The following is a 60948-nucleotide window of genomic DNA, read 5'->3' on the forward strand; positions in this document are numbered from 1 at the left end:
TCTTGCCCCTTTCCCAGAAGCAGCCTGAATTTAATGATGTAGATAAAGGAGAATGGAGGCCTGGTCTCCAGAGCTCTGCAGCTCTAGGCCCATCTCATATCTTGTCCATCAATACCCTTTATGGGCAATGATGCTGATTATATACATCAACAAATGCCAGAAACTTAAACTCTTTTATTTTATAAATAATTTAATTGAATTGCTTTGATACAAACAGTTACAGAGTTGCTCATGTTTCAGTCAAACAATGTTCAACACCCTTCACCATTGCACAGTTCTCACTACAATGTACCCAATTTCCCACCCTTCCCCTGCCTGCCTCTGTGGCAGACATTTTTCTTCTCTCTTCTCCCCGTCTCTCTTCTCCCCTCTCTTTCCTCTTAAACATTGTGGTTTGTAATATTATTACTTAAGGGGTATCATATCACTATCCCTCCTTTCAGCACTCCAATCTTATCCAGAGTAATCAATCCCAAATCTCAATATCATAATATTCACTTTCAGCCCTCACTTCACTCCCCCATATGAGATAGCTAGCTCAGCGGTGTGCAGCATAAGTACCCTCGGTACTCTTTCTCTGAACCACATTCTTTACATTTTACTCCTCTTAGAATATTGTTTTATTTTTCTTCTGCTTTTTATTTTAAAGAAAAAAGTCTTCAGAGAGCTGAAAGGGCCCAGATCAATGGACCTTTTCAGAAACAAAATGTCCCCAAACTCTTGTCTTAAAAAAGAAAAATGGAGGCAAGAGCAATAGAACAGCAAGGAGGGCATTTGCTATGCACGCAGCCCAACTGGATTCGATCCCTGGCATGCCATGGGCTCTCCTGAGCACTGACAGGAGTGATTCCTGTGTAGAACCAGTAGTAACCCATGAATGCCAACAGGTATGGAAAGAAATAAAGAAAAGGAAGGAAGGAAGGAAGGAAGGAAGGAAGGAAGGAAGGAAGGAAGGAAGGAAGGAAGGAAGGAAGGAAGGAAGGAAGGAAGGAAGGAAGGAAGGAAGGAAGGAAGGAAGGATGGAAGGTAGGAAGGAAGGAAGGAAGGAAGGAAGGAAGGAAGGAAGGAAGGAAGGAAGGAAGGAAGGAAGGAAGGAAGGAAGGAAGGAAGGAAGAGAAAAATAAATGAAGGAAGGAAGGAAATAAGAAAGGGGAGGGAGGGAGGAAAAAAGAATACTGTTTTCTAGACCTATGACGGAAGGTATCTATTTGTATTATGCCCTGTTTCAGAACATCTTCTACATCATGGTAAATAATAAATAAAACATTCTGTATATAGGTAGTCTATCCACCAAAGTGAAAATTTGAAATGACAGGAAAAGCACAACACATATACTGGCAAACCAGCAAAATAGGCAGCTGTTTCCTACAATCATTTGGTTTGGAGCCAGCTCTAGCAGCATAGATCTAAAGCAGCGTGGGCTCCTGGACTGAAAAAGAAGTCCATTTTAGAGTAGATAAACACTCATTCATCAGCAAATGTGTGTAGTACAAACTATGTGTTAAGACATTGTGCTTGGAGCTGGAATTTGAGCCTTGGCCTAGTGCCCTAGCACAATTTTAGAACTCACTAAATCCTCTGAACTAAAAAGGACAAAGTCAAAGCCTACAAACCAATTGAAAGCCAAGTAGGCCAGGCAGCTTCTTAGAACAGGACAAGGCCTGTTTTAGACTAGCTGGTAAGTTTCTAATTTAAGGGTGTTGCTAATCCTCTCAAAACACATAGGACAGAGTTCCACGACAAAGAGGTCTCTGGTCCAAAAAGGCAATAATGAGTCCAACAAATCTTGCTTTACAGATTAATTTATTGTTAATTAATTTGTTATTTAAATGATCCATCCTTCATTTATTACAGGCTATATTAAATTTTTAACTGGATATTGCTATTTAACCTCTCCCTTTCTTTTTGCTTTTATTTATTTTATTTTTGAATTTTTACAATTCCCATATTACACTATTGCCCTTTTAATATTTTTAAACAGCCATATAGTTTTGTTTTAGGAAAACTGTGCTCCCTAAATGTAAATTTCCAGGTATTATTTGTAATTGTCCTGATTAGAATTCACAAAGAATTCCTATTGTTATTCTCTTTAATAAGTCCCTTTTTACTGCTCCTCCCACCCCCAGATGCCTTTTTGCCTTGTTTTTATCTTTGTAATACAAAGGAATAAAATCTTTACACTATCCTCTTTAGGGTTCTCTGAGATCTGAGATATAATGCTTTTATCAAATGCAGTTTGGGAAAGTTTTGTATAGGCAGTATCAAGAATTGAATCCAGTGCCAATTGAACATGTAAGGCAAGTGTTCTATAGTTGAACTGCACCCGCAATCCTATATAATACTTTGCTATTATTTCCTCTTCAAATACTTTTTGGACCAAGTTCTCTGCTGGCTTTTCCTTTTGGAACTGAATTGGCAGAGATTTCTCCTTTTCGCCCTATCGCCCACTAACCCCACCAACTTTTTTGTTTTTTGGCTTTTGGCCCACACCCGGTGACACTCAAGAGATTACTCCTAACTATGCGCTCAGAAATCTTTCCTAGCTTGGAGGACATATGGGACGCCAGGAAATAAGAAACGCAGTCCAACCTAGGTCAGCTGCCTGCAAGACAAACTCCCTATTGCTGCGCCACCACTCTGGCCTACCCACCAACCTTTTAATCATTTTTATCTCTGTATTTTCTACTGAACTTCTGTTAAAACACTTTTTTTTTTTTTATGTCTAGGATCAAATTCAGGACCATACACATGAGATGTACTGCTGAGATACAAATACTGGCTACTGAAGTAATTTTAAAGCACTAAATTCTACACTATTGAATTTGCTTTAAGCCTAACTTATTACCTTGTAAAAAAAATATTTTTGGGGCCCGGAGAGATACACAGCGGTGTTTGCCTTGCAAGCAGCTGATCCAGGACCTAAGGTGGTTGGTTCGAATCCCAGTGTCCCATATGGTCCCCCGTGCCTGCCAGGAGCTATTTCTGAGCAGACAGCCAGGAGTAACCCCTGAGCACTGCCGGGTGTGGCCCAAACACACACACACACACACACACACACACACACACACACACAAATTTGGATACTGTATTTTTTAACAGTTGTTAGTTCTAAACACCTTTTTATTTATTTTTATTTTTGATTTTGGTTTTGGGGCCATACCTGGCTTTGCTCAGGGGTTATTTCTGGAGCTGTGCTCAGAAATCACTCCTGGTAGGCTCTGAAGAACATATGGAATGCTGGGGATTGAACCCCTACATCGGCCGCTGGCCGCATGCAAGACAAACACCCTACTCACTGTACTCTTGCTCTGGCCCCAACACTCTCTTTTTAAAGCACAAAATATTTGTAGATATAACAACAACTTAATAGTTACCAGAAGAGAAGGGGAAGAGTCAGATATACAGGGTCAACTGGCCAGTGAAAGATGCAAAGTCTTTGGTGGTTTTATCAAAGCTGCTTGCTTCATATTTCGTGTTTTCATTTCTCTCCTAAAATGTATCCTACTACATCATGTTCTTTTGTATGCTTCCAAACATCTATAATAGTTGTGTTAAAATTAAGTTCCTGTTTATGGAGTCAAACAGCTCAGTGACCTACAGGTCTATTTTAATTGACAATCTTTATCTTGATTATGGTTCCACTTTTTGGTAACCATTAAAATTTTATAGAAACTATATGTAAAGCAGCAATAATAACTAAAATGTATCATTTTATTCCCAGATAATATTCCTACTCCTCAAGTAGGATGATTGCAGTTATGCAGATTCTTACGATGCTAAGCAAATTATGCCACGCTACCTTTTTTAGTCTTGGTCCATCTGTAATTAGCATATCTTCCCATACATCAACTCCATATACCCTATTTTCTCCCTTTCTCTCAGAATCACCCTTTGTGGATACATATCGTATCTTCGTTTTCCAGTTTTCCCTCCTCAGTTGCCCTTCCTAATGTCTGAGGTATGTGGGGAGGAAACTGTCAAAGTCAATCATTTGTTTTCAACATATTCACTTTGGGGTCTGTTCTGATTATTCACTATTTCATCACACGTTACCACACATTTAGAAGCTTAAATATTTGAAATAAAGGCATTTGAATGAAAATAAAATGAGACTACTTGAAAAGCAAATATTTTATTATGTTCAAGGAGCATGAGGATCAGATGGGAGGTGTCCTAATGGAACCAAGGAAATGATGCAGTTGAGCCTGAGTCAAGAGAAGGCTCCAATCAATGTCTGATGGTTGGCGGAGATGATCGGCTGGGAACTCAGTCTGAGTGACTCAAAGTACCACCAATACTCATACTGTGGCGTCTGGATTGCCAAGTCATATGTCCTAAGATCAGAAAGTAGCCATTACCTTTCTTGACTTAGCCTCAGGATCCACATGTTGTTCCCATCATTGTCATAAATTTGAGCAGTGGGAAGTATCTGTGATGCTTAGTGGGAAGAATGTCAATGTAATACTGAAGAACAATTAATTGTCAGCAGGGAGATATTGCTGAGGCCATTTCTAAACATTTAACCTACTGCAGTCTTTTTCCAGATTCTTTTTTACCAGAAACCCATAATGCTGTTATGGGTTTGCTTTGATTTTGTAATTGTTTCCTCATCTCCATCTTGGACTGGCAATTCTCAATCTTCTCTCATTTAAAATGGAAGTTTACTCTTAATAGGAAGCTGCTGAAATTCTGTTCATTTATGAACACCTATAAAAAGCATAAACCAGTTCATGCAAGCTTTGTTTAATGTCCCTTGTCAATTCATATTTAAAAAAATGCTGATTTTGTTGAGTTTGCTTTTATTGTCAGCATGTATCTTTCAAGTCCTTTGACATCTTAACTGTAAGCAGACTGGTTCCAGTGTCTTCTTTCATTTTGGATTATTTTAATAAACTATGCTTTTGTATTTGTTTTCTTTTTGGAAACAGTTACTTTAATGTGTTCATTTTATAGTGTTTTAATATACCCAACCTATGCAATTTGTTTTTTTCTCTGTTATTCCTATTTCTGCAGTGTCATGGTAGCTTACTTGTAAAGTGTGATTGCAGACTGGTTTCCAGGGTGGTTGTTAAAGAAAAAGTCTGTGCAACCTAGATGAGAACCTAGAGATTCACTCTTCTCTACAGTGAATATCATGGGCATCACCGACTCATATCTTTATGTTACTTATTGGATTGGGATTCCACAATTGAAATTAGCTTACACTCCAACAACTTAAATAGAAAAGAAATAGGCTTTCCTCTCCTTTCCACATGTGCCCCAGGTCCATATCACATGAGTATTTGAAAAATTCCTATATATCTCCTACTCCTCTCTGTCAGGCTTTTTGATGCTAGACTTGGACTCTGCAAACTCTATCCTTCACCTGTAGATTCTTTCAAGACAGGTGCTGCAAGACCAGAAGAAGTATCTCCTTTTTCAGTTGTTTGTGTCCTCTGCAAGGTGGAAGGTGGATGTGGAAGTTGGTAGGATGCCTAGAGGTTCACCTCAGTGGCTACTTGGCCTCCTTCAATGGAGTGTGCCCCTTAGGCCACAAAAGCAGATTAATGGGCTGGCATCTTTCACCTACTGTCTCTCAAAATAAATGGCAGCATGTTTCTATGGCATTCAAACTGTCTCCTCAGAAATTTTATGTCTATGCTTTGGAGCTTTCCAGAAAGTGTTTAAATTCTTACTAGCACATGGCAAATACAAAGAAACTCTGTTTAAAATAAGTTGGAAGGTGATATAAGTGTAAATCAGTAAACTATAGGGCCCAACATGCCTTGCATCTCCCATAGATGATGTTGTTTCCCCAGTCTGTGGAAGAGTGGGGAGGTCCTTCAAAGATTATTCAGGGAGCGTTAGCCTTATTCAGACAAGTGTACTGTGCTCTCATAATAAGCATTATCTGATAAATGGTTGGTTTTGTTTTGGTTTTGGTTTGTTTGGGCCACACCCAGCTGTGCTCAGGGGTTACTCCTTTCTCTGCGTTCAGAAATTGCTCCTGGCAGGCTTTGGGGACCATTTGGGATGTCAGGATCAAAGCTGGGTGGGCCCCATGCAAGGCAAATGCCCTACCCACTGTGCTTTTGCTCCAGCCTGATACAAGTTTTCAAACAAAAATTCATTTTGTTGTTGAAGAACCGATTGCTTTTACTTGGGTTAACATCACTCACTGTTCCTCAATACCAGAGATAGTGGCTGCTCCATCTGTTAGTTACACCTTGAAATAGCACTGTTTATCTACTTACTAGTTCTATTTGGGGGGGAGATTTTTTTTTTTTTTTTGGTTTTTGGCCCACACCCAGTGACGCTCAGGGGTTACTCCTGGCTATGGGCTCAGAAATCGCTCCTGGCTTGGGGGGACTATATGGAATGCCGGGGATCGAACTGCAGTCCGTCATAGGTTAGCACATGCAAGGCAAACGCCCTACCGCTTGCACCACCACTCCGGCCCCACTAGTAGTTATATTTCTTTTTTTTTTTTTTTTTTTTTTGGTTTTTGGGCCACACCCAGCGATGCTCAGGGGTTACTCCTGGCTGTCTGCTCAGAAATAGCTCCTGGCAGGCACGGGGGACGATATGGGACACCGGGATTCGAACCAAGGAGTTCTATTTCTGAGCAGAGAATTCACTCAGTTCTCAACAGAGAACCAACATAAATTCTACTCAGTGGAAGCCCTCCATATTAATCACATACTTGCTCTTTTTATGATTTATTTTGTGAAACCAGGTTCTCACATATGTGAGACAACTAAGTCATGCCCTAGCCCCATTTAACTATTAATTCCTCTTTCTGTGAAATATAATGTTGAGTGAACAAATAAGAAAGCAAAGTTCTTAGTGTGTGCTGTACTTGGTTATACTAAATGACTAACGAAGCTCATCATAGTTCCCTTTCTACTTTCCCTTTCTACTTAAAAGCATATCTTTGCAGTTTTTGTTTTTGGTTTGGGGGCCACACCCAGCAGCACTCCAGGTTACTCCAGGCTCTGTTCTCAGAAATTGCTCCTGGCATGCTCCAGAAACCATATGGGATGCCAGGAATCAATCCCAGGTCCATCCTGGGTCTGCCACAGGCAAGGCAAGGGCCTTAGCACTATCACTCTGGCCCCATGCATTTCTTTGTTCTTAAAGAAAATCACTTAATGGTCCTCTTTGCTATTTACTTATGCAAATATAAAATAAAAGACCTTGGCAGATCTAGATGTTTGAGAGCAATGCTTTTTAAAGAGCTAAGCCATTCTATATAGTGGAAAGTGTTCGCATTAGGCAGAGTTGGTTCACATAGGCTTTTTGGATAAATATATATTCTTTAGTCATGTAAGTAAATTATATATGCCCACCAAATATTAATAACTAATTCTTGTGGAAATGTGCTCTTGTTCAAGCCATTGTTGAGCACTAAGAAACAGAAACTAGTTTTCGTGCAACCATTTATTGACCTCATAATGGAAGTACAGAAGTAAAAAACAAACAAAACAATCCTGTATCAAGTTAAAAACTTGAGTTATTGGTCTTTCACACACTTAAGATTTGAATAAGTAAGATTTTAAGAACCATAACAATTATTGGAATTATTGTGTTAAGATGAGACTGTTCTCTTTTGGTTCTCAGTACAAAGCATTTCTAGTTCATAGAGGGTGAGGTCTTGAAAATTACCTAACAGGAAATAAAAGCAGGTCTCAAACTTAAAACAAGCAGATTCCTCTCTGTATTTTGCCTGACGAGAATGTACAGTACATTCTTGTTTCCTTTATATCTTGTTTTTTCCCCAAAGCCTTTAGACAGTAAGACAGCATGTAGGAAGAACCCTTAATCAGAAACTTTTCTCTAGTTTTTAGGACAGATATAGAGGCATATCAGAGGACCAGTCCACAATAGATTTTGTGGACCACTCTATTGCCCATTCACCTGCAATCTACTCTCTCTCCAACATACTTCCCAATTAATTTTTTTCTTCCATGAACTACCACTTGTGATAATGCTGGGAAGATGGTGCTCTGGGACATAAGCCTATATCTTCCAACTTGTTCACTTGTTGCTTAATAAAGCACTTTCTTTTTCATTGTCTTTCAACTGATTGGCTTGGATGAATGGCAGTGAAATACAGACCTTAATAGTTACAGTGACCCCTTAAATCAGTAGTTATTCTCATTTTCAGATCACAGGACAGAAAATACCAAAAGGGGAAGATCACAGGACAAGGCCTAAACACTTAATCATTAATTCTGACAACAAATCCACAAGGTAAATGATATTTGAGACATGTTTTGTTTTACAGAGATAAAATATTACAGTGGTAATGTTTTACATTATCTCTATTTTACAGTTACAAGCTTTGTAAATTTTGGTAATTTAAACTATGCACCAATATAAGAATGAATTGGGTACTTGCTTGGACCAGTGCAGTTCTTCCCCTTGCAGGGACCCTCCAATCCCAAAACATAACAACACTGCTCTCCAAACAACAAAAAGTCACCAGTAGCCAATACAGAAGTTCTGAGCAAACAAAGATTCAAATTTAGAACCACACAATCTAGTAGACTTTTGAAGCTACATAATATATTGATTTTACAGCATCTATGAGAAAAAGCTAACCAACATAAGAGACTTTCAAAGAAAGGAACTTTGAAAGCCTGCAGAAGAATGGTCCTACTATCCAAAAGTTGGAGATACATGGTTCCTGTGGCAAGCAGGCATTAAATGGACACATCTGTAAATGATCTATGTGTGACTATGTGTAAATTATCTGATTGGACTAATCACGTTCTAACCTTGGCATTTTTTATCCCTAATATTTTCAAGTAATTTTTCAGAATGAATTTCTAACAGTTCAGGTGGCTATAATTTCACTGTGCATTAACAAACACTGTTCATCCACAAATTTGTATTAGACACATGAACAATCACATCTCATTATGCTTTAATTGATGTTCCTTTTGTTAGTGAAGCCAATATTTTAAATATTTTAATCATTTGTACTAATCCTGAGGCTCATTCATATCCTTGACACCAAATAAATTTTCAATAATGATCTGCAAAAATGTACAGAGGAAGACATGTTCAACTGTACAGTGTATTTTTAACATTTTAAATGCTTTATTTTGAGGCACCTGTCACCGGTATGAAAGAGATTGTTAATAAAAAATGAAACTAATGAAAAATTAATGAAATCACGTTTTGTTCATTCTGCACTAAGAGTAACTTCCTGCAAAAATATCACTACCGGGGGCCGGGCGGTGGCGCTGGAGGTAAGGTGCCTGCCTTGCCTGCGCTAGCCTAGGACGGACCGCGGTTCGATCCCCCGGCGTCCCATATGGTCCCCCAAGCCAGGAGCGACTTCTGAGTGCATAGCCAGGAGTAACCCCTGAGTGTCAAATGGGTGTGGCCCAAGAACAAAAAAAAAAAAATATATCACTACCATTAATGGTGACATTGATCCTGCCATGCTGTAAGTCTCATCATTGCTCAATCTGCTTCCATTCTTCTAATTTTGGCATTACTAGGAGGTTGTATAAAAGAAAGCACACTATCACTATTATTGAAAAATGCCTTTTTCACTCCTCATCATTTCCTGCAGATTACTTAAGGTGTGGGTACCGACAGGTTTTCCTTTTTATTGAGTAGTACTGCGGAGACTAGATATAAAAGTTTCTCTAACAACTTATAGTTGAAATTTGGGGATGGGGGATATTCTAGGTCTGGCTCAGCGTTTCCTACAAAGTGAAGCAAGTACTCATCTCTGACCTATGCCTTTGGCCCCTTAAAGAATTTTTGGTGGTGGGAATGCTGCACTGGTGAAAGGGGGGGGGGTGTTCTTTACATGACTGTAATCATACAACTATAATCATATTTGTAATCACGGTGTTTAAATAACGATAATTTAAACAAAATAATTAAAAAAAAACAGATCAAGTAGATATTTGTCTGAATTCTGGGTTGGAAAGGTGGGGAAGAGGTGGGATGTGGATATTCACAAAATCCATCATCCCAGCAACAGAAGGAGAGCAGATGGGGGCCAACCCTTGGTTAGAGACGCCAATGAGGTCAGAATTGGTCAAAGAGCCCCACCCAGTCAGCCTCGATTTTCAGAAAGCAAAAAATGACAAGAAAGCCTTCTGGTAACGTCGGATCATTCCAGCCCAGTTTCCAAAAGTAAATAAGTAAGTAAACAAAACAAAACAAAACAGGATTTCGGGGGTGTGGAGGGGATATCAAAGCAAGCTATGCACTCAAGAGCCATCAGATAAGGGGCTAGTCTCCAAAATATACAAGGCGCTGGCAGAACTTAACAAGGAAAAAAAATCATCTAACCGCATCAAAAAGTGGGGAGGAGAAGAGGAAATGCAAATGGCCAAAAGGGAGGCTCGTGAAAAGATGCTCCACATCACGAGCATCAGGGAGATGCAAACCAAAACGACCGTGAGGTGCCACCTCACGCCAGAGATTGGGCACATCACAAAGAAGGAGGCCAAGCAGTGCTGGCGGGACGAGGAGAGAGAGGGACGCTCACTCACTGCTGTGCTCAGTCAGTGCCGCCTAGTTCGACCTCTCTGGAAAGCGCTCTGGACATTCCTCCAAAAGCTGGAAGTGGAGCTCCCATAGGTGGAGACCCGGATGGTACGGCACCCGGAAGCGAGAAACTGGCAGGTAAAGAGATTGAAAGATTGAAAAGCACCGAACGATCGATCAGCTCCAGCCCAACGAGGGTTGGCTCGCAGGTGGCAGCGTCCGGGAGCGAGCGGACGTGACGACACGCCCGTCGCCGGAAGGGGCGGGGCCGCCGCGAGCGCGCCAATCGCCGCGCCGGAGAGGCCGGGGCGTGTCCGGGGCGCACGCGCGGGAGGGCGGGACCCGGGCGTGCACCTCCCGGACTGGCCTGTCGGGCGGCTGGCGGCGGCCGCGGCGCCGGCTCCTCTCCGGGACCGAGGCGGGCGAGCGAGTGAGCGAGCGGGCGAGCGAGCGCGGTTCGGGCCGTGCGGATGGCGAGGCTGCTCCTCGAGGACCTCGGCGCCCGCTGAAGTAGCCGCGCGCGGCCTCTGCCCCGCGGGCCTCTGCTGCCCCGGAGCGGAGCGGAGCGGAGCGCCGGCGTCCTCGGCCCCGGCCCCGGCCCCGGCCCCGAAGCGCCCTCCCTCCCCGGCTCGGGCCGCGCGGATGCGGCTGCGGCTGCGGGGCCCGGGCTGGGGCTCGGCGTGGGCGGCATGCGATGGGGAACTGCTGCTGGACGCAGTGCTTCGGGCTCCTGCGCAAGGAAGCGGGCCGGCTGCAGCGGGGCGGCGGCGGCGGCGGCGGCGGGTAAGCCCTGCGAGGGCAGCGTCGAGCCCGGCGCCCCTCCGCGGACGGGGCGGCCCACCGGGGCGAGGGAGGGAGCCCGCGTGCGGTCCCCGGGGCCGTAGGGCGAGGCGGCCGCGTGCTGAAGCTGCGGTCGGTCGGAAGCCGATTGCCAGCCAGGTGGGTCCGGGGCCACGGGGAAGGCAAGGTCCCCACGCTGGACTCCTGGCCGCGTCGCCGGGCTCAGTCGGATGCACCGTGCTGGTCGCGGAAGCAGGGGAGAGTCTCAAGTTTCCCCCGGTCCGATTTTGATGGACACACACACACACACACACACCCACACCCATTGCAACCCCCTCGAGGGAATTCAGCCCCTCTGATGCACACACACACACACACACACACACACACCCATACCCATTCCCATTGCAACCCCCTCGAGGGAATTCAGCCCCTCTGATGCACACATACTCACACACACACACACACACACACACACACACACACACACACACACGTTGCCACTCCCTCGAGGGAAATCAGTCCCTCTGACGCTTACAGCTCATGAAGAAAAGTGAAACAGGCTTAGTTTTCTCGTTGTTGTTTGCCTTTTAACAGTTATTCATAAAACACTTGTCATGGTGGTTGTGTATGTAGACGTTTCCATGGGATTATTATGTTACTGATCTACTAGGGTAGAGCGGCACTGCCCTGCTAGGGCTAGGGTAGGGCACAATCACCGATCAGGGTAGGGTCAGTGGTCACTTCATTTTTGTGGACTATAGACTGTCGCACAATATGGTTATCCCACAGGGTGTTGGGAAAAAGGAGAACAAGTTACTGAGTTTCTCGTCATTAAATAGAATTTTCCTCCAAACTTCAACAAGCTAGCCAAGCCCCCTTTGTAAAGTGTGTGCGTGTGTGTGTTTGTGTGTGCGCGCGTGTGTGCCTACACCTACATATGTACCGGAAGGTTGGCTGTTCTGCAGAATCCGTCCCGTGCAACCAACATTTCCAGGTAACAAGGTGATCATAGGCAAACTGAAGCCACGTGTTTGTGACGTGTTCTTGTGTTGCTGGCGACCTCAGTTCCCTCATTGTGACACCTGACACCTGTGCCACAAAGCAACCATACCCATCAATATTTTGATTTGTGTTTTTGTTTGTTTTGGGGTCACACCTGGCTGTGTTCAAGGCTTACTCCTGGCTCTGCACTCAGGAATCATGCCCTGTGGGTTTCTGGAACCATATGGAGTGCCTGGATCAAAGCCGTGTTGGCCCCTTCCACTGCAAGCCTCTACTCGCTGTTCTATTGCTCTTGCCTTTAAACCGGGGCCCTCAAACTATGGCCCACGGGACACCTAAGGCCCACCAGATGTTTTTGCCCCTGTTGCTTATTCCGATTAGCAGCACCCTTGTCCCCTGCCTTGGTGGGCTTGTGTGGAATGTGCGCCGCATTCTCACTCCCCTCCTGTCTCTTGACTCCTCTCAGTCTCTGGCAAGGATCCTCAAACTATGGCCAGTGGGCCACTATTGTTCTTAGTTGTGTTTTTTTTTTTTTTTTTAAATACTATAGTTCAGGGGGCCTGAACGATGGCACAGCTAGTAGGTTGTTTGCCTTGCACGCAGCCGACCTGGATTCAATCCCTATGGCCTCCTGAGCCTGCCAGGATTACCCCTGAGCAACTTTGGGTGTGGCCCAAATAAATAAAAAAATTGTGTGGCCCTCCAACAGTCTGAGGGACAGTGAACTGGCCCCTTGCTTAAAAAGTTTGAGGACCCCTGTGGTCTAGACCGTCAAGATTTTATATCTGGATTTCAGTTTTCAATTTCTCTGACTTCAGATCTTTTACAGGGGCTTGTGGCAACTGTTCTATCTTGTCAGCTGCTCATCCTTCTAATTGGTGTGTGTGGACCCTATGCTAATACCAAGCCTTCCCTAAGGACTAGATGACTTTCTTGGCTTTGATGTTATTTTTAATGGTGTTGCAAGTTATCAAGGTTTAACTGTAAAAATAGAGAAGGCGTGACTCTCATTGGGTAAGCAAATCATTTCTGTGTGGCTTTGGGCCATGTTGTGTGGTGTCTCTGAGATTTTTTTGTCTTATTCTTGGATAGTGAACCAAAATATCATTTCCTTAGAATATAGCAGGTGATCCATTCCTCGGGCACATGAGCTTGGCAGCCTTAAGGAAAGAAGCAGGGCAAAATCAATGAATCAGTGGGTATTAATTATCTGTAGATCTACCATGAAAATATAATAGTAGGATCTGTACTCTTCTGGATGCAGGCTAAACTCCTTCCACAAGCAAGTCTTGCTGAGGTAGGGTGTTGTGGACATATATGTCATCTAAAAATCACATGATATCAATCTTAGTTTTATTCAACCCTTGAACATAGGTTTGGACAACTTAGATCTTTGATTTTACATTAGTTGTAGGATTTTGGGTTTTAAACAGGCAGAGACAGTTGGATATAGTTGTTATGTAATGCCTCACCTGCCATTTTAGCTGCTTTTTCTCTTTTTTGAATAGGTGAAGGAAGGACCTAGCAGTGCTTAGGCTATTCAGTGATCCCCATCCTGTCTGGGCAGGCCTGAAGACTTGGTGTTTTGGCCATTATGCTAAGCACCATTATAACCACCAGGCCATTTTGGAAGGGTCTATGTGGTGCTGAAGATGGTCAAGCATATGGAACTTTGGATTTCCACATGCAGCACATGTGCCCCAGCCCTCTGGCTGCCTCCTTTGGCCTTGCAATTTTTTTTTCTGTTTTTTATTGTCACCGTTCTAGATTTATTTTTTAATCTAGTAATATATTTTTTCAGGCATAAGCCTAGAAAGACACTTAAGTCATAGTTATTTAAGGGAAGGGCCAAAAAGTTTAGGATGAAAGTTTTCATTTTTATCTTACTACTTGAACTACTAGTTCAAGTTAATTTTACAGTATTTTTTTGTTTTGCTTGTTTTTGTTTTGGGGCTGGTGGTGCTCAGGGGTTACTTCTGGCCCTGCATTCAGAAATCACTCCTGGCCTCTTCAGGGGATCTATGGGATGCTGGGGATTGAATCCAATTTCACTGCGTGTAAGGCAAGTAAGTGCCTTACCTGCTGTACTCTTTCTCTGGCCCCTAATTTGTCCAATAGTTTTATATGAGGACTTGATTAGATCCTTTATATTTAGTCTTTGTTGACCTTTTTGGCCCCATTAAAATAGCTGCTTCCAGCAATCACTTACAATTTGTTCTTTCATAGTTTAAAAAGATTTTAATAATAGCTGCCAACATTCGATTGCTTCCTATAAGCCAGGCATAGTTCTAAGTACTTTGCATTATCTTATTTATTTCCCACCACAATCCTGAGAGAAAGGTAAACATTATTATGTACATTATAAGTTGAAAACTGAAGCTTAGAAAATTTAACTTGCCCAAAATAGCGAAGTTGGTTGTGTAGCAGAACCCAATGGATTCAGAGATCTGACCCTCACCACTCTGTTCTGTAGATAAATGCTTGAAGTCTGTATCTCCTGGCGCATTATCTTCTCTGTAACCAAAACATTTCAAGAGCTTGGCTCTCCAGTGTGATATGCTCTTAAGAGCCCTGGGTTTCTACTACCTATTAAATAGAATTTTTCCTGTCCTTATTACATTCTCAGGTATATCTACACCTGAAGAATTTTTATAGATCTCTTGAATTTCAACCACTCCCTTTTCTAAATCTCTTCTGAAAAGATCTCTTCAAAGATTCAACACTGCCCCCCCTTTTTTTCAATTCTCTACCAAAAAGATACACTTAGTTCCACCAAGATCCTCAGTCAGTTTATCTAAATATCAGATATCCATTCATGTTTCAGTAACTATCTGGAATAGTGCAATTATTCCCACTCTCAGTTTATACTGCTTCAAATGTTCCCTGATGCTCTTAAATAGTTCCATTCAGTCTCCTAAGCTGCAAATTCTTTTCTCTCGAATCAACCAGTTGATCTCTCCTTGATATTGAATCTGTTCATTTTCTGCTTCTTTCATTGTCAGACAGTACCTGGTTGCCATCTTCTGGACAGCTTTTCCTACTGGAACTCTCACACTTCAATCTGTCTTCTCTTCCCACACTTGGAGACAGACTGAAACCAAACTGGATCCTGTCATTCCTTTCTTGTTTGTTTGTTTTTGGGTTTTGGGCCACACCCGTGAGGTTCAGGGATTTCTCCTGGCTATGTGCTCAGTAATTGCTCCTGGCTTGAGGGACCATATGGGACGCCATGAGATCAAACTGTGGTCCATTCTGGGTCAGCCTCCTGCAAGGCAAACACCCTACCACTTCACCACCTCCCCGGCCTCAGCAGCTTACATCTCTAACTAAATTGCTTCACCTTCCTCTTACTCCCTTCTGTCACAGATGAAGATTTACATAGCATTCAGATGTGCGGTATAATGTCCATTTATACACTTGGAAATCAATAAATGTATGGATAAAGAGATAATAACATTCTTTTCTCTGATTTAGAAAATCATGTCAGAATTCAAATTAGTGTGTCATATTAAAAGGGGAAAATTGAATCTTTCTATTTTTAAGACTTACTTTCTCCTAAACTATAGTATATTAACTTTTTATTTTTTATTTTTATTTATTTTTTTGGTTTTTGGGTCACACCCTGTGGTGCTCAGGGATTACTCCTGCAGCACAGAAATAGCTCCTGGCAGGCACAGAAGATCATATGGGACACCGGGATTCGAACCAGCCACCTTAGGTCCTGGATCGGCTGCTTGCAAGGCAAATACCGCTGTGCTGTCTCTCCAGCCCCAGTATATTAACTTTTAATAAATAACTTCCAAATCAGTACTTGGAAGCTTTGGGTTTAAGCTTCTGACAAGTTTAACCCTAATTATATTTTCCTTAGAGTACAACTTTAAATTGTCAATTTTACTCCCTGAACACTTGAGCTTGGCAAGTGAAGGCCCTATGTTAGAAAGGCATATTTCCTAAGGAAAAAATGAGAATTAGTATTCACTGTTGTTTTTTTTATAGCACAATACCATTCTTTTGCTCTATACTTCTTCCTCTTTACCTAAAATTCAATATTATCTCATCCTGTGCTTTTATACTTCATAATTTTCCTAATTCTTGGTGGGTTTTTTTTATTTGTTTTTATTTGTTCTCAGATACTGTATTCTATGTGAAACTTGCCTTTTTTCTATGAGACACATCTGTCTTCCTAATGAAATAGTACTTTGTACTGGCTGCTACCTCTCAAGGCTGACAAGCTTTTTCTGTAAAGAACCAGATAAAACATGATTTTGTAAGATATGTTATCTGTTAGAAGAATATTATTGAGTTTGCTCACAAGCTTCCCATCACCAATACTTAAAAATAAAGGGTGGTGTTCTCTACATGACTGAAACCCAAATACAATCATGTATGTCATAAAGTTGGTTAAATAAAAAAAATATATAACTGTGTTCCAATAAAACTTTATTTACAGAGTCCTGCATTGAAGTAAAATTGGTCCTTGAACCATGGGTTTACTGATTTGAAGTATAATAGGGGTTAAAAACTCATCTCAGTCAGGGATTATATTTAATCTTTATTTCTACTTGTACTAGCTCATATATGTTGACTGAATAACCAGAAAGGGTTATTTATGATCTGTTTTGTTTGTTTTGGGGGTCACACCCTGCAGCGCTCAGAGATTACTCCTGGCTCTATGCTCAGAAATCACTCCTGGCAGACTCGGAGGACCATATGGGATGCCGGGATTTGAACCACCGTCCTTCTGCATGCAAGGCAAATGCCTTACCTCCATGCTATCTCTCCGGCCCCTCTTTATGATCTTTTAACAGAAAAAAAAATTGTTGTTTAACTTTGAGAAAAAACTGCTCAGTCACTTAGTTAAAATATACATTCTGACAATTTTATTTGTCTTGCTTTATTTAAATAAAATCAATTAGTTGACATAGTTGACCATAATACATATATTTCCAGATAAGTGAAAGTAGAGTATTGACAAAGAAAAAGAAGAGAAGAAAGTTTTAAATTTAGAAAGAAAATATAAAAAAGTAAATTAGCAAGCATATTTATAAAAACTTCATTTATCTCCATTGAAGTTATTAATACAATGGCAGGATGTTTAGTAAGTTCTTGCTGTTAGTTGTCCATTCTGTTAAATTGGTGCATTCCTGAAGTTTGGTCAGATTGGTGTCCCCTACTAATTTAATCATAGAGGGTCAGTGAGGCAGGGCCATGGGGAAAATGGTGATTCTGGGTGATGGAGGCAGCAAACGTGGCATCATCAGGGCAGGTGTATGTAAAGTTTGGTCAGATTGGTGTTCCCAAAAAGAACACCCTCTCCTTCTGAGATGGCCAGCTTTTTGCTGAGTGTGTGCCAGTGATCCCATGATCTTTCATGGCTAGGTTTACATCTTGTTGTAGAAAAGAGTGAGTCTGTGATGCTGGCCCAGTTCCAGCATGGTGACTACATTTGTGGGCATGGCTATGGCTGCCAGGCTCCCCAAAAGAAGGGCCATACAGGGGAGAGTAATTGCACTTGCTCCAAAAAGCCTTGGTGACATCAACCCCCTAACTGGTTTATGTAAAGCAGGGGTCTCAAACTCAATTTACCTGGGGGCCGCAGGAGGCAAAGTTGGGGTGAGGCAGGACCGCATAAGGGATTTCACCAAAAAAAGTCCTCAAACGTCTTTATTAACAGTTTTAATTATTATTTCTTCTGAACATGAATAAAACATTGAGTGAAGATCATGAACAGTTCTTCTGAACATGGCATCTTTTGCCTATTCCTTGCTGCCAGAGACTTGACAGCACTTCTTCTCACAAATCTGAACCACATTTGGCTTTAGAGAGGAAGCAGTTGAGACCCTCAGTATGGCTTGAAGATGATCATCATTAAGTCTAGACCTGTAATTTGACTTATTGAAGTTCAATGTGGAGAATAACTTTTCACACAAATATGTGCTCCCAAAAAGGCACGTGGTGCGCTTGAACATTTGGGAAAGCTCAGGGAAGCTGGGGGGGGGGGGGGATTCTCTCAAAAATTGCCCATGCATGTCTGCTTTTCCACTAATCTCCCTGAACTTGGCTTTGAGATCAGAGTTGCATTTCAGGTCAATGAGCTCCATTTGAAGCACAGGAGGGGCATCTTGCACATCAAAGGAAAAGGGGTCCACAAAAATTTGGAAAGTGGCTCTGTACTTTTTTGAAGTCTGCAAATCTGTGATCAAATTCCTTCTCTAGCTTAAAAATAGCATCAATATATTTTTCACCACTGAATGGTATGCCTGCATCCACAAGTTCCTTGCATGCTGGGAAATGGCAAAGGTTTGTCTAAGAGAGCCGGGATTTCCATAACACAAGTTTTGTGGAGAATGCTCTCACGTTGTCATAGGCGGCACTGATAAGCTGCCCCTGGCCTTGTAACATGTTGTTTAGTACATTCAGCTTATGTGTGATGTCAACAAGAAAAGCTAAGTCCGTGAGCCATTTGTGATCACTCAACTCAGAAACAGCATTCCCATCCTTCTCCATAAAGGCTTTCACCACTTCTCTCAACTTAAAAAATCTTTTCAGGACATTTCCCCTGCTGAGCCAACGTACCTCAGTGAAATAGAGTACATCTCCATATTCTGACTCCATTTCCTCTAAAAAAGCATGGAACCTCCTGTGCTTTAAGCCCCTGGATCTGATTTGGTTGATGCATTTCACAGCAACAGACATCACATTGTCACACGGCAGGCATTTACTGCAAAGGGCCTGCTGATGGATAATGCAGTGAAGAGCAGTGGCCTTCTCTACACCCTCCTCTTCAAGATTTTTTTGAACAAGTGCCACCAGTCCATTTTTCCTCCCTGTCATCAATGGCGCTCCATCGGTTATTATTCCAACAAACCTCTTCCATGGCAAACCTGCATTCTCAATGGCATCATACAGATGCCGAAATAGCTCATTAGTGGTGGTCTGGCCATGCATTGGAATTATTGTGAGCAGCTCCTCTGTCAACTCAAACTTGCAATCAACACCACGGACATAAATTGTGAGCTGCGCAGTGTGTGTTACATCTGTGCCCTCGTCAAGAGCAACTGAGTATGCATCAAAACATTTGGCTTTCTCACACAGTTGATGATAAATGTCACTTGACATATCAGAAATGCGCTCTGCCACAGTGTTGGTAGAAAGGCTGATTTTGCTAAACTGACCTTTCTTTTCCAAACAGATAATGCTTGCAGCCTGTAGCATGCATTTTTTTTTTAACAAACTCTCCTTCTGTGAATGGTTTCCCTGCCTTAGCAATCATCTCACTAACCATGTAACTAGCTTCGACTAGTTGCAACGTTCTCTTTGGTTGCTTTCTTGAAGAAATCTTGTTGCCTCATTAGACATGCTTTAAGACTGGCAACCCACTTGGCTCTCTCATTTCCTTGATATTTTGCACATTCCTCAGCATGTTTAGTTGAATAATGGCATTTCAAGTTGTATTCCTTGTGCACTGCAACTTTCTCTGAGCAAATAAGACATGTGGGGATGCCCCTGGGCTCAACAAAGAAATACTGCGTCTCCCACTTTTCCTGAAATTGTCTATGCTCGTCTTCAATCTTTCTCTTCACTGAAGGCTTTGATGAAGTCATGATGAAGGTATGACAAAATCTAATTCTGTAATAAACTTCTCTCCCTTCTCTCCCTTAGGCCTCTGATAATGCAAGGGACAGCAGGCAGGAGCAGCGGAAATGATGTCTGCGCTAGGTGTAAAGTATTCGCAATTACCCGCTTACCGAATATTCGCAATAAAAAATCGCATTAGTAAGAAAAAAAATCGCATTAAACATTTGCATACCCCAAACGGAACTGCTCAGAGTATGTGAATGTTTAATGCGATTTTTTTTCTTACTAATGCGATTTTCATTGTGATTATTTGGTAAGCGAATAATTGCGAATACTGCGATATTTGAAGGCCAGCCGCGGGCCACAAAATGTTGTACGGAGGGCCGCAAACGGCCGTGCGTTTGAGACCCCTGATGTAAAATTTGGTCAGATTGGTGTTCCCAAAAGAAATTGTAGAGGGGCGAAGAGATGGGGCCATTAAGATAATTAAAGTATTTCATATGATAATGATAAACATTGGTTTTTTATATATTTTTCAAGATGTTTCTCTTGAAATTTCAGATATATGGGCACCTTTGTAGTAGATGTAAATTAATGTCAATTTCTTGAACATAATGCATTATCTTTAAAGACTCCCAGGGGTCTTTACTGATACTCTATTTTTTTCTTAATATTTTTACTTTGAGGTAATTTCCTTAGATGATAGCATGAAATCATATTATACCTACTACCTGCATATTAATAACTTTACCTTTGATAAAAATGCACAGATAAACACTATTCTACCATCTGTGTCTGAGCTTGAAAATATTTAATAGCCTGGATTTCCACTTGGATTTCCATTTTAATGTATAAAGCTGAATTTATTTTGGTTTATTTAGCTTTTATTAGGATTGGAGGGGGTATCGTATCTGGCTGTGCTCAAGAGCTTAATCCTAATCTTGTGCTCAGAGATTACTACTGACAGTCCTCACCACCTGGACATATTGCTGGACATTGAACCTGGCTATCTGCAAGGCAAGTGCCCTATATTTTCTCTGTGTCATTCTGTATTTTCAGTTCACCCCAACCAGATTTTTGTGTGTCTCTCAAATAGCTTTGAGTCCACCTATTTCTTTCAGTATTGTTACCTTGCATTAAGTATTCTGTGCCTACTTCTTTGTGCTTCATCTATGCAATTTTTTTTTCCCTTGAATCTATTTTTCCCTTTTTACTTAGATAACTCATACTCAGCTTTAGGTTGCCAGCTCAAGGGTTTTTTCCCATACAAGTCTTCCTAAGCTATCTCAGTGGTTACCACTTTTTCTTCTGAGTATTTTCTTGAGTAAATTATACCAGAAATAGCATAACTTTGGGTTATTTAATGTCCATCTTATCCAACTGCAAATGTAGGATTCCATGCCTGTGTTTCCTTACTGTTGTGTCCCAAATCCAAGGTATCTGCCTATTTATTGCATAGATGTTTAGTAGTTAACTTGACAATTGATGTGTGGTTTCTGAAATATATCTTGAACTTTTCATCCTTTGCAAACTACTTGGAGTTAGGAGGGGGAGGCTAACTCCCCAGATCGGATTTGGGGGAGGGGGGTCACTCTTTTAAACATTCTTTGTTAGACATGATAGTTGTGAACTTACCTGTGTGGCAATCCCATACACCATTATTATCTTTTGTGTACATGAGTACATTTTTATGTTTTAAATGTATAGCTATGTTTGCCATTCAGTAAGCCAGGGAAGTAAGCATTTAGTAAATTCAAGTCACAGATATAAGTAAGAGGCAAGTTTGTAAAAGAAGAGTGGGGTCAAGAATTTCTGATCACAGAGCATGGAAGAAAAAAGAACTAGAAGACCTCTAGTTAATTGCCTATATAAATCACCTGCGTCTTAAAAGGGCCATGGCTTTTTAAGCCTGTGTTTTCTTTCCCCAGTCTACTTAACAGGAAGATTTGTTTTTCTCTTTCAAGGCATAAATGTTCGGAATATCTATTCATTTTTAAATTTGTCTTCATTAAGGTGGGAGTTCTTAAAAAGGAAGTAGTGCTTTATCCTCACCACTGATGTTAGGACACCAGCTCAAGGGTTATTTCCCTTACAAGTCTTCCTAAGCTATTGCCTACCCTCACTGGTTACCACTCACCACTGACCCCATCACAAAAATCTCTTGATGTGTCATCCCTTGAGATTTTAATTGTTAGTCATCCGATAAAGTATTTGATATGAAATGAAGAATGATGCATCCATCATCTTCATTGTAATATTTTCTGCCAGGCATCTATCTATAACCTTTCTAATCTTTTGTTCAGGGGAAGAGAAAAAGAGGCTTTGCAAAGCTTTAATTTTTAATAGACTTTGGATAATTTATCATGGTTTTCATCACTAATTTATAATGTTCAACAAAATTGAGGTACTTTCCTGTTTTATTTTAATGGCTATTGTACAGGAAAATGTGAAGAAAAGAAATAATATCGATATTAGTTATGTGAAAAATTCTGTCTTTTCACTTAATTTACTTTATTGTGTCAACCCAAATCAAAAGTTTCTACACTTTGGGGCCAGAGTGATAGCATGCAACCAACCTGGATCCAGTATCCAATATTCCTCTCTCATCTCCTGAACCTATCAGGAGTGATTCCCAGCACGTAGCCTAGAGTAACCCCGGAGTGCCACCTTTTGTGGCCTAAAAAATTGTTCTACACTTCAAATGAAAAACAAAGCTTTCCTTTCAGAATTCAGGGCGACCTTCTGGAAGTTGGACAGTCTGTAAACTTCTTTCCTGTTTAATCAGCTTGTAGCTTTGAAATAATTAGTTTTCTTCATTTAATCATAAGTTTGAAGCATTTAAGCATAAGTTTGAAACAGTTAATTTTTCTTTTGTCCAACGTGAAGAAATATTTTAAGTTCTTTACAAAAGTTTTTCATCTGCTATACAAAATTGTTACCCCTCCGCAGGCCAAATACTAATCTTACTTGAAGGCCAGGCCACCCACTCCTGAGAGGGGTCTGTGGTTGTTAATTAGAGGTCCTTGGGGAGGGGTAAAAGGAGATGCCTCAGGAGAAGGAGGCCGGATGGAGAAAGCAGAGACAGGAGATGCAGGGCAGCTGAAGGAGGTTGCTTAAATTAAGGTTAGCTGAGAAGCCACATAAGATGTTCACATGGCAGATAGGACCTTATTAATAAAACTTCATGTGTCTTGAAGCTGTGGATCATTTCTTCGCCATTACCTGAACCCTCAGACCTGCCGACTGGAAGAGGGTGCAGGCACCTGGCCTGGCCGAGAAAGGCCTCACCATCCATCCATCCTCATCACCATCATCAAGGACTTTTATTAATTTAATTTAAACCAGCGTTTAAATTTTATTCTTGATACAGTTGATTTTACCTTTAAAAGATTGTCTTGAGGCTGTAGAGCAGGGGTCTCAAACTCAATTTACCTGGGGGCCACAGGAGGCAAAGTCGGGGTGAGGCAGGGCCGCATTGAAGCCTCATCCCCCACTCTTTCTCCCTAGGTAACTTGACCTTACCTGCAAGACCCCGCCCATTCCTGGGAGGGGTCTTGGAAAAGGTAGATAAGGTATGGACCAGAGGGGATTAGGGCTTTTGGCTGGCTCTCCATGCTTCTGGCCTTTGGCCAGCTAGGAGATGAAAGGGAAGATGGCTGAAAGGAATTAAGATGCAGGGTAGCTAAGAATGGCTGAATGCTTGAAAGGTTATGATATAGGCCACACATGTGGTGGATAGGGCATGAATAAAGTTGATGCGTGGCCGAGGCCTAAGGACAAAGGCCTCCATCCTTCGCCATCCACCACCATCGTTAATTATTTGATTCTACACCGCATAAGGGATTTCACCAAGAAAAAGTCCACAAACGTCATTATTAACAGTTTTAATTATTTCTTCTGAACATGAATAGAACATTGAGTGAAAATCATCAACAAGTTCTTCTGAACATGGCATCTTTTGCCTATTCCTTGCTGCCAGAGACTTGACAGCACTTCTTCTCACAAATCTGAACCACATTTGGCTTTAGAGAGGAAGCAGTTGAGACCCTCAGTATGGCTTGAAGATGATCATCATTAAGTCTAGACCTGTAATTTGACTTATTGAAGTTCAATGTGGAGAATAACTTTTCACACAAATATGTGCTCCCAAAAAGGCACATGGTGCGCTTGAACATTTGGGAAAGCTCAGGGAAGCTGGGGGGGGGGGGCAATTCTCTCAAAAATTGCCCATGCATGTCTGCTTTTCCACTAATCTCCCTGAACTTGGCTTTGAGATCAGAGTTGCATTTCAGGTCAATGAGCTCCATTTGAAGCACAGGAGGGGCATCTTGCACATCAAAGGAAAAGGGGTCCACAAAAATTTGGAAAGTGGCTCTGTACTTTTTTGAAGTCTGCAAATCTGTGATCAAATTCCTTCTCTAGCTTAAAAATAGCATCAATATATTTTTCACCACTGAATGGTATGCCTGCATCCACAAGTTCCTTGCATGCTGGGAAATGGCAAAGGTTTGTCTAAGAGAGCCGGGATTTCCATAACACAAGTTTTGTGGAGAATGCTCTCACGTTGTCATAGGCGGCACTGATAAGCTGCCCCTGGCCTTATAACATCTTGTTTAGTACATTCAGCTTATGTTTGATGTCAACAAGAAAAGCTAAGTCCATGAGCCATTTGTGATCACTCAACTCAGAAACAGCATTCCCATCCTTCTCCATGAAGGCTTTCACCACTTCTCTCAACTCAAAAAATCTTTTCAGGACATTTCCCCTGCTGAGCCAATGTACCTCAGTGAAATAGAGCACATCTCCATATTCTGACTCCATTTCCTCTAAAAAAAAAAAGCACTTTTCCTGAAATTGTCTGCTCGTCATCAATCTTTCTCCCCCTACCATCACCACCAAACATGGCCAGAAATGAGCCATTAGTACAGAACTAGGAGTAAGCACTGAAAACTGTCAGTTTGGCCTGCAAGTGCCACACCTCAAGGTTGCCTTGATAGCAACCTTTGTAACGTCGGTATTTAACTATAGGTGCAAGAGTCTATGATTTCCCACATTACTTTCAAATGTATCCCAATCCCTTCAGCAGTGCCCCCACCCCTCAACTCTAAGTACCTCTCTTTCCCATCTCAGACTCTTTACCACTTTCTCATGTTTGTGAAATGGATATGCAGAAACTCTTTGTTCTGAAACTGCTCTCAGGTACATCACCATATGTGTGATGAGTGTCTACGAATGACTTTGGCTCTCTAAACTGTTAAAGAGGGAAAATAGATGATTATTTTCTTTTAAGAGCATTGGGGAGTTTCTTTCAGCAGCTTAGATTTCTGCATGATACCTGTGTTTTATAAAAAGATGGTGGATTGTGTGCACACTTACTTCTCATTTCCTCCTTCCCTGTAGGCCCTATCGTGTAGGGCATACAACTGACTTCATGAAAGTTAAACATATGATAGCCAGTTTCTTGACAGATCAGTTTAACTAATATCAGCCTGTCCTTCCTAAGGACTCAGTTTTTGGGGTCACACCCAGCAGCGCTCAGGGGTTACTCCTGGCTCTACACTCAGAAATTGCTCCTGGCAGGCTCGGGGGACCTTCTGGGATACTGGGATTCAAACCACCGTCCTTCTGCATGCAAGGCAAGCACCCTACCACCATGCTATCTCTCTGGCCCCATTTCTTAAGTCTTCTGTTTGAGAGAGATTTGTCAAATCTACAAAATAAAGTTGCCACATTTATTTTTCTCTTGCACTTCCTTTTTTTTTTTTTTTTTTTTTTTTTTTTGGATATTTGGATTTTTTAGCTAGAGGTTACTCCTAGCTATGTGCTCATAAATTGCTCCTGGCTTGGGGGACCTTGGGGGACCATATAGGACACCAAGGGATCGAACCAAGGTCCGTTCTAGGTTAGTGCCGGCAAGGCAGACACCTTATAGCTCTGCGCCACTGCTCTGGCCCCACACTTCCAATTTTTATTCCAGCTTCTTTCCTGTCATTGAATTCTAACTTTGAATCATAGTTCATCTCACACACCAGGTAATTTTAATCTTTTGCATATTTCTACAATCTTCCTTTTCTTGCTAACAGCAGCTCTTTAACTCAAGATCTGACTTTTCTTGCCTAGACTCAAATTTAATTGCATACATTATTCATGTATTTATTCACTGTATATTTACCCCATCAGTTCTCTAGGATTCCCATGGTACTTGGGAGAGCAGTTTATATAGACCCAAGTTTACTACTTTGACGTGAAAGAAAGAATAGTGTTCTCTCCCTATTTTCACTCCAGCAAAGGTTCAGTTAGTCTTTGATACATGGTTAGATTCTGTTTGTTTTTATCTTGGGGCCACACCCTGCCTCACTCATCATCACTTCTGGCTTTGTGCTCCTGGCAGGCTCAGGGAACCAATTGAACCTGGGTCCATGCCGGATTGGCCCTGTGCAAGACAAACGCCCTACTGCTGTGCTTGCTATTGCTCTGGCCCACAGTTATGATTCTTAACTGTTTATCCAAAATTCCCTTTTTTCACACATGTAGCTCATATTTCTTCTCTTGTATAGTATTTTTTTAATATAAGACAGAATTATTCTCTCACTCGGTTTGATATTTCCCCTGTACTTTAATGCATTGTGTCTAGTTTAAGAACTCATATCTTTCCCCCTTTCTTAATTATCAGGATATGTAATAGTTGACCTCAGTAGTAATAATAATAATAATTATGGGGCTGGGGCAGTAGTTCAGTGGGTAGGGTGCTTGCCTTGCACTCAGCCAACCTGAGTTCAATACCCAGCATCCGACATGGTTCCCCGAGCACCACCAGGAGTAATTTCTGAGCACAGAGCCAGAAGTAACCCCAGTTACTTCAGGTATGGCCAAAAATATAATTAAAATAATTATTATATTAATATTTGCCCAAAGTGAGGGAAAGATACTTTTTTAGATTTATTGTTTAGTATCAGCATTGTCCCACATTTAGTGCAAAAACATTCATTGCTCTGAGAATTTCTTTTTTTTTTTTTTTGAATTTGGGAGTTTTTTCATGGTGTTGTATTATGCAGTTTATTTGGGATTCATGGAATCAGTGGTTAAGGTGTTTACTTTGCACACTGCCAACACCAGTTAGATTCCCTCATAAGTTCTTGCAAGCCCACAGAGTCAGGAGTTATCACTGAGTGTGGCCTCCCCAAATAAGTAAATTTGGGATTCTATAACTTTATCAAATTTCACACATAGAGAAAGCTAAGAATGTGGTTAGCTTTTTTTTAATGGAATTATTGTATAATAAAAGATGATGTATCTTTTTAACGAAGATCAGGGTGATTTGTACAATTTGACCTACTTCTCTGTTAACTGTAAATAGGTCTACAAAAGTAGAATGGCTGTTCCCTTATTTTTAGATATTTTTTTCTTTTTATAGTTTTTGGGCCACACACCCAGAGATACTTAAGGGTTATTCCTGGCGAGCTGGGGAAACCATATGGGATGTTGGAAATCTCATCCATGTTGGCTAACCATGTGCAAAACAAGTGCCCTACTCACTGTACACTATAACTTTGGCCCCATGATTTTTAGATTCTTAATGAGGAAAGTATCAAATCAGATTAAAAAAATTTAGTACTAGATCTATTTTAACCCCGGTATATAATATGAAACTTTTATGAATAATTCTTTATAAATAATTTCTCTAAACCTATATATGTAAATAGCATTACAGATTAAAATTGTACTTTTAGATTCAAGGTATCACAACTGTTATTAGCATTCCAAATACAAGCTCTGAATATGGAGGGTGGGGCTGGAATGATAGCACAGCAGTCGGGTGGTTTGCCTTGTACACGCTGACCCATGAGGGACCTGAGTTCGATTCCCAGTGTCATCTGTTTGATGATGAATATATGCTGAACGTAGTTATAGGAGTTAAATAACATGTTTAACTTTTAAAAATAGGGACCACACATTCACAGTGCTCAGGGAGCTTGGAGCCACCACCAGTAGTAGAATTCGGAACCATTAAGGCTGTGTACCTAGTGGTGCCTGGGAGACCATGTGGTATCAGAGATAGAACATTTAAGGCCTCACACGTTAGGCATGTGCTCTAACTTGAGCTATTTCTCCTGTGCCTTTTTGTACTAGATCTTCAAAAATCAGAAAAAATATTTGTTCATTTGACAAATAGCCTTCTCAGTTCAGATGAACTATGTTTAAAGGTTGAATAAACTACCCATGGCTGTGATTATCATTGGACAGAGTGGATCTCTCTAATGAGATAGCAGAAATTATAGGTATTGTAGAAAGGAACTTAGACAAAAATACATTAAAACAAAGCCCATTTATATATACTCATACATAAAACAGTGTTACAAATAGCCCATTATAGCTATTCAGTAAATGTAAGCTTTCTTTGCTCTTTTTTTTTTTTTTTAGCAATAATTTGTTCTGTTTGGGTGGAGAATGTCCAATAGACTGTAATGACATTATAACCTAAAGCTAACAATGTTACATAAATTTTTGGAAAATAATATTTAGAAAGTTTTGAAGGTTCTTAACAAATAGAGATGCAAATTGAGGTGAAGCAATATGTTTTGTATGGGATGTATCTTAAGATATTCTACTAAAGCAAAAGGAGGGATATAAATAAGGTGGAGGAAATAGTATCTTTAGAAGTTGGGCTTATGATACTATCTAATTCTGTGCATATTTGATATTTTTTATTGTTTAATAAAAAAGGTAACTTCCAAAGACTGAAACCTCTTCTGTGAGTTCTCATACAATTGAAAATATCCAGAATCTTTCCCATGACCTTCAAAGGGTGGAAGTCTGCCTGCTGCCTCTCAGACCCCCTCTCTATTTTCCCCTCTCCACTGCAGCCAGTGACCTCAACACTTTGATGTTTACTTTACCTCTGCTTAGAATCATTTTCCTCCCACTACATTAGTGACTGGTTTCTTGGTTTCTTTGGGTTCATTGTTCCCATTTCTCTTTAAAGGAAAGGCCTGCTCAGCCTATATACTTCCCCATGTTTTTTATATTGTCCTTTTCATTACCATGAAATTCTTGTCTTCATAATAGTTTCCACTGCCTTATGCTTTTTCATTTTTTAATCTATTTTGTCTGTTGTAGTTCATTCCCTAGCTGCATAGTTGCAGAGTCTAGAGTCTGTTGACAGTTAGTTGTATGCCAGTATGTCATAGTAGATATTCAGTATCTACTTAGGAAATAAAAATAAAAACATTTGATTCTATATGTAACAGGGAAAAATCTCCTTCTACTCTGCTATTTTTCTTTCTTTTTTTCTTTGTTTGTTTTGGGGTCACACCCAGCGACATAAAAGGGTTATTCCTGGCTCTGTGCTCAGAAATCAACCCTGGCACACCAAGGGGGACCATATGGGATGCCAGGAATCGAACCGGGGCCCATTGTTTGTTGTCCATATGCAAGGTATATGCCCTACCGCTGTGCTGTCTCTCCAGCCCCATCTACCTGACCCTTGTATTATTTTTTTCATGCAGGGGAAAGAGGCAAACAATTGCCATAAACCTCTAGAACAAAACTGGCAGAAGATATGAAACAGGAGAGTTTATTGCAGGAAATACTGAAAGGCTGTACTCCAAGTTTGTTAGGCCTTTATGCATTTGCTAATACGGAGATTTTCATTTTTCTTGCTTAAGTCGTAGAGGCACCTCTGATGTGTTAAATTTCAAACAGTTGACTCTAACTGTATCAAATACAGTTATACACACTAAAATATGTATCACAATCATTTTCAGCTTCATTTCCAATAAATCCCAGGATAAAGCTCTTATAAAATGTTGTCCTTGAGTTTGCCAAATTGAGTATTCTGTCAGTATAGTATTTAGCATTTACGGTACTAGGAGTCAATGAATGCCCTTTGTGAATCATATGGTTTCAATTTAATGTCTTAAAAGGAAAGCCTAATAATTTTTTAGACTTGGTTTGCTTTTCTGTCTTCCATTTTAGTCTTCCTTCCTTCCTTCCTTCCTTCCTTCCTTCCTTCCTTCCTTCCTTCCTTCCTTCCTTCCTTCCTTCCTTCCTTCCTTCCTTCCTTCCTTCCTTTCTTTTTTGTCTTTCTTTTCTTTCTCCTTTTCACCTTTTCATTTTTTGTGTTGCTTTTTTGCCATTCATCAGGACTTTGGTTGTAGGGACAAAAATCCTCTATCAGACTTTTTTGGGGAAAGGTGGGGTTTATTAAAAAGGTATTCGGTTTCTCAAGCAATAACCAGCCTCTAATCTGGAGAGTACCACCGCTGACCTTTGGCTCTGCCTTCAGCCTTATCTCTAATAGTCTTTAGCTTGAACTCTTTCCTATCAATGCTGGACTCCAACCAACCTCTTGGCCCTCTCAGGAGTCTACTGTCTGTTCTCCTGTTGTCCTCTGAGGGTGGTACAGGAATCACAAATCTTTGCTTCTGTAGTGAAGTCATACTAGTGACATAAGACCAGAATACGTATTCCTGCTGAATGTTAATTGTATCATTCTCTCTGAAGAGGAAAGAAATGAACTAGAAATAGTCTTGATTTAAGGAAGAGAAGCATGAAATCCTAAGACTGGAACACAGTGCTTCTAAAAGGCTCAGCTCATTTCTAGTTTTGTTCAAGAAATAAAGATGTGTGTGTGCTGAATGCATTTCTTTAATTGAAGGCTCTGTGGAATGACAATACCAGATTCTCTATTTTCTCAATGCACTCAATAAATAATTGTTTGCTAATATCTATTAGCAAATAAAGATTGTACCAGAGAAAATAGCAACAAAATATTAGGGGTTTTTTTCCTTTACTCTTGATGATAGTCATAATAAGAACATTTTCTTTCAGTATCTTTAGTAAGTAATAGATGTTTTTTAGTATTTTGGGGTACTTATTAGAAGGTGGGAGTCCATCCTCAATTTTGGCAGCTATACTACGAACAACATTTTAAGTCAGAGCCTTATTCCAGACATTTACAAAGAAAGATCATTTGTAAAGGAATTTGAAGTTATCTATGTCCTGTACCAGGTTTCCAACAGGTTGGATTGTAATCATCATTGCAGCAGATAGAACAAAAGATGCTCATTTAAATTTCTCTAGTGTGACTTACATGTAAGTTTTTCTAGTGTGAGTGAATAGAATTAGCAGGTTTTTTAGTTCAGCTTTATTTTTTATTTTTTATTTTAGTGTGTGTGTGTGTGTGTGTGTGTGTGTGTGTGTGTGTGTGTGTGTGTGTGTGGTTTTGGGTCACACCCGGCAGTGCTCAGGTGTTACTCCTGCCTCCATGCTCAGAAATCACTCCTAGCAGGCTCAGGGGACCATATGGAATGCCGGGATTCGAACCACCAACCTTCTGCACGCAAGGCAAATGCCTTACCTCCATGCTATCTCTCTGGCCCCAGTTCAGCTTTATTTAAAGCATACCTGACAAAATATTAAGATTTAAAATATATTGTGATTTGATTGACATTAACTCTTCTGTTTCTTAAAAATATAAATTAGTATTTTTGAGACATTCTTCATACAGTGAAAACAATCACATTTTTCTCAGTTCTGTATAGTAAATATAAGTTAGTTTATTTTTATGTATTTAGTATAAATTTGTACAATTAAAATATTATTGGTTGACTTAATACTTTTAAATTTGAATTTTAAAATCCTAGACCCTCTTTTCTAGGTAAATTTGGTGTTTGCTTAGATAATTAAAACTTGCTATCATTTTATTACATTAATTCACTTTCAAAATTTTTACTTTAAAATTTTTTTTCTTTCCAGATCCAAGTATTTTAGAACGTGCTCAAGAGGGGAACACTTAACGATAGAGGTAAGTAGAATCAATGCCTTTGATTGAATTAGAAGTACTTGGGGGCCGGAGAGATAGCATGGAGGTAAGGCGTTTGCCTTTCATGCAGGAGGTCATCAGTTCGAATCCCAGCGCCCCATATGGTCCCCTGTGCCTGCCAGGAGCAATTTCTGAGCCTGGAGCCAGAAATAACCCCTGAGCACTGCCGGGTGTGACCCAAAAACCACAAAAAAAAAAAAAAAGAAGTACTTTCAAGAAAAAACATATAGTAAGGATGTAAACTAGATCTAAATTTAGTACTGACTAAATTTGCATTTCAATATTATTGGTGCTAGTGGAAAAGGAAAAAATAGACGTGGTGACCAGCAAACTGAATTTATTGATAAAAAGGCATTTGACTTACATTATTTTACACATAGGTTATTTGTGAAGTTAAAAAGATAATACAATTTTTTGTAATTTGTTTACCTTTATTTCTTTTTCTTTTTCAGTTTGAGAATCTAGTAGAAAGTGATGAAGTAAGTATTTCCACAAAAATTGTATTTATTCTAACTACTAATCTATTTTGTTCTGATAATTATTTAAATTTGTTCCCTCTAGAATATTTTTATGTCTCCATTTTTATGTTTAGTTCCTTTATTACTTCTTATTTTTACTAATTTATACTGGCAAATAATTCAGAATTATCTGTGATATAGATATAAAATTAGAGTATAAATAAATAAAAAATAAAACAATATAATAAAATATATTATATAATATATATTTATAATAAAAATAAACATGTGTGCATAAATATCAGCTTACTCTATTTTATATATAAGAAACACAGGTCAAGAAATGACTTTTTTCAGGGCTGGATAACACAGCAGTGGGGTGTTTGCCTTACACACAGCCGACCAGGATGGACAGTGGTTCGAATCCCAGCATCACATATGGTCCCCCATGCTTGCCAGGAACGATTTTTGAGCACAGAGCCAGGAATAATCCCTGAGTACTGCCGGGTGTACCTCCAAAGCAAAAACAAAAAAAGAAATGACTTTTTCTGGACTGAAGAAATAGTAAGGTATTCGGGTCCTTGTCTTGCGTGCTGCTTATTCTAGTTCTATCCCAGATACCACATTTGAACCCTGAACACATTGCCAGCAGTGATCCCTGAGCACAGAGCCAGAAGTAGCTCTGAGCATAGCTGGAGGTGGCCCCAAACCAGAAAACAAGAGTGGGAAGGGATATTTATAGCTTCTTGCAGTATGACTTCTGACCATATTGTTAAAATTCCTCAATGATCAGGAGTAGAGCCATTCTTCAACCACAATTTTTATGGATGTTCTTTCTATAATCAGTTTTTTACTTCAGTCATTATCTTTACAAGTTATTTTTTGTTGGCTTTTTGCATTTCTTCTATTTGAAACTTATAGGGCCAGAGTGATAATAGAGCCAATAGGGTACTTCCCTTGCATGTGGCTGACCCATGTTCAATCCCCAGTATCACATGATCCCCTGAACCCACCAGGAGTAATTCCTGAGTTCAGAGCCAGGATTAATGCTGGGTGTAGCCCAAAAACTAACAAAACAAAAAGAAAACTAAAACTTACACATTTGTATAAGTACAGAAATAATAAACTATAAATAGGAAAGTTATCTTAGAGTTAGTGAAATGTCAGAATGTATTTTATTTTATGCACAGGATATATTTTATGATGTAGTTAGCAGTTTGTGTTGATTTCCAGCTTCACGAAACTTAACAGGATCAGTTTGTGCAAATACTCATCCACCATCAGGTCTTGTCACATCTCTAATACAAGTTAGATTAGAACTTGGCACACTTTGATCTTTTTTCATTTTAATTTTCTGAGAAAAAAAAAACAAGCAAACTTGAAATTATTGTTTATAAATTCAATAGTCCCCCAATTGTGTACAGAATAGTAAGTAGGCTGGTTGTGTAATTGAAACATTAATTGTTCTGAGGGAAAAAGATTTAAACTTGTTTAATTCTACATTTTCCAAATTGGTATATAAAGCCTTAAGGAATAATGATAAATAATAATTACCATTTTGTAGTAAGCCTTATGTGTTCCCAGATAAAATATCTCCTAGATATTTTAACATTTCAAAGAATTTAGTTTCTTTTTAAAGGTCACCTTAATCTCCATGTATTTTTTGAAAACAAGTGTAAGTGAACATTTAACATGATATCTTTAAGGGTTCCAACAAGTGCTAAGTTCTTCCCCACATCATAACTACTTTTTAAAATTATTGGTGGACTTCTGTTTTTTCTGAAGCTGCCTTTTGTTTGGTTGAGTTTTTGGTTTATTTTGGTTTTGTTTCTGTTAGCTGGACTTCATTGCAGTTGGTGCTCCTGTTTTCTTTCCTTGATTGTTGTCCTTATTTACAGTGTTATTTTCTAAATCCACTTGTACCACTCAGGATTGTATTTTTTCTGTTCTTTTTAATTGTCATGAGCTAACCATCAGATGTGAATGACTCAGCTATGTTAGAACTTAAATTAATCTTGAAAATAATTCTGATTTGCTTTAGAGGTTAAAAACTCTTTAGTTATTTCTTAAGTTATTTTATAATCCTGTGAAGAAAAAGGGTATATTATATAAAGTTACTCAATATTAAATTAGCAAAGACCAAAGCACTACAATAAAAAAGTAACTACTAGTACTAAGTAATGCTACAAAACTTACTTTCTTGGAGAAATTTATAGAGTTAGTTTTCTGTCAGCCTATTTTGCAAACCAGGCAGTTTATTACACTTATGTGTAATGTTTATATAATCATTTTTATAACACTGTTTTATAGAGGTTTTTAACACCTTCATTTAATGTATATTGAGTCAAACTTTGGGCTCTGAGCCAACAGCAGTCTTAACTGGTGCCAGAATGAAACGAGCTTGTTCTCTATGAAGTACATTGCAGCCTTCAGTTGTGAGCTGTGGGACTTAAACAGCACTAGAACAATTGGCTGGGGAGTAGTTTAGTTAGTTTGGGGGCTGTTTGGTTTATATGATGTTTTGGTTTTTGGGCCACAGCTAGATGTTCTCAGGTATTACTCCTGACTCTGCACTCATTAATCACTCCTGGTGATGCTCTGGAGACCAGAAGATCGGATACTGGGGTTCAAACCAGTGTTGGCTGCCTGCAAGACAGTGCTCTAACCTGTACTAACCTGTTCCAGTCCCATGTGGGTCATTTTAAACAATGATATTACACTGTGTAAAACAGTGGAATTGCCAGTTACCCACAAAAAAGTGCAAAACTGCCACATAGACTTAAAAAAAAAAAAAAAGAATTGAGAACACTGAGCCAGGAGTACAGGAAGCATGTTCCTTGTTCCCTGGGAAAGTCGGGCAGCTTGAAATTCTCACTGCTGTGAAGCGAGACCACAAGAGTCAAGGAAGATTGGTTTTGAGTTGCCAAATACACTTTTAGCTAGTAGGTAAATTCTGTATTTACAGAATCCATAGTAACGGTGATCAATTGTAAGTGATGTGGATGTAGACAGGGAACGTATTGTAGTGTTATCCTATCCCCCTTTGGGATAGATAAATACTTGTTAGACAAAATTAATAGCTTTTGACTGTTACATAATTAACCAATTTTTTTAAATTTAAATTTTATCTTTAGTACTCATAAATACCATTTGTTAAAGATAAAGAATAAAATGTGCTTATGATCAGATAGGTAAGTTGAAACTATTTTAATGGAATGTAATTTTATTTTTCTTTAAATATAATTCATCTCATATACACTGGAATATTATGCAGCCATCAGAAGAGATGAAGTCATGAAATTTTTCTATGCATGGATGTACATGGAATCTATTATGCTGACTGAAATAAGTCAGAGGGAGAGAGAAAGACACAGAATGGTTTCACTCATCTATGGGTTTTAAGAAAAATAAAAGACATTCTTGCAATAATTTTCAGAGACAAAAGAGAGGAGGGCTGTAAGTTACAGCCCACTTCATGAACCTCACCACAAAGAGTGATGAGTTTAGTTAGAGAAATAACTACACTGAAAACTATCCTAACAATGAGAATGTATGAGGGAAATAGAAAGCCTGTGTAGAGTACAGGCAGGGGTGGGGTGGGAAGGAGGGAGAATTGGGACATTGGTGGTGGGAATGTTGCACTAGTGATGGGGTGTTCTTTACATGGCAGAAACCCAACCACAATCATGTTAGTAATCAAAGGGTTTAAATAAAATATTATTTAAAAAATAATATAATTCATCTAGTGAAATTTCTTTAATTTTTGTACAGGGGGAAAGCCCAGGAAGCAGTCATAGGTAAGGCATTCATCTCTTCATTTTCCAAATTCATCTGTGTGAACTATCAGAAGTTCTCTAAGAACTTGTTAGAGAAAAGAAAAACTTGTTTTAAGACATGTTCAGGGCCCGGAGAGATAGCACAGCGACGTTTGCCTTGCAAGCAAGCCAATCCAGGACCAAAGGTGGTTGGTTCGAATCCCGGCGTCCCATATGGTCCCCCCGTGCCTGCCAGGAGCTATTTCTGAGCAGACAGCCAGGAGTAACCCCTGAGCATCACCGGGTGTGCCCCCCCCCAAAAAAAAGACATTTTTTAAAAATTTTTTAAAAGACCTTAGTTATCTCTGTCTCTAAGAGTTTGGCAAATTACATATATCTCAAGATTGCCTTGAATATTAAAGAATTTAATGTACATGAAGTACCTCCAGTTTTCATATTGAATCTGTTATATGTCAGTTTTTGTAAAAAAAAAAAAAAGTTGGGGGGGGGTGTTGATTAAACACTTTTTTCTTTTTTAAACTTAGTTCCCCTTTGTAATATTTTTTTGTTTAGATTTTTTTGTCTGTTTTGGGGTGTTGGGGTGTTTTTATTGTTTTACATTTTTCAATAATAACTAGAACATGGGTACTCCTTTAAGCACTATGTGTGTTTTCAGGCTGTACTCGTGTGTGTATGTGTGTGTGTGTGTTTTCTTTTTGAAGCAGTTAATGTGGGATGTGAAACGGAGTGAACTGTGAGTTAAGGGTTATTGCTAAGCGTTATGGTATGGATTTTTCTCTGTAGAAAAGGCTAATCTTGATAATGAAAAAAATCAAAGTAAAGTGACAAGTCAGAAAGTCAGTACATTGGAGGATAAAGAAAGTACTGTGAAGTTCACAGTACTTAACTAGGGAATTAAGAACTATAAAATATTAGTAAGATACCATCTTACTCAACTTTTAACCAAAACATCACAGTTTTTAGGCTCATTGTTTTTTACTCTAACAACTGAAATTATAGCCTCAAATTGCCACAAACTTTTTTATAAAATTATATACATTTATAAATTTTTTACAAAATTACATATTGATTCAGACATTCATAATTCTTTTTATTTCTCCCTCAATTTTTTTTGTAGGCCTCTTACTGAGGAAGAAATTGTTGACCTTAGAGAGAGGCATTATGATTCTATTGCTGACAAACAGAGAGATCTGGATGTGAAAATTCAAAGAGAGGTAAATAATCTTTTTGTTGCTAAAGTATGTGTTATAAGCCTCTCTAGGGGAAAGTTACATATATTTGTTATTAATATTGACATTAACAGTTGTTGGACCTATAGATATATAAATGAAAATTCTTTAAAAGTGAAGAATTATTCGAGCCTTTTGTAATTTAGTTAATTTATCAGAAAAGCTTATACTCCCATAAATTTATATATATTTTTAAAAAATAAATTTTTCACTCAAAAGTTCTGACTGGCAGAATACATGAACCAGCTGTATGACTGAAGATCTGGCACATTTTGCAACATGAATGCCCTGGCTTTAATCCTTGACATCAAAAAATTAAAATATATATATACTTGTATAACCAACTTTTACAGATTACTATTTAACAAACAAATAGGGTTTTTAAAAGTACCTTTCTATTTGACTTGAACTTACTGTATGTAATCGTGTACTTCTAATAGATATAAGTAAAGAGTACGTATAGAAATGATCTATTATTAATCTACAAGAAATGCTTACAATAAAACTAAAGAGATAAAATGTTGAAATTTGACTAGTTGGGGCCAGAGCGATATCACAGTGGTAAGGCATTCGCCTTGCACATGGCCAACACAGGATGGAGATCGGTTCAAATCCCAGCATCCCATATGGCCCCCCGAGCCTGCTATGAGCGACTTCTGAGCATAGAGTTAGGAGTAATCCCTGAGCACCACTGGGGACCCAAAAAAACAAAAACAAAAATAAAACAAAACTATTTTTGACCAGTTTGGTTCAGTATGTAATTATCATTGAAGAAATTAGTATACTATCGAGGGTGGCAAGAATTTTAGTTTGAAAGTAAATTATGTGCAGTTAAATTCAGGAGACCTACAATGATGAGACATGAAATTTGGGAGCCCTCACTTCACTTTGTAGACAATAGTAGATTGTTTTAGTGTTCAAGTTCTTGGCTATAGGAGGGCCCAAACTCTTAAACTATGGTGATGGGCATTGATTGGAACCGTTGTTGGAAATGAAAATTCTTGTATTATCTGAAGAAAGAAATATTTTATATATGTGCAAATTATATGCTACTATGCCATAACTCAATTTACAAGAAAATTCTCTAACGTGGTAGATATTTGCTATCACTTGTTGTTTTGTAAAAGGAGAAATTAAATGAAAAAAAAAATCACAAAACTTGATTCTATCATGCTTTGTAGAGACCAGTTATTTTTTTAACAAGTTATTTTTATTTTGTAAACAGAAACAATTTCTCTCTAGAATAGTTAGACAGGTTCTGATTTTTGTTAATCCTTACTGTTTTGTTCATATCCAGTTAGCCTTACAAGAAGAGAAGTTAAGACAGGAAGAAGAAGCTTTATACGCTGCACAGCGTGAAGCAGCCAGGGCAGCAAAGCAGCGAAAGCGCATGGAGGTGAGGGGGAAAGACCCCAGCACATCTTCTGCTTAAGGCTGCTTCTCTCTGACAGGTCTTCATGGGGACTTTCCCCCCCGCTAGACTCAAGGGCTTCTTACTTACCTGCAAATGTATGTTACGCATCTACTCTGAGGGGTTTTAAAGGCAGATTTTCTTGTCTTCAGTAGCTAGAAATTATACCAGATTTATATACTTGAGACTGCATGTTGTTTAGCTTTAGAGATGAACAAAAGCTAATTATCACCTATCCCAAAGATGAATTTTGTTTTTTGGAAATTCAGCATTTTCTTGGAAAAATACAAATACTCTCAGGTGAGAGCAATACCTGTCTCACCTTTAAATGTAACTTCCACAGCATTTTCAGTTTATCTTTCTGAATTTCATATGTTTTACCATTTCTTTGAACTGTTAGAATTTCTTATACTTTCCAGAATTCAGGCAACTGGGTGATTTTCTTTGGCTTCAGAGGATAGTGTATGTTTTTTTATCTTTAGTCTTTTGTCTTTGGGAGATTGGAAGCTTGGCTCTGGAAAAATCTCTGGCATACCAGAGAAGGCAAGAGATCTTCCCATGCCAAGACTATGAGCACCACACGGCTACTAAAGACATGGAGGGGGCCCTGACTGTCAGGAGCTGCCCCAGTGGTGTGTGCTTACTCCTCACAGTGATGCTAGGAGAGAGGCAGTGCTTTTAATCTCCTGCTTATAGATGAGGAAACTGAGGGCCAGGGATGGTACTGAGATCCTTCAGTTAATGGAGCCTGCAGAGTTAAGCATAGCCTACCTGGCCATTCCCCTCCTCGGTATGTACCTCGTGCTTTACCCACATGGATGAACGAGGTGCAACTGATGTAGCACAAACATTAGGTCGCACAATAATGATTATGATTTAGAGAAATTGCCAAATTGTATGATCTTACTATTTCATTTCTATGTGACCTGTATGTGGCCCTCTTTCCTCCTTATACTCTCCCGCTCCCCTTTCTTTCATCCTAGCACTAAATAGTGGGGAAACTTAAAAATTCAACTTCTTCTGTTAAGATATAAGTGTTTTTCTATTGTACACAATAGAAATAGGTTCTATTATACACAATAGGTTCAATTATACACAACCTCTTTTTTTTCTGTTAAGATATTCTCTGCTTCTTGCTCTATGACTGATGACATCATTCTGTATACCACATTCTGAGTTTTGAGTTTTCCTGCTAACAATGTATAAAACCAGGGGCTGGAGCAATAGTACAGCAGGTAGGGTGCTTGCCTAGAACATGACCAACATGGATTCAGTCAACTCCTGGCACTCTGTAAGGTTCCCCCATAGCTCTATCAGGAGTAATTCCTGAGCACCTAACAGGTATGGCCAAACCTCCTTACCCCCTCCAAAAAAACAAAAACAAAAACGCTGTATAACCATATTCAGATACACAAATACATACCAAAATAGGCAAATGTTGATTTTCAGAATAGCCCTTTTAAATTTTATTGAGCTAGTGCACAGTCATTTGTACCAAAGTTGACCATAAAAGATATGAACAGCTAATAATGATTAGAACTACAACTCCGATGTGTCTTCTATTTCTTATTTTTTTACTACTGTATTTATTACTTTTAAGTCAAAGTAGGTCTTACAGAGCTTTTGCTTATTTGCTACTTATTTCACTCCAAATAGAACTTCATATATCTTGTTTAATTCTTTCTTGCCCCTTCACTTTTCAGATATTAGATGTTTTTAAGAATGCTGAGGACACAAAAATGTATCTCTTTTTAAAGTTATTTTTCTAACATTATTAACTATTCTGGCCACTTAATGGTCATACATTGATAAGTTGAAGAAATGCTAGCATAGGAGCCAGAGCGATAGCATAGCAGTAGGGCACCTGCCTTGCACGTGGCCGAATGAGACTGGCCCAGGTTTGATCCCCAGCATCCCACGTGGTCCCTTGAGCCTGCCAGGAGCAATTTCTTAGTGCAGATCAGATCTGGGAGTACCCCTGAGCACCACCAGGTGTGTGCCCCCCCCCAAAAAAAAAGAAATGCTAGCATTGATAGAGGGATATAGAATTGGACAGTGCTAAATTGAAGGGGGGAAGGATTCAGTCAAGTCACTTTTTTTTTCTTGAATTTAGAAAAAAAAAACTTGAACATTGCATGAATAATTTTCAATTTTACAAACAAAGTGATTTTTACATGTTGTATTGTGTTTTCAAAGCAAGTAAGACAGAGAGTTGTACAGCGATATCATCCTTCTAACTATGGAGAATACCAAAGGTAAGTAAAACATAATCTTCCTTTGGTGACAAAACTTGTTACTCCCAAGCCAAATACAGATCACCCATGCATGTGTATGTGTGTGTAAACATGCATATTTGCTTCATATTAGAAAGTGATTTATCAGATAAAAGGATTTTTTAAAGAACAGTTATTTTGGGCTGGAGAGGTAATACACCAGTTAAAGCATTTACCATGGATGTGGCCAACAACTAAGCTCTGATACCTGATACAGCCCCAAAACAACCATCACTGCCACCAAGAGCAAAAAAAAGAGTGGTCATATCTTCTATTGAGAAATTTATGAATTCATAATACACTGAGTTTTTAAATTTATTTTATTTTATTTATTTTTGATTTTTGGGCCATACCTGGTGACATTCAGGGTTTACTCCTGGCTATGCACTCAGAAATCGTTCCTGGCTTGGGGGACCATATGGGACGCTGGGGATCGAGCCCAGATCCATCCTGGGTCAGCCCTGTGCAAAGCAAAATACCTACTGCTGTGCTACTGCTCCAGCCCCTACAGTGAATATTTTTGAAGAAAATGTGTCTTGGGACAGGCAAGGTGGCGCTAGAGGTAAGGTGTCTGTCTGCCTTGCAAGCGCTAGCCAAGGAAGGACAGAGATTCCATCCCCCGGCGTCCCATATGGTCCCCCCAAGCCAGGAGCAATTTCTGAGCGCTTAGCCAGGAGTAACCCCTGAGCATCAAACGGGTATGGCCCGAAAAACCAAAAAAAGAAAAAAAATTGTGTCTTGGTGGTTATAACTATGAAACTATTTTGATATTTTCCTTAGCCTCTTTCTTTTCTTGTAATAATGTTTCTGCGTGATCAGGTTTTGGAAAATACATTTCAGTGTTACATTTCCTTGAGTGTTTCTGCACATGTAGAGATCCTTATTCTTATATAGTCGTTATTCTGTATTATAATTTTGCAGTTTGCAAACCTTTAGAGATATGGTTTTAGAATTAACTAACAATTTTTAATTTCAGTTTTTAACATGAAGCATAAGGCCCATTTTATCAGATTATTCTAGCTATTCAGTCAATATAGACTTTAATTGTGGAATAGATTTTCAAATTTCATCATGAACTTTATATGCATTGTCTTGTACCTGCTATGAATCCACTGTGTTATTTTTAAGAGGTGTTTCACTTTTATTACAGTTCAGGACCAGAAGATGATTTTGAATCTTGTTTGAGAAATATAAAATCACAGTATGAAGTTTTTCGAAGTAGCAGTAAGTTTACTTTATGCCACATTAAAAATATAATCATAGTGGGGCTAGAGCTATGATATATAGCAGGGAGGGCATTGGGAGAGCATTTGCCTTGCTGTGTCCAACACCAGTTAGATCCCCAGAACCCCATATGACCCCCTGAGCCTTGTCACAAATGATTCCTGAATGAAGAACTAGGAGTAACCCTTGAGCACTGCTGGGTTTGCGCGCGCGTGTGCGCGCGCGCGCGCGCACACACACACACACACACACAATATAACACACACACACAATATAATTGTAGATCCTAACTCTAGTTCTATAGAAGAATTTCCTGCACTTCAATTTGTATTGCCTAGATAGATTAACTCGTCTTTAATTATTCAATATCATCTTTTTTAAGAGAAGTTAAAGCAGAGTAACAGGCTAATTTACAGATCTGAATTGGGAGTCAAACACTTCTCTTTTTTCCATTTTTATTCTCCTAGAAAAAGAAAGGAGAGTAGGAGGAAACAGTGAGAAGTGTTCTGTTTTCCTTATTACACATTGACCTAGGAGAGTAAAATATTTTTTTTTCTCCCAAGTTTCAAAACTCAATATGATTCCTTTTGAAGTGTAGGCTGCTTTTCATTTGTCTTTTTTCCCCCAAGTTTCAAAACTCAATATGATTCCTTTTGAAGTTAGGCTGCTTTTCATTTGTCATTTTTTTTTGTCCTCCTTTGATCTATTAAAAATACTATCTAGAATTTATCTGAAAAGTTTATAGTTTACTTGTTTTTATTGTACTAGGAGGCAAAAAAGAAAAAGAAAAAACCAGTAAGAGAAAAAACAAAAAGCATTTCTTACTAACAGGAACTTATGCTGTTAAAATAAATAATAATTTGTGGAGAGACCATTATTGCAGAATATGATTGCTATGAAAGACTACAAATGATTCCATTTTGTGTATTTGCCTATATTCTAGGACTCTCATCAGAGGCCACAGTGCTGACACCAAATACTGAAAGCAGTTGTGACTTAATGACCAAAACTAAGTCAACTAGTGGGAATGATGACAGCACATCCTTGGATCTAGAATGGGAAGATGAAGAAGGTATTTCTTCTCCACAACTTTACCTGAAAATTGTACTTTCATCTTTGTTTATTCATAGAAGCCTACTTGGTACTTTCATTTACTTAGACTAATAAACATACTTGAAAAGCCAGTATAAAAAATTTGGACTTGATGCCCTGCAGATGCCAAGCTGGGTACCGCAGACACTGCTGCCCAGCTGCATCACTGACAGCAAGGCATAGAGAAAGTGGCTATTTCTACGCTCAGTGCTCAGACCTGTGGGTGCTAAGAATGGTTTGTAGCCTTACAGTCACCAATAATTTGATTCCTGTTAGTGATTAACATTTGTTGAAAATTGTTCAGAAAGTTGTGTACTTTGTAATGTTTCTTAAGATTTAGAAAGCAATGCTAATTTTTGTTTGTTTAGTTTGGGGCCACACCCAGCAGTATTCAGGGATTACTCCTGGGTCAACCAAATATAAAGCAAGTGTCCTACTCTGTACGATCTTTCCAATCCCCAATTACTCATTTTAAGATGTTTATGATTTAGCCCATGAAGCGATTTAGTAAGAAAAATGACTGCCCCCTTGTGGGCAACCTAAAGCCAAACATAACTTGTTTTCTTCTAAATTGAACAATTTGTTAGGGGATTTTGGCTGTGTAAAAGCTGTAACAGAGATGACTTTGAGTGTTAAATTTTCACCTTACTAGATGATTAATTTAAAACTATCCTTGTCTATATAAAGTGCACACCTCATTTAGATTCCCTTAAAATGACCTCCTTAGAATTGATCATTACAAACCAAGTCTGAATTATTTATTATTTACTAATGTTTGGCTTGAGGGCTGCACTTAGCAGGACTCAAGCAATTCCCAGTTTAATGCTCAGGGGTGGTTCCTGGTAGTGTTGAGGCAACCATGTGGTACCCAAGGATCGAAAGTGTGTTTTTCAGCCAATTGCATACTCTCCAGCCCCCAAGTCTGATTTTTAAATAAAACTGTATTGTTAACCCCTGATGTGTTTTAATATATAGGCACAGCCTTTTACTCCCTGCTGAGGTTTCTAATGATTTTCCCTCATAACAGGAATGAATCGAATGCTTCCCATGAGAGAACGCTCTAAGACAGAGGAAGACATCCTCCGGGCCGCTCTCAGGCACAGCAGCAGGAAGACTGGAAGTAATCCCACATCAGCCTCTGATGATTCCAATGGACTGGAGTGGGAGAACGATTTTGTCAGTGCTGAAATGGATGACAATGGCAATTCTGAGTATGCTGGATTTGTAAATCCCGTATTAGAACTATCTGATTCCGGCATAAAACCACCAGATACAGATCAGCAGAAACGATAGGGTAAGAGTGTATGGCCCTTTATTTTTGGTTATGACCAAATGTTTAAAACTAGAATGTATAAGTGGTAGTGCAGATCCTTTTTGTAAGAGGGAGAGACAAACCATGTTGTAAGTGCTTATTATAGTGGAGTAGGAATGCTAAGGGACATCTGCGTGGCTTCAGAATTAAGTGCAATTTCATCATCTGCCTTCTGCTTTTCAAAAACAACGGTTCTATCATACTAGAAATTAAATTTACTTAAACTTTTTTCTTTAGCACATTCCTGCTGATGTAGTTACTTTTAAAAAATTAACTATTGCCTTTTACTTTGAAATTTCTCTTAAGTATTTCATTACCTAACTGTGAAATTATCAAGTCATATTTCATTCTCAGCAGATATGGAGAGAGATCGTCAGAGTTAGGATTGTGGCTCCATGTTCAACATTGTTTCTGAGGCTTAGTTCAATTTCATTATGGAGTTAATTTAAGTAGATGACCATAAAGAAATGCTGGAGTTTCCATTTCTTTATACATCTTCTAGTGTGTTGATATTGCTTCAGTTTTAACAAAGGTTAGAGTGTGCAAACTTGCAGAGTTGGGACACCAAGTTGGTGATTAAATTAAGATTTAAGTAAAAATACCTATATACTTAGGTTTTTCACTTCCTTTTACATGGCACTATAAATTGAGTTTAGATTAATTGGTGTATTAACTTTCCAGGTCATTTTTTTTTTAATTCTGTATTTCCAGTAAATAGTCTAGAAAGACTTGACACAGAATATACTCTTGGTGCATGATTTATTAAGAAATGAAAACTGAAAAAGGTCATACGGGTATTTCAAAGTAAATAAATCCTTTCTGGTTTGAAAGGACCCATTGATTTTTTATTAAGCTTTCCTTTGCCTTGTAATACAAGGTGCTTTAATGGGATAGAACTAAGTATGTCAATAGATGTAATTGCATTATGTAATAAACAATTAGTTCTTCTTTCTCTAAAGTTTATTTTCTATCACTTTAAAAGATTAAGACTACAAAAACTCCCTAATTGTTTATCTTGATTTGCTGAGGATTGAGTATGATTTAAATAAGAATTTTTTTTTCTTGTATTATGTTTTCTTTATCTTGCAACAGTGACAGTGCATGTTCTTAAAAATATAGGAAGGTCCAGATATAAAATCACTTAAATTTCTTGCTGTACTTTAAAAAAATCATGTGGCCCTTTCAATATTTGAACTGCTAGGCAATGGCATAGTATCCTTTCCTTGCTTATCTCATAGAAAGTAAATGTAATACTTCTAATCTGTAAATAAATTAGGTATGAGGTCATTTATGTCTATCCTAAGTTGTGGCTATTTCTCTGGAAATAATTTAAATGCAATCTATATTCACATTGCTTGTGTTATGCTTTTTAAAATTTATAAACATCAAGTGTATATTTTTGGTTTGACATAGCTACTATTGTAATTTTTCTTGGCATTTTGTTCATAAAGGACTTTTTGAAGTAATGGTAACTTCTCAAGGATTGTGAATAAAAAAACATTTTTTACTTAAAAAAAATAAAGTATTTGGTTAATACTAGTTTACTCTGTAAATATGCCATAATTCTCTTGACTTAGCAAATAGTTTGTAAAATCTGCCCTGAGACAAAAAGAAGTTAATTAGAAAAGCAGGCTTGAAATGTTTCTGTTTTCCCTGCTAAGGGAAGAATACAAATTTTCTTACTTTGTGTATGAAATGCTAGTCTGCAATATTAGAGACTAATAACAAGTGTGACTATCAGGACCATAGCAATAAGAAAAAAATAAAAAGCCTAAAAGTTGCTCTTTTCCCTACATTCTGGTGAGATATAAAATTGTTGCAGGACACCATTTCTCAAAATAAAGGAATGGAAAGCAGCGGTCCAGGACTGAGGACTCCAGAATTCCAGTATCAACAGTTCATTTGAAAAGGCTTCAGGGAGCTGGGAAAGGGGGTGTGTGTGCAGTTCTGTGGGAAAGCAGATAGTTGATGTGGGGTTCAGTTAGTAAATAGTAGCCCTTCCTTTTGTTTCAATATAACTATCAATGTAAGCAATAAAATGAAAAGCTGATATTAACTGAGGAAAAAGGACCACAATATGAGATGGTGGCAGCTAAAATACATATAAAATGTGGACAGTCATTACCCCTAGCAGCAGCATTAGACCTAATTCTTCTTCCATGGTGCACTGGAACAAAATATTCCTACTCACGGCACCTCAAAGCGAGTCCACACAGGAGAATGGGAACCATAGTACAACTGATTACCTAAAGGAACCTACAACACGATTTCTGGGTCTTTGGATGACAACGATAAATCACTTTTCAATAATCCATTCCCCTCTGTGTATCTTTTAAGGAAAAAGATAATCTGAAATTGAACTAAGCATTTCCCCAGGATGTACATTAGGAGAGAGTACTTTTTTCCTATGACACTGAGGTGTTTCTAAAGAATTACTTTGTGTCTCTATCATGCCCTACTGCTGTGCCATCTCTCCGGCCCCTCTATCAATACAGTGGTACCTGAATTCCCCAGCACTCACTCTGTAATTTAGTGACTCATCTAATAATTAGTCTCAAAGACAAGAAACCAAACAAGTGCAATCTTCCATAATGGTTAAACGTGACAGCAGGCACTTGTGAAAGTATTTTATACTTTATAGAAAGTCTTTTTACCCTGTGTCTAATTCCACTGCAGACAATTCAAATAAACTTCTAGTTTATAAATCCAGGTAGGGTAGGAAGTTATTCTGCCAGAAAATGATGACATAATGTGGGCAACTGACAGGAGTGGAGAGGGAAGACAACCTCAAACCCGGGAATTTGTGTTCTGTTTGCTGCTATACCTCAACAACTGAGCTCACAGTACCATTACCATTCTCCAATTCTTTGGAGGTTCACTGTACAAGGATCCACATTCATATACACAGCTGTTCTTTCCTGTTTCAGCAGTAAGATGTTTGTTCCACATTTGTGTCTTCAAGAGATGATGTGCCTCTTCTCTGAAGCTGCCATGTCTTCACCCTGCATCTCCTACAAGCTAACTTGGCTCTTTCTGTGTCTGAGTCATTGGGCCAGCCACGTAATTTGGATATAATGGCTCAGTTTAAAGGTCCTCGGATTAACAACCTTAATTCCCTCAGACAGCTTTAATCTTCCGTCATATAGCAATATAGTCACAGGTCCTAAAAATTAGTCCATGGAAATGGAGGGCTGACGTGAGGCTCTTACTGAATCCCAAGAGGGGAACAAGAGAGGGAAGATGGAAATGTAGGAAGTGAGCTAGGCTCACAGAGGGTACTGGAATCATACCAATGCCATGAATCAAGAACATTTTTCATGAGAATCTAGAGAATTGAAAAATGTTTAGTGGCTAGAAAGATAGTGTTGTAGGGGTCATATCTCTGCTCAGAGACTATCTCAGTTCTATTCAGGCACCCCATATGGTCCCTGAGCCCCACCAAGAGTGATCTCTAAGCACAGAGTAAGTTCAAAGTATTGCCAGGTATGGCCTAAGCCCTCCAATTTTGTAAAAAAAAAAAAAAAAAAAAAAAAATACTATGGAAAGGTTTTAAGAAAACTACAGGGGTTGGTGGTAGACAGTTTCAGTTCTAAGACTTCAACTTGGAACCAGGCAATGGATGCCCCACATGCTGGCACAATCCTGGCAGCACTTTGGTCTGTGATTCCCCACAGTAGTCTGACCCCCAACATCATTGGAAGGTGTAGCACCTGAGCATTGCACACAGTTCAAGTGACCACAGCACTGCACCTGTTGTGTATGGCCTCTGGTTACTACAATGACTGCAGCAGGGAAGGAGAGAGGTGGGAGAGAATTTCAAGTGCATAAAGTAAAAAAAATAAATTGTGGGGTTTTGTGGTGTGTGTGTGTGTGTGTGTGTGTGCGCGCGCGCGCGTGCACCTGTTGGCAATTGAAACCAGAGTGTCGTCAATGGTATATAAGTCCGTGTGCATTCTACCACAGCTCAGCCCTGCTGAGAAATGTGGCCAACCTGGTTTGACTCCCAGCATCCCATATGGGTCCCCAGCCTGTCAGGGGCAATTTCTGAGTGCAGAGTCAGAAGTGACCCTTGAGTGCTGCTGAGTGTGGCCCAAAAACCAATCAATAAGTAAATAAATAAAGTTTTAAAAAAGCACAGAGCTTCACTCTTGGTAATGCTAGAATTCAGCAAATTGAACAGTTGTCATTATTTAAACTTGACTACCTCGTTCAAATCACTTAAATGAGAATCTTAAATATAGTTATCTTAAATATATAAGATATAGAATCTTAAATATAGTTAAAAATACTTAAATATAGTTAAATATAGTTATCAAGTAGTCTCAATAGTTCTTTCTACAGGGTGTTAGGGCAGGTGAATAGTTCAGGGTGCTGGAGAATATGCCTAGAGCCCTGGGTTTGATACTTACCACCATATAACCCCTAATTGTAGAGAGGACCTCCCTCAAGTCCATATTCAGGACTGGGAAGATAGCTCAATGGATTTATGTGTAAGTACTGCATGAAGACACTGATTCAGTCCTCAATATCATACTGAGAGTAGCCCAAGAAATGTGGGTTATATCCAAAAACTAAAGGAAAAAAAAAAGTTCCAAAGAAAAAGGCTAGAGAATACCTTGACTTTATTCACTGCATAGATGCTATTTAAAATTGGAATCTTATAAAAGTATATTACACAAAATTGAACAAGTAATTTGATATAAAGAAATAAACCAAAAAAATCCAAATCTAGGTATAACTGGGTTTTTAGCATGTCTAAATATTTAGCTATGAAATGGAACGAAAACTGTCCTGGGGAATAAACACTAGCTAGTTTTACAGAAGTGGAAAATACCAGGTTTCTATTTCTCAAATTATTCTTCCCATATTAAAGCCAGTGACAGGCAGATGCTCCGCCTACACCCAGTGCATCAGGTTCCCGAAATCTGGTACCACAAGTCCAGCTGACAGGTACAACCTGCCTGAAGTTCTGACCTTGACAAAGGGTGGCTAAGAAATGACAGGACCAAATGCATAGATGATGGTTCCTTATGAAAACAAAACAGGCCCAAGATCAAACAAAACAACCTGATTTTTGAAAATACTTATCCCTTCATGGCAGAGGGCAGGTCGCGTACGGTCTCACCCGTGCACACTTCAAGTGACAAGCATATGTCAAGAAATGTTCCATCTGACCAAGGGTGAGAAACCCCATTACAGTGTTGAAAATCATCTGGGGTGATAGTACAGCAGGGAAGGTGTTTGCCTGGTGTACGGCCAACCCAGGTTCAATTCCCAGCATCCTATAGGGTCCCTGAACACTGCCAAGATTAATTCGTGAGTGCAGAGTCAGGAGTTCTCCTTGAGCATCACTGGATATGACCCAAAAAGAAAAAAGAAGAAAATTTTGAGCAATCCTAATCTGATCACCAAGCAGATGTCAACACTGCTAAGATACTCCAAAGCAGAGAACAACTCTCAAGAGTCAATAGAGTTTGACGATCTCAGTCCTGCAGGCTCAGAACTCGTTTTCATCCATTTCCAAAGGGCAGCTGTTCTCGGTGGAACAGGAGGAGTAACTGCCATACTCCAGGACTGGCTTCCCGGCTGGCCAGTTGTTCTCTTGCAAGAGTGACCTCGATGACAATAGAAACTTGGTCTCAAAAAATTCCAATGACTCTCCCTCCTCCTTCTCCAGCAGGAGCTGGTAGTCACCGAACCTTACCATGCACCTGAAAGGCAGATCCATTTTGTTCAGGTAGCCCAGCTCCTTGTTGTCCACCACCAGACTGGTCTTCTTGCTCATATTTTTTATTTCGAATGAGAGCACGGAGCTGTCAAACTTTTTAAAGAGCTGCAGTGAGAACTGAACCCGGGAAACCTGTTTATCCTGGAAAATGTAATGACAGATGGTGGAATTCCGGCCAAATCTCACCACTTCGCTGGAGGAAAGCTTCTCTCGGTTGTAAAACTTTATGTATTGGAAAATCCTGTTCTGCTGCTGGCTGGGATGGTAAAGAGTCATCTGCAGGCATGTCACTGTCTCTTCTGTGTCCGCATCTTCGAAACAGGACATGACGGCACAGCTCAAGCACGCCTGCCTGGAACAACCAAAGCAGCATGTTAATTCTGAGCTGTACTTCACATCCAGTCTTTGATTCTCATACTTGGATGAAAACTTACTTATAGGTGATTTACTTAGTTCAGAAAGCAATACAGGGGACAAGGACAGGAAGAGAGCTCAAATGGCCAGGCGTACGCTTTGTATGCGGGACCCCCAGATTGGATCCTCAGCACACACACACACACACACACATTCTCTCTCTCTCTCTCTCTCTCTCTCTCTCTCTCTCTCTCTCTCTCTCTCTCTCTCTCTCTCTCTCTCTCTCTCTCTCATTCTGCCATTTTAAAATGTAGATGAGACTACAAAATCTACACACACACACACACACACATTCTCTCTCTCTCATTCTGCCATTTTAAAATGTAGATGAGACTATACAAAATCTCCATGAGGTAGTTTCAAATGGCCTGTGCTTGCATAGGAGTGATTTATTTTGGTCATGGTGGTCAGTGACTGCACAAACTATCACCGATCACAGAAGCTCTGACTGACCAATGTCAGACACAACCTCTGAGATTCTGAGCATCATTGAATCTTACCTGCCCTTTCAGAGCACTAAAGTCAGAATTTGAAACTTCTTTGAATTTGGGTCATACCTGGCAATGTGTTTGTATTGGGACCACACCTAGTGTTCAGGGCTTACTCCTCCACTGAGAAACTTCTGGCAGGCTCAGTGAACCAACCATATGAGATGCCAGGGATCGAACCAAGGTTGGCTGCAAGCAAGGCAAGTGCCCTTCCCTCTGTGCAATCACTCCAGCCCCCATTACAAAAACTTTCTAAGAGGTAGCTAGGGAGTGGAACTAACACTTTCATGCCAGTTTTTTTTTTTTTTTGGTTGTTTTTTTTTTGTTTTGTTTTGGTTTTCGGCCACACCTGGTGACACTCAGGTTACTCCTGGTCATGCGCTTAGAAATTGCTCCTGGCTTGGAGGACCATATGGGATGCTGGAGGATTGAACCGCAGTTCGAGCAAGGCAGACGCCTTACGGCTTGTGCCACCACTGTGGCCCCGAGACCAGTTTTTTTTTTTAAAGAACCTGTTTTAAAAGTTTAAATAGTGAAAAAGGATTTATAGAAAATAATCTTCTATCCAACTTCCTCCTTTACTTCTTTTGTTTTTGTTTTTTGTTGTTGTTGTTGTTGTTGTGTTTTGTTGTTTTTTTTTGGTTTTTGGGCCACACCCAGCGGTGCTCAGGGGTTACTCTTGGCTGTCTATTCTTAGAAAATTGTTCTTTGTGCAACAAGTCTGGGTGAACCTTGTTTTAACATAGAGAAAGACCTCTTCTTTCAATAGGGATGGACTATCTACAAGACCTTGCATTTTTCAATAAATTAAAGAATAGTATTTCTCTTCATATTTACACAAATCAGTATAACTCCTTGAGAAGCTCTAGGGAATTCCTTAACTCTAGCATGGTGAAAAATGGAATTATATTGTGATACTGAGTTCCTTGAATGCTCATTCTAAGGTTGGATATACTAGTAGTAAGTAAAGCTAAATTGAATTTTTGTTGCTTTTTGTTTGCCATCTATCTTGGATACTAGACTTCGAAGCATACTGGTTTTAAAGAATAAATCAAGATGCTTTCTGCTCTTTACTCTTAACTTTTTAAAGAGAATCTTCCCTTCTTTTTCCCAGGTCTTACTGCTGAAAACCAAACTCTTGATTTATTCAATACAGGGCATGGTTAAGCAAAATTCCTTTTTTATTTGCTTAGAAATAAATCTTCAGTGTAAAATTTCCATTTACAATAAATGTTGGGGGAAGAATATCATTCCATCAGATAACACTATCCCATAAAAAGGTCATGCCCAAGGGGAATAAGAATGACCTTTGGTGAAGCCAAAGGTGGCAGAAATTCACATGAAATGAGTAGAGTTGAGGCCAGAGCAACAGCACAGTGGCCAGGGCGGGGGCATTTGCCTTTCACACTGCTGCCCCAGGCTCCATCCTCAGTATCACCAGGAATGATTCCTGAGTACAGAGCCAGAGATGAAACCCAGGTCAGCTACCTACTTGCACTACTACCTGCACCCTACCTACACTACTCTCTCTCCAACCAAGACATCTATCTTTTGAGCAAAGCTACCACCAAGAAAAATGAACCCACGGGCACCTACACTTGGTTCCAAAGCAGATGATTCTCTTTTGGGGTCAGTCAAGCACCCTAGTTTCAGATCAGAGGCCATGAATATCTAAGTGAAAATCACTTCTCGCTCTGATCAACTTCCCGGGGAGTCTTAACTCCAGGTGAACCCATAGCAAGGCTGTGCTCCTGCCCCTTTCCATATGACCTAGCAAGGGACCAAAAAGTGTTTCAAAAAGATACCAATGCCCCTATGTTCATTGCTGCACAGTAGCCCAAATATGAAAATGACTCCAGAGTCCAAGAACAGAGAGTGGATAGAGAAATGATGGCCCATATTTGCAATGGAATCTTACTCCACATAGAGAAAGATAAAGTCATGCTGTTTGCTGCTACATACATGGATGGATTGTGCTGAGGGAAGTTAGTCTGAGGAGAGGAACAGACAAAATGAGCTCTCCTATATGTAGGATACAAAGAATCAATAGTAGTGTAAAAACAACAAAAATACAAGAACAGAAACCAAGAACTGGTCAGTAAGAAACTGGTCACAGCAGGTTTGAGGAAGACCATGGGGCCACTGTGGAGGGCTATGGTCACCCTGGTGGTGGGAGCAGTGCTGGAATGTTTATGTACAAAACCGTACTATGAACAGTACTACAAATCACGGGCTAAAAATTAAAAATAAGTACCTGTCGCAGACTGGGGAAAAGGAGGGAAACTGGGGACACTGGCAGAGGAAAGTTGATCCCGGTGGTAGGTTTGATATTGGAATTCTGTATGCCTGAGACTCCACTATAAATAACTTTGTAAAACGTGATGTTCTCATGAAAGTTTTCAAAAAATGGGGCTGGAGTGATAGCACAGTGGTAAGGCATTTGCCTTATATGTGGCCAACACAGGATGGACCCCAGTTCAAATCCCGGCATCCCATATGGTCCCCCGAGCCTGCCAGGAGCAACTTCTGAGAACAGAACCAGGAGTAACTCCTGAGCACCACCAGGTATGACCTAAAAACAAAAACAAAAACAAAATTTTTTTTTCCAGAAATTGAAACTGGAATAATAGTACAATGGATAAGGTGCTTGCCTTGCAGACGGCCGACCTGGATTTAATCCCAGGTATTCCGTAGGGTTCCCCAAATTCAGCCAGTAGAGATTCCTGAGCACAGAACCAGAAGTAAATCCTGAGCTTTATCAGTGTGGCTCCCTCCCCCCCAAAAAAAAATTAAAACAAAAAAAAAATTTCAAAGACTTTCTCTTACCAAGTTGGTCCCTACTGATATTGCTCATTTAGCCAGAGGATGCTTTTAAGTCCACATCACTCCATTCACAGTGTCAAGGAAGGAACTGAAAGCAGATGGAAGTTTCTTCGGAGCATAAGCATTTTGAGCCCCGTGTAGTGCCTCTTTCCTAACAGAACAGCACAACCTGGGCCAGAGAGGGGAGGGCCAAAGATATAGTAGGGGGCATGAGTAATCTGACCAAGAAACTTGATTTCCCTCCCCAAAGCTGTTTTGTTTCCGAACCTTCAAGTTGCCTAAGTGGACACGCCTAACCCGTGAGGAGACAGACAGATACACATCCTGGTACCAAGGAAGGTCATTTTTTCCCTCTGGAAGTTTCTAGAAGTTTGTCGAGTGGCAGGCACCCTCTGACAGTCACTCTGACAACGACAGGGAAGGTACCACAGAGCCTCATTGACTGGAACCAGCAAAGCACCGATGTGGAACCTAATGTTAGTCATGAGGAGAGTTTCAGCAACATGTCTGAGCACCAGTGAGGCCCTCAGGGGACACCGTGGTGTGGACACCTCAGTGTGGAGCAGTGAGAGCTGATGCTCGAGATCTCTGAAGTTGCAGAGTTTGACCACCCAAGACTACACAATGAGTCTGAGCAGAAAAGGGACCACTGTGAAAATGAAAATTGGGAATGATCACTAGACAAGAACTGTGTACTGAGAGTAGGAAAAGTGATGTGCATGATACTCCTTCAATAACAATACTGCAAATCATGGTGTCTAAAGGAAAAAATAGAGAGAGAGAGAGAGAGAGAGAGGGGAGAGAGAGAGAGAGCCATAGTGAAGCAAGTACAGGGAAGAGCAAGAGGGAAAATTGGGAACGTTGGAGGTGGAAAATGTGAAGGGTGTTGGACATTGTATGATTGAATCTCAAATCATGAACAACTTTGTAATTGTGTATCTCACAGTAATTCAAGTAAATTATTTAATTTAAAAATCAATCATGGGGGCTGGAAAGAATACTGGTATTAAGGTACATGGCTGGCATGTGGCCTACCAGGCTCCATCCTCAGGGAGGAATCCCAAGGCCCCCAGAATACTGCTTGAAAAATTACCAAAAAACACTTTCTTAAGTAGCTTTTTCAAACCTGTTTGAGAGGCTAGAGAGATAGTACAATGGGTGGGGTGCTTGCCTTGCATGCAGCTAACCCGAGTTCAATCCCCAGTATCCTATATGGTCCCCTGAGCTCTGTCCAGCAGTAGTGATCCCTGAGTGTACAGTCAGGAGAAACCCCTGAGCATCCCTAGGTGTGGCTAAAAACTAAAAGAATCTGCTGGAGATGTTCTCAAAAAAAGAGGATAAGCTTGTCCTGTGGCCCTGGAGAGGGTGGGAAGAAGACATTTCACATCCTCCCCACTTTTATCCCACACACGCTCACAGTCCAGAATTTCAGCTTGTTTCCTTCACACACCAGCTCATCTTTATGCAATCTGTCGGAATAAAAGAAGAGTTGATGGATCGAGAAGATGATAGAACTTGCTGAATGGCATCAGAGAACCACAAAACAGCAGTGGTCTTACACATCAATTGAGAGTGTCGAATGAATAGATGACTGGACAGATCAAGGTGATCTTGAACCCAAATTCTGCCTGCAGAAATTTTATCAGGAAAGCATAGGCAGAAGGTAGGGGTGACGAGTCACCTCTGGTGCCTGAGGTGGCCAGAGAGCCTGGGACTCTAGAAACACTTCGAGCACTGCGGTGCTTCTGACTCCTCTGCTGGGTTCAAACAACCTCTACACACACACACACACACACACACACACACACACACACACACACACACCATGGTGTGGATAGTGTCTGGAGCTGCTATGTGCAATATAACTTCTCCTTGAAGCCTAAGAGTTACACAGCAGAGATGACATATGCCTTGTTTATGCCAATCTGGGTTTGACCCCGGCATCTCCTATGTAACCCCTGAGTACTACCGTGTACCAAAACCCCAAAACCAAAAAATCAACTAGTTTCTCAACACACACAGACAAACACACAAACATGCAGTCCCTAGGACCCACTATCAATGTGATCATTATCATTACCTTGTATAAGAAAGTGGCCTGCTGTTAGGAGGGAACAAAGACAACGATACTTTCTTTTTCTTAGTCAAGAGGAGCCAGATGTCCAAACTGTCCAAACAGTTTAACAGAAACTGGGTGCTCATGCATGCCATCTGAGTTTTTCTTGAAAAAAGTAAAAACGGGGTGGAGGGAGGACAACACTGGTGGTGGGAATGGCCTGATTCTTTGTCACTATGTACCTTAAATATTACTGTAATTTACTTTGATCACAATAAAAATTATGTTTTAAAAAAAGTAGAATGGAAGGTTAGTGTGAAGTGCAATAGCACACTTGCCTTGCGGGCAGGCAGCCCAGAATCAATTTCCTGCATCACACACACACACACACACACACACACACACACACACACACGCAGGCAGCCCAGAATCAATTTCCTGCATCACTCACACACACACACACACACACACACACACACACACACACACACACACACACACACACACACGTGTTCCCAAGTTTACCAGGAGTCATTCCTAAGTGCAGAGCCAGTAGTAACCCCTAATCTTCCCTGGCTGTGACCCAAAAACTTTATAAATGGGGGGTGGGGAGAGCCGGAGCGATAGTACAGTGGTAAGATGTTTGCCTTGCACGCCACTGACCATGCTTCGATCCCCCTAGCCCATAGGGTCCCCCAGTATCTCCAGTAGTGATTCCTAAGTGCAGAGCCAGAAGTAACCCCTGAGCATCTCCGGGTGTGTCCCAAAAACTTTTAAAAAAAAATGGGGGTAAGGTGATACGGTGTTGGGGTGAACCCAGGGCTTCATCCATGCAACACGTGTGCCACCCTCTCCCCCAAAATAAACCCTTCCCGGCACCCACGACTTTTTCAAGCCTTGCTTCTCTTTTCCCCTCTATTAAACAAGGCCAGAGGTCCCAGGGCAGGATGCTGAGGAAGTTGCTCTGCAATGCAGGCTCGCATCGGTGCTGTTCTCAAGCAGAACTCTGGGCCTCCGCTGCCAGGGGAAGCTCGGGCTTGAGGTCGTGCTGTTCTCCCAGCACTGAGCACCGAACGGAGACGAAGGAGAAACTGGGAGCCGAGCGCTCCGAGCGCTCCGGGCCCCACCACACCCTCTCCCCGGCCGCTTACCCGCGCTGTCACGGGTCTTGCAGAAGGCGCCAGGCCACGGGAGCCGGAACCAGGCCTTGCCAAAGCCGGATTGCTGGTGGGTTGTTGGGTGCTTAGTTTTCGTTTTCGTTTCCTTCCCCCCAGATCTCCGCTGTGCTCCCCTCACTCGCTGCGCTCTTGGCTCGGGCTTCGGGCCTCGGGAAATTCCAGTTAGCGGCCTGAACTCGGGGAAAGTCCAAGTCAACAACGGATTGCTCCACTTTCCTTCCGAAGCGTCCCCGAGGAAGCCGGGGAGCGGTCGGCGAGATCTGGGCTCCCCGGCACCCGCCCCCGACCTGCCCACCCAAAGCGGGGCCCTCGGTGGCTCCCTGGGATTAAAAGCACAAAGAAAAGCACCGTAATAAACCTGGCCGAGGGCCGCAGGTCCAAAGCAAACAAGACCCATGGCTGCCCTTTCCTTTGCGGAGGTTCCCCGGCCCCCCCATGCAAGATCCCGCCAAGACGGGGTCCAGCGGGCAGGCGCGGGGGGAGAGGGAGGACTTGCGTGAAGACGCCCGGAGAGACGCGGCCCCGCGCTCCGCTCCGCTGGGGAACGCGCCCCACTTGCTGCCCCCGCACCCCACGCGCGTGCTGGCGGACGGTGCCCGGGGCCAGCTCCGAGGGCGCACCGGGCCAAGGGGTGCACGCCCGCAGCTCCCGCCCCAAACCCAGCAGCCTTCCTTCCCTTCCTGGTGCCGCGCCCCTCACGCCGGCTTTCGGGGACACGGGTCCCGCGGCCGCGACGTCCTGCGGAGGCTTCCCCGCCGCTTCCTCCGGCCACTGACTGCGCCCTCCGTCCCGAGCGGTGAGTCTCCCAGCAGGGAGCGGGAGGCCCCGATCCCGGGGTGGGGAGATCCGGGGGAGCAACCCTCCCCGGCCCGGCCAGCAAGCACCCACCTCGCGCAGAGGTTCAGCCGAGGCCCGGGGGGCGATCGCGGGGAACCGGAGCGGAGGCAGCACTCGACCCCGCGTCCCGCCCTCCCCACCCTGCACCCCGGGGTCCCCCCAAGTCCTCCCGCTGTCCGGCTCGCGCTGCGCCGTCTGCAAGGTCTCGCGGGGGCTTTGGGAGGAAGACAGACCGGCCCCCGGGCCCGCGCGGTCCTACGCGGCTCGCTCCTCATTGGCGAGGCCGTCTCGCTCCGTGACACGCAGGGGACGCGGCCGCCTGCTGTTCCTCCAGGCCCAGAAGAGGTTCTGTCCGAGTTTGGGGCGGCGGGGTGCAGGCTCTGGGTCGTGTGATGGAGAAGCCCCAGCCTAGGAGGCCACTTGCTGCAAAAACTGCCCTGCAGCTCTGTTGGTTCATCATCTACGTTTATGGTGCGTTTTCTGGAAAGCAAGATGCTTTCTCCCCGCTAAAGAGCAGTGCGGGCAGGCGGGGGGTGGAACACGCAACAAACTCGGACAATAAAAAATAATAAAATAAAATGAGGATCAGAATGGGAGTTTCGGATGCCGAGCTGGAATATTAAGTCAGGCGTGAAAGCACGGAAGGATTTTGCTTTATAATAGACTGCAAACGGCCGTTTTGATATTACCGGCAATAGAGAAGATAAGATGCTGGGTCAGGAGAGAGAGGACCGGGATAAGGTGCCTCCCTGGCCTGATTTCGGCCCAGATATGTCCCCTGAGCACTGCCAAAGAGTGCCTGAGTGAGCATGGCCTGAGTAAGCACACTGCCTGCGATGACCCCAAACCCAAACAAAACCCCAAACCACCAAAACATAAGAGAGACGACCCAGTACTTGCTCAACTTCTGTTGATGTACAAGATGATTAATTTCTTCTCCGAGGAGATCTTGCTTGCTTGACTGAATTCTCGGAAGTAAGACTCTGATTAAGCCGCGCTGTGTCCCATTATCACTAGTTGAAAGAAACAGGCTTGCTGAAGTCAGAATAGCCAGAAGTGCACATTGGAAAAGTTGCCTTTTTTTTTTTTTTTTTTGGTTTTTGGGCCACACCCGATGGTGCTCAGGGGTTACTCCTGGCTGTCTGCTCAGAAATAGCTCCTGGCAGGCACGGGGGGGACCCTATGGGACACCGGGATTCGAACCAACCACCTTTGGTCCTGGATCGGCTGCTTGCAAGGCAAACGCCGCTGTGCTATCTCTCCAGGCCCGCAAAAAAAGTTTGTTTGTGGAGAGTAGTAGGGAGATGGCCCAAAGGGTGGGCTGTGTGTGCCTTGCATGTGTGAGACCCCCAGGCTCAGTCCTCAGCTGCATCAGACCCCCAGTGTCTATGGAGGTGATGATTTTGGTTTCAAATGGCAGTTCCAGGTTGAACTTTGAACTATCCATGTGGGCTGGCCAGGTCCCACCGGGAGGCATTCCCAGACCCCTGAAAAATATTCTGAGGGGACCTCAGCACAGGCCCTTCTTCCTGTGGGCCCCCATTTCAAATAGTAGAAACGAAAGATTCTTATTCTCAAGCCTGTCTTCCTGTGTGTGTGTACAAACTGACCAGAAGATTTCTCAAGGCTTCGCTGGGCTCAGAGGCAAAAAGAAACGAGCCTGTTTCTGTTGTTTAGTTTTATTGATCCTTCTGAGGCTCTCCAAGGAGGTGGAGCTAGGTTGAACAGGAATTGAAAATCACTCATATCCTTGGGGCCAGAGCAGTACTACAGCGGGGAGGGTATTTACCTACACAGTCAACCCAGGTTCAAGCTCCCAAATGGTCTCCCAGTACATGAGTGCAGAGACATGAGTATAGTAACCCCTGAGCATTTCCAAGTGTGGCCACCAAAAAAAAAAAAAAAAAAAAAAAAAAAATCACTAATACCCAAATTTGGCAAAGGCATTTGTAAAATGGACTTTTTTTTGTTTGTTGGTTTAAGGGTTTTGTTTTGTTTTGCTTTTGGGCCACATCCGATGGCACTCAGAAATTATTCCTGGCAGGCTCATGATCCATATGGGATGCCAGGGATTGAACTCAGCTCAGCTACATGCAAGGCAAAAACCCTACCCACTGTGCTATTGCTCTGACTTCCATGAAATGGACTTTATTTATGTCCCTCTTTTTATGTGAAACCACTTCTGACTGCTTTGTGTTGTGATGTCTTTGTGGAGATTGCACACATGACGGGGGTGCTCCCTCACACTAGTTGCAGTTTGTGGGGATGTTCAAGGGAAGAGGTCACCTGTGTTGATCAGGACCACAATTTCTGCCTGTAATGGGGATCAAATTCTTGGCTCAAGATGCTCAATCCCTAAGTCATATCCTATGACCTCTAAAACAGTGATTTTTCAAACGGAAAGATTGTTTCATTATTTAGACTTTATTAGTCGGGGTCACCGGGTGGTCCTGGGACTGAAGGGTCCAAACAGCATTAAATCCACCAGCCCATCACCCATTAATTAATCTCCTCTTGGCTGTCAGTATTTTCAGGAGTGGCTCCTAGAACCCTTGGCCACACTTGGGTGGCTCCCCTCAAGTGAAATTTTGTCTCATTTTTTTTCTAGACGAATATTTTATTAAAATTAAATAAATTAAATTAAAACAAATTAAACTAATTAAAACAAATAATAGACAGTAATTATTAATTTATTTACCTTCCTACAAATAACATATTTCCTTATGGCACTATTTAGGGCATGGTTGATTGTGTATATGCTGCTTTGTACATACAGCATCATCTATTGAACCAATATCCTAATGTGGGCAAATCCAAATGATAACAAATGCAAAAAAATGCTATCTTTCTATATAAATCTTTTCAAATTTTCTATTTTTTTGGAAGGGGCTACCCCCACTGACGCTCAAGGGTTACTCCTGGCTATGCACTCAGAATTTGCTTCTGGCTTGGGAAACCATATGGG

The 60948-nt window shown here is 40.7% G+C and overlaps 2 protein-coding genes and 1 non-coding gene across 4 annotated transcripts; 2 read left to right on the forward strand and 1 right to left on the reverse strand.

The window, feature by feature from the left end:
- The first annotated feature begins 11185 nt into the window (after nucleotides 1–11185).
- AP1AR (adaptor related protein complex 1 associated regulatory protein) lies at nucleotides 11186–45998 on the forward strand. 2 transcript variants are annotated; one of them, XM_049786946.1, is made up of 10 exons: nucleotides 11186–11276; nucleotides 31617–31666; nucleotides 32137–32163; nucleotides 35914–35939; nucleotides 37036–37132; nucleotides 38445–38543; nucleotides 40755–40813; nucleotides 41982–42055; nucleotides 42999–43127; nucleotides 44175–45998. In XM_049786946.1, the coding sequence occupies exons 1-10, from the start codon at nucleotides 11192–11194 to the stop codon at nucleotides 44438–44440; spliced, it is 912 nt and encodes a 303-aa protein (XP_049642903.1). In that variant the 5' UTR covers nucleotides 11186–11191; the 3' UTR covers nucleotides 44441–45998. The 2 variants fall into 2 exon arrangements, with proteins under 2 accessions (XP_049642903.1, XP_049642904.1); XM_049786947.1 differs by lacking the exon at nucleotides 38445–38543.
- On the forward strand, nucleotides 43259–43400 carry LOC126029357 (small nucleolar RNA SNORA43). Its single transcript, XR_007502969.1, has one exon. It is a non-coding gene; the product is annotated as a small nucleolar RNA SNORA43 (small nucleolar RNA).
- Nucleotides 45999–49740: 3742 nt separating the features above from the next.
- On the reverse strand, nucleotides 49741–50537 carry TIFA (TRAF interacting protein with forkhead associated domain). The gene has a single exon (XM_049786961.1). The coding sequence runs from the start codon at nucleotides 50512–50514 to the stop codon at nucleotides 49957–49959; it is 558 nt and encodes a 185-aa protein (XP_049642918.1). The 5' UTR covers nucleotides 50515–50537; the 3' UTR covers nucleotides 49741–49956.
- Nucleotides 50538–60948: the final 10411 nt, after the last annotated feature.

This window comes from Suncus etruscus, chromosome 14 (assembly GCF_024139225.1).
Source record: "Suncus etruscus isolate mSunEtr1 chromosome 14, mSunEtr1.pri.cur, whole genome shotgun sequence".
NCBI lineage: Eukaryota > Metazoa > Chordata > Mammalia > Eulipotyphla > Soricidae > Suncus > Suncus etruscus.

Excerpts from the sequence above, each read along its gene's own strand:
- TIFA (XM_049786961.1), bottom strand. The coding sequence starts at position 50,514 with ATGTCCTGTTTCGAAGATGCGGACACAGAAGAGACAGTGACATGCCTG.
- AP1AR (XM_049786946.1), top strand. The coding sequence starts at position 11,192 with ATGGGGAACTGCTGCTGGACGCAGTGCTTCGGGCTCCTGCGCAAGGAA. Across the intron at positions 31,667-32,136 it reads GGGAACACTTAACGATAGAG|TTTGAGAATCTAGTAGAAAG; the intron begins GTAAGTAGAATC and ends TTTCTTTTTCAG. Across the intron at positions 35,940-37,035 it reads AGCCCAGGAAGCAGTCATAG|GCCTCTTACTGAGGAAGAAA; the intron begins GTAAGGCATTCA and ends TTTTTTTTGTAG.